The sequence below is a fragment of the Lepidochelys olivacea genome (assembly GCF_965140295.1).
Source record: "Lepidochelys olivacea isolate rLepOli2 genome assembly, chromosome: 3".
In the NCBI taxonomy this organism is placed as follows: Eukaryota; Metazoa; Chordata; order Testudines; family Cheloniidae; genus Lepidochelys; species Lepidochelys olivacea.
In genome coordinates, this window is record NC_140413.1 from 13,771,353 (window position 1) to 13,843,441 (window position 72,089).

General features: G+C 42.9%; 1 protein-coding gene across 1 annotated transcript; it reads left to right on the forward strand.

The window, feature by feature from the left end:
* The first annotated feature begins 22,206 nt into the window (after positions 1-22,206).
* Positions 22,207-39,671, forward strand: LOC311517324 (cysteine-rich venom protein-like). The gene is made up of 8 exons (XM_084622050.1): positions 22,207-22,256; positions 27,442-27,503; positions 30,790-30,906; positions 31,393-31,480; positions 32,670-32,815; positions 34,873-34,967; positions 36,897-36,985; positions 38,955-39,671. The coding sequence occupies exons 2-8, from the start codon at positions 27,444-27,446 to the stop codon at positions 39,080-39,082; spliced, it is 723 nt and encodes a 240-aa protein (XP_084478176.1). The 5' UTR covers positions 22,207-22,256; positions 27,442-27,443; the 3' UTR covers positions 39,083-39,671.
* Positions 39,672-72,089: the final 32,418 nt, after the last annotated feature.

Below are 72,089 nucleotides of genomic sequence, written 5' to 3' on the forward strand. Positions count from 1 at the left end.
TATTGGCCTCCGGGAGCTATCCCAGAGTGCTCCATTGTGACTGCTCTGGACAGCACTCTCAACTCAGATGCACTGGCCAGGTAGACAGGAAAAGAACCGCGAACTTTTAAATCTCATTTCCTGTTTGGCCAGCGTGGCAAGCTGCAGGTGACCATGCAGAGCTCATCAGCACAGGTGACCATGATGGAGTCCCAGAATCGCAAAAGAGCTCCAGCATGGACCGAACGGGAGGTACGGGATCTGACCGCTGTTTGGGGAGAGGAATCTGTGCTATCAGAACTCCGTTCCAGTTTTCGAAATGCCAAAACATTTGTCAAAATCTCCCAGGGCATGAAAGACAGAGGCCATAACAGGGACCCGAAGCAGTGCCGCGTGAAACTGAAGGAGCTGAGGCAAGCCTACCAGAAAACCAGAGAGGCGAACGGCCGCCCCGGGTCAGAGCCCCAAACATGCCGCTTCTATGATAAGCTGCATGCCATTTTAGGGGGTTCAGCCACCACTACCCCAGCCGTGTTGTTTGACTCCTTCAATGGAGATGGAGGCAATACGGAAGCAGGTTTTGGGGATGAAGAAGATGATGATGTTGATGAGGTTGTAGATAGCTCACAGCAAGCAAGCGGAGAAACCGGTTTTCCCGACAGCCAGGAACTGTTTCTCACCCTGGACCTGGAGCCAGTACCCCCTGAACCCACCCAAGGCTGCCTCCTGGACCTAGCAGGCGGAGAAGGGACTGACCTCTGGTGAGTGTACCTTTTAAAATACTATACATGGTTTAAAAGCAAGCATGTGAAAGGATTACTTTGCCCTGGCATTCGCGGTTCTCCTAGATGTACTCCTAAAGCCTTTGCAAAAGGTTTCTGGGGAGGGCAGCCTTATTGCGTCCTTCATGGTAGGACACTTTACCACTCCAGGCCAGTAACACGTACTCGGAAATCATTGTACAACAAAGCATTGCAGTGTATGTTTGCTGGCATTCAAACAACATCCGTTCTTTATCTCTCTGTGTTATCCTCAGGAGAGTGAGATATAATTCATGGTCACCTGGTTGAAATAGAGTGCTTTTCTTCAGGGGACACTCAGAGGAGCCCATTCCTGCTGGGCTGTTTGCCTGTGGCTAAACAGAAATGTTCCCTGCTGTTAGCCACAGGGAGGGGGGAAGGTTGAGGGGGTAGCCACGCAGTGGGGGGAGGCAAAATGCGACCTTGTAACGAAAGCACATGTGCTATGTATGTAATGTTAACAGCAAGGATTACCCTGAAAGAGTGTAGCCACTGTTTTATAAAATGTGTCTTTTTAAATACCGCTGTCCCTTTTTTTTTCTCCACCAGCTGCATGTGTTTCAATGATCACAGGATCTTGTCCTTCCCAGAGGCTAGTGAAGCTTAGAAAGAAAAAAAAACGCACTCGCGATGAAATGTTCTCCGAGCTCATGCTGTCCTCCCACACTGACAGAGCACAGACAAATGCGTGGAGGCAAATAATGTCAGAGTGCAGGAGAGCACAAAATGACCAGGAGGAGAGGTGGCGGGCTGAAGAGAGTAACTGGCGGGCTGAAGAGAGTAAGTGGCGGGCTGAAGAGAGGGCTGAAGCTCAAATGTGGCAGCAGCGTGATGAGAGGAGGCAGGATTCAATGCTGAGGCTGCTGGAGGACCAAACCAGTATGCTCCAGTGTATGGTTGAGCTGCAGCAAAGGCAGCTGGAGCACAGACTGCCACTGCTGCCCCTCTGTAACCAACCGCCCTCCTCCCCAAGTTCCATAGCCTCCACACCCAGACGCCCAAGAACGTGGTGGTGGGGGGCCTCCGGCCAAACAGCCACTCCACCACAGAGGATTGCCCAAAAAAAAGAAGGCTGTCATTCAATAAATTTTAAAGTTGTAAACTTTTAAAGTGCTGTGCTTAAAGTGCTGTGTGGCATTTTCCTTCCCTCCTCCACCACCCCTCCTGGGCTACCTTGGTAGTTATCCCCCTATTTGTGTGATGAATGAATAAAGAATGCATGAATGTGAAGCAACAATGACTTTATTGCCTCTGCAAGCGGTGATTGAAGGGAGGAGGGGTGGGTGGTTAGCTTACAGGGAAGTAGAGTGAACCAAGGGGCGGGGGGTTTCATCAAGCAGAAACAAACAGAACTTTCACACCGTAGCCTGGCCAGTCATGAAACTGGTTTTCAAAGCTTCTCTGATGCGTACCGCGCCCTCCTGTGCTCTTCTAACCGCCCTGGTGTCTGGCTGCGCGTAACCAGCAGCCAGACGATTTGCCTCAACTTCCCATCCCACCATAAACGTCTCCCCCTTACTCTCACAGATATTGTGGAGCACACAGCAAGCAGTAATAACAATGGGAATATTGGTTTCGCTGAGGTCTAAGCGAGTCAGTAAACTGCGCCAGCGCGCCTTTAAACGTCCAAATGCACATTCTACTACCATTCTGCACTTGCTCAGCCTGTAGTTGAACAGCTCCTGACTACTGTCCAGGCTGCCTGTGTACGGCTTCATGAGCCATGGCATTAAGGGGTAGGCTGGGTCCCCAAGGATACATATAGGCATTTCAACATCCCCAACAGTTATTTTCTGGTCTGGGAATAAAGTCCCTTCCTGCACCTTTTGAAACAGACCAGAGTTCCTGAAGATGCGAGCGTCATGTACCTTTCCCGGCCATCCCATGTTGATATTGGTGAAACGTCCCTTGTGATCCACCAGAGCTTGCAGCACTATTGAAAAGTACCCCTTGCGGTTTATGTACTCGGCGGCTTGGTGCTCCGGTGCCAAGATAGGGATATGGGTTCCGTCTATGGCCCCACCACAGTTAGGGAATCCCATTGCAGCAAAGCTATCCACTATGACCTGCACATTTCCCAGGGTCACTACCCTTGATATCAGCAGATCTTTGATTGCGTGGGCTACTTGCATCACAGCAGCCCCAGCAGTAGATTTGCCCACTCCAAATTGATTCCCAACTGACCGGTAGCTGTCTGGCGTTGCAAGCTTCCACAGGGCTATCGCCACTCGCTTCTCAACTGTGAGGGCTGCTCTCATCTTGGTATTCATGCACCACAGGGCAGGGGAAAGCAAGTCACAAAGTTCCATGAAAGTGCCCTTACGCATGCGAAAGTTTCGCAGCCACTGGGAATCGTCCCGGACCTGCAACACTATGCGGTCCCACCAGTCTGTGCTTGTTTCCCAAGCCCAGAATCGGCGTTCCACTGCATGAACCTGCCCCATTAGCACCATGATGCCCATATTGGCAGGGCCCATGCTTTCAGAGAAATCTGTGTCCATGTCCTGATCACTCACGTGACCGCGCTGACGTCGCCTCCTCGTCCGGTATCACTTTGCCAGGTTCCGGTGCTGCATATACTGCTGGATAATGCGTGTGGTGTTTAATGTGCTCCTAATTGCCAAAGTGAGCTGAGCGGCCTCCATGCTTGCCTTGGTATGGCGTCCGCACAGAAAAAAGGTGCGGAACGATTGTCTGCCGTTGCTCTGACGGAGGGAGGGGCGACTGACGACACGGCTTACAGGGTTGGCTTCAGGGAGCTAAAATCAACAAAGGGGGTGTCTTTACATCAAGGAGTATTTCAGGCAGGACTTCACGGAGGGTTCCAATAAGAAATGGTGCACCTAAGTTATTGTTCTTATTGGAACAAGGAGGTTAGCCTGGCCTCTGATTGATACATGGCTAGATTTACCTCGCTGCACCTTCTCTGTGAGTGACTGCAGTGTGACCTAGAAAAAGGAGTCCCCTAGATGGGGGAGGGGGGGAAGCAAATGAATACAGAACAAATCTGGTCTATTTCTTGTTTCAATCCACTCCATCTATCTTTTACATCTTTGGCTGGCAGCAGACGGTGCAGAAGGACTGCATGCCATCCACATCTCATGGCTGCTTGGCAGAAGATGGTACAGTACGACTGCTAGCCATCCTCATCTCTTGCTTGCCCGGCAGAAGATGGTACAGTACGACTGCTAGCAATCCGTATCGCCTGCCTGCTCACCATAAGACGGTTCAATAGGACTGACTGAAGGACTAAAGAGAATGACCTGGTCAAGTCACTCTAAATTAAGTCCCTGCGCCCATGTCTGTCCAGGCACTCCCAGCCGACGTGGCCAGGAGCACCTCGACATGACGATGACGGCTACCAGTCGTATTGAACCGTCTGCTGCCACAAGGCAAGGGGTTGCTGCTACTGTGTAGCAAAGCCGTACCGCGTCTGCCAGCACCCAGGAGACATAGGGTGACGGTTACCTGAGCGGGCTCCATGCTTGCCGTGGTATGGCGTCTGCACAGGTAACTCAGAAAAAAAGGCGCGAAACGATTGTCTGCCCTTGCTTTCACAGAGAGAGGGAGGGAACGGGAGCCTGACGATATGTACCCAGAACCACCCACGACAATGTTTTAGCCCCATCAGGCATTGGGATCTCAACCCAGAATTCCAATGGGCAGCGGAGACTGCGGGAACTGTGGGATAGCTACCCACAGTGCAACGCTCCGGAAGTCGACTCTAGCCTCGGTACTGTGGAAGCGCTCCACCGAGTTAATGCACTTAATGCACTTAGAGCATTTTCTGTGGGGACACACACACTCGAATATATAAAACCGATTTTTAAAATAACGACTTCTATAAATTCGACCTTATTCCGAGGTGTAGACATACCCTAACAGAGCTACCCCTCTAATTCTCTGTATCCTGTTCCTCCCACTTATGTCCTCTAATGACAGGTTTCAGAGTCCTCTAAATTACTGAGCTAATTGTCTCATTAGCCCACCAATTGCCAAACAAGTATCAGTCATTCCCAACAGAAACTGCTTAATTGCCTTCAGTGAAGCCTGCACTCCTCTCAGTGCTGCAGCAACTACAATGATCTTCTATACTTTCCACTTCATGCATCCGATGAAGTGAGCTGTAGCTCACGAAAGCTTATGCTCAAATAAATTGGTTAGTCTCTAAGGTCCCACAAGTACGCCTTTTCTTTTTGCGAATACAGACTAACACGGCTGTTACTGTGAAAAATGATCAGTCAGTTACTAATAGTGCCCTGTCACAACCTCATGGACACAACACTACTTCCACATACATCACAATGCAGGATTGGGACCTATAATTGCTACTTTTACTATTATACAGACTCGGCACTGAGCATGGTGGGGCAAATCTACGTTTGTTAGAAATTGGTTAACGGAAGTGGCCAAAAATGCACTAGATTTAAAAGGCAGGTGGTCATGTTATTATCCTATAGGATTTTTTTTTTTAAAAAAAAAAACACTTTTATAGCTCTTTGAAAATTTGCTGTTTTTTTAAATGCCAATCCCATCTTTTTTTCCACTTTTGAAAGTATCGGCCACCCCCATACGTAGCTCAGAAAAGGAAAAATGTCACATAGAATTAATTGGTTTTTTTCCCCGTTGAAATTCAGAATTTCAGAAAATGATCAAAACTACGAAATTTGAAAATCTTTAACCAGTCCTCCATGCTATACTAAAAAAAAAAAAAACCTAAACTTTTCAATCTATAACTTATATTTGTACAGGACAAGAAGCCGTGACAAAAAAGAAATGATCAATTAAAGGAAAATTAGGCAGAATAATTCAGAACCTAAGAGGGTAGAAACTATGATGACTCCCAGAGGCTTTATGTAGACACAAAACTACTTTAATTGTACTAGTGTAGCTGCCACAACAAACAGGACTAAGCTGTACAGGTATAATGTACCTTTATAGGAATATAACTGTATCTACACTCAGGGTTGTACAGGTAGAAAAATCACATGCCTGACCAAAATAGTTGAACCAGTAGGATAGAGGTGCCTCTGAAACTCCCAGGCTTAACCTGATTCACAGAAAGATGGTGTGAAGGGCTACTGTGCTGCTACAGAAGGTGCAGGTCCTCTCTCTCGGAGGACTGACTGCTCAGCAAAATAACAGCTTAACCGTCCGTGTCCTGCTGAGACGGAATATACAGCAGCATGACATCACAATGATTAATTACCATGCAAGCTTGTGACCCTAGCAGCATCCCAGTGCAAGAGGGCAAGTGTCTTATTGCTCTCTGGTGGAGAGGGTCAGCTGGTCTGGCCAGTTCAGTGTGCCCCAGCTCACTCATGTCATAACCTGTATCTAAAAGGTGTCATGTAAGATATCAGTAGAAAACCAATAACCTCAGATCATTAATATTATTGTGTGGGGTATGTGTGAAGGTCAAGTTCAAAATCACACATATACTAGAAATTATGTTCTTAAAGTGTGTCTGCCAGGTAGGACTGAAATTACCCTGCCCTAGATAAAGGAATGTTGTTCTGCCATCTTGAAGGTATTTGCAGGAAACATTAAGAGATAATGGAAATGCAATTTATATGAGAGATAAACAGACCCATTGCGACACACCAGGCTACAATCCAGACTCATGAGAAGCTGTGTCACCCATGCCATCTAACTTGGGGTGCCCTTTACAAGCCTTTGCTGCTGTAGCCTATAGTCTGGACTGCTCACAAACAGCCTCCAACATGCAAGTCACTCCCAGGTATGTCTGTGTGTGTGCTGCAGCCCAGGGCGGTAACTAGGGTGGGACAAGAGAGGCAGCCACCCAGGGCTCAGAGCTGGTGGGGGTGCAAAAATGGGGCTGCACGCAGGATCGGGACCTGCATCACCACCATCACCCGCCCCCTGCCCCAGATCAGGCCTAGCAGTGTCAGCTGGAGCCCAGGGTGCTCAGGCCCCCCCCATCCTGCACAATTGTGGGCCCAGTAACACCAGCCAGAGCATGCTCTCCCCGGCGCCAGGCCTGCGGTGGGGGTGGCAGGCGATCAGGGCACGGAGTACTGTTTGGCTCATGCTCTGAGCATGCTCCCATGAACTGAGCATGCTCAATAATATCTGCTGACGCTGCTGCCCTCGCTGGGGATTAAAAAGGTTAAAGGGGGCAAATCGGAGTGGGGGTATGGGCTGGTCTGAGCAGGGGGCAGAAACGGACTGTGGGGGGTTGGGAGGAGTCAAGCAGCTGGGGAAGGAGAGGCAAAATCAGGGAGCCGGGGTTAGGCACTGCGACAGGGTGGCAGAGGGCAAAACCTTGGCACAAGGAAGTGCAAAGGGAGTAACAGTTACCCCAATGGGTGAGTCACCTGCAGCATTTAAAAAATAATGTGGGAGGGGAAAGAGGGGCTTTTTATTTCCCCTTTCACAGGACATGTCACAGCACCAACTTCCCAGGGCTCTGTTCTTCAAAGCACAGGCAACCCAATGCCCAGACACCGCAGCTCCTCTCTGTCTGATGTAACCTACTGAGGTGCTGCAGGAGACTGAGTCAGTGAAATATTTTACACACACCCTCAAAAACTGCATGACACACATTTTGAGTATTTCTAAAAATCCCTTATCAGTTTATATACCTGCGTAAAGTCTCCTAGCAGGTCACAAATGTGCCTTATCTGGTGCTGTGATTCCCTGAATTGGACTCCCTCTAATTGTTGACTTCTTAAAATGTGATTTATTTTGATTACTCTTAGCACTTCGATCATTTACCTTTTGTCAACATTGGGGCAGGTGGATGGTGTTGTGCTATTTAGTGTATAGTGTAATAGCAATTAATCACTGGAAATATTTATAAGCAAATCATTGCTGGTAGTTTTAGCAACGGCATTTGCGTTTCTAGTATCGCGTTTCCGATGTTTTTACTGCGATTTTTCATTTGGAATTTTTAATTCAAAACTTGCATTTTTCTAGCACAAGTTTATTGCGTTGGATCATGTGACTTCCAGTCTGACTGATCTCCTCGCCTGACGTTAAAACTTCTTCATTTTCACTTGATCCACCAGTGGGGATTGCCCTTGTCAACTGTTATGTTGCCTCTCAATCCAGCCCTTAGCGCTTTTTCACGTCATTGCTTGTGTGTAGAACTTGGTTCCCAAATATTCACTAAGGGCAATACACTATCTCATATTAAATCCTTCTCAAAAGTATCAGTCTCAAAGGCAATAAAGCTACTGTAACTTTTACTGAACGCCCATGCTGGGTCAGATTAATGGTCCATCAAGCCCAGTGTCCTATCTTCCGACCGTGGCCAGTACCAGGTGCTGCTGAGGGAATGAACAGACCGAGTCATCGCTGAGTGATCCTGTCGTCACTCCCAGCTTCTGGTAGTCAGAGGATAGGGTTATGGACATCCAAAGCATAGGGTTTCATCCCTGACCATCTTGGCTAATAGGACCTATCCTCTAGGAATTTATTTAATTCTTTTTTTTTTGATCCAGTCATAGTTTTTGAATTGCGTTATGCTTAGCCTCACGCTTTCTTCTGTTACCTCTCCCAAACAATTCATATACCCAAGGCCATATCGCCACTACCAACGTATGCTAACTCAAGTTACATCAGCATGCAGTGACTGCGGTTAGTATGGCACTTGTGCACCTGCCTACTTTGCTCCTTGTGTCATAGAATCATAGAATATCAGGCTTGGAAGGGACCTCAGCAGGTCATCTAGTCAAAGCAGGACCAACCCCCAGTTTTTGGCCCAGATCCCTAAATGGCCCCTCAAGGATTGAACTCACAGCCCTGGGTTTAGCAGGCCAATGCTCAAACCACTGAGATAACCCTCCCCCCCAGTGTCAGTGGTGTAACAGGCGCACTTGTACTGATTCAGAGTGTGGTGTACAATGGGTATGTAGCAACAAAGCATCACAATTTGCTACCTTTGTAGGAGGAAGAACACCTGAGATACCTTGTATCAGAGGCCTGGTATGAGGCAGGACCTGCTCACACAACGTGGCAAGAACAGTGCTGATATTGCAGAAATACACATTCCTAAAATGTGCTAAGCACAGAGTACTCACGCAAACACATCCAGATATCAACTGAACATCCCGATATCAAGGATGGTACAAGAACATTCCCCCAGGATAACAGGAGCACACTGACCCCTGCTAAAAGATAAGGACAGGACGACAGTATGTAATAAAGATGTTTTGATCAAACCAACATGTACAAGGTGATGGGTGGTGACTGCCCTCAGATGTGGCTAGTTATTAACTATGTCAGAGGCAGTACTACCTTGTTTGTATCAGGGTAAAAAGATGTATCTCAGAGGGGGTATCTTGGTCCAGCTGAGGGGCAAATAGAAAGTCCTGCCCTTTACTGAGCTGTGTCCATTGTCACGGACATACATATCTTACTATCCTCAGAGTCTGCCAGGTGCTATTACTGTGCCTTGTCGACAATAAACCTGGCCTGGTGCCTTCATGCCTTAATGCATTTTGTGATCATTGGGCGGTTTGGTCGAGGTCTACAGTGCCCGGCTGTCTGCCCAGAGCTGGGGCAGCACACAGGAGAACACACACACACAGCCGAACATCTAGCCACACTGGTGACCCCGACTACTGATCTGATAAGTAAGCAAGCTGTCATAGAATCATAGAATCATAGAATATCAGGGTTGGAAGGGACCCCAGAAGGTCATCTAGTCCAACCCCCTGCTCGAAGCAGGACCAATTCCCAGTTAAATCATCCCAGCCAGGGCTTTGTCAAGCCTGACCTTAAAAACCTCTAAGGAAGGAGATTCTACCACCTCCCTAGGTAACGCATTCCAGTGTTTCACCACCCTCTTAGTGAAAAAGTTTTTCCTAATATTCAATCTAAACCTCCCCCACTGCAACTTGAGACCATTACTCCTCGTTCTGTCATCTGCTACCATTGAGAACAGTCTAGAACCATCCTCTTTGGAACCCCCTTTCAGGTAGTTGAAAGCAGCTATCAAATCCCCCCTCATTCTTCTCTTCTGCAGGCTAAACAATCCCAGCTCCCTCAGCCTCTCCTCATAAGTCATGTGTTCATGAGGAGTCATGTGTCCTCCGTAGGAATCGGGATCTAACATGACAGAAAACCACAAGCTAGGGAACTCCCTTAACCCCTCCCTGCAAATCCCCACAGAGTGTCATAATGTATGGACGTGCTGGGCTGCTAGCAAAAGAGGTCCATATGAATTTAAAAAATATAGTGGGGAAGGAACCTGGAATAAAACTATAGCCTTAAAATGTAGAATATTGCAAACTATAGCCCTGGCTGTTAAATGGTTAAAACAACACGCCATAAAATTGGCAGGGCAAGTAACAGAAACAAAGAAAGAGTTAAAAGAAGCAGGAGACGCCAGAGAGCCCTGGAATGCTCCCACTCTCCTAACAGGGCAGCAAGCCGTCCAGAGACAGCAAGCACAGGAGCAGAATAAAACATTGGAAACAAGTGGACAAATACCTGCAAAAAAGAGATGTGCCTTCCCCTTTTATAAATATTTGTGGTCAACAGCAGGCTTCAGGTAGCTACCCTGTGCCTGAAGAATGGGGACAGAAATGGAAAAAAGGTGGCCTTAGCAAAATTAAAAGATGAAACAGGGTCCACTGCATTGCAACCACCACCATACGATAAAAGCCAGGTTCCAGTAGAACCTAAACTGAGACCTAGACTGTGCCTGTCACAATGGGACAAGTAAGTGCACAGAAAAAGTAGCAAACAATATTTTCACAATATACTTTCATATTAAATCAGATGAGGGGGAAAACAGAACAATTCAGAGAGCCCATTAGGAGACAGGAGATGCTACTCAATCACAGGGGAGTGAATAAAAAAGAACTTAAAAGTAAAAAAAAACAAAATTGAGCGGGTTAACATCTAGAATTAATACATTAACAGATGGAGTTGCCCAAAAACAGGTACTGAAGCATGTAAGGGCACTCCCACAATCCATTTAGACAAAAGCAACATACGCTGGCAGAACAAATTCAGGCTTTGCAAAAGCAGGTTAGTCTCAAAGGTGCCACAAGTACTCCTTTTCTTTTTGCGAATACAGACTAACACGGCTGTTACTCTGAAACTACCTTCCTATGTTGCTCTCCCTCTTTCCCGCCCGGCCTCCGCCTCTCCTCACTTTCTCTCTCTCTCTCTCTCTGATTTAAAAGTTAAAAGTTATAGTTTTTACAAAAACCTCCAGAAAATAAAGGAATTAAAAACAGAACAAAACAACAATCAAACAAAGAAAAAACAAGGTAAAAATTTTACTTTAAATAAATCCAGTGAATTAATAATTTGAACCCTTCAGGAATGCAGCAGCTGGAATTACTCCTAACTTTCTTGAAGATAAAATGCAGACTCTGCTTTTAATCCTAACCACTAACTAATATTTAAAATATGGGCTTTCCTTATTACCACATAGCAAAGTTTTAAAATAAAGTTATTATAAAGTAATGGAAAATGCCTTAAATTATTAAATTAATAAAACAAATTTGGCAAATAATAATATACTTTTTTATCAATTTTAATAAAAGTTTTAAATAAAAAGGTAATAACTTGCTTATTTAAATGTTTAACCCTTTTGTTTGTATTTATTTTTTCTTTTTGTTTGCCTTATTTTGCAGTTATAAATAGAATTCTGGCGCCAATTGTTTTTAATTGTAAGTTTGTTATGTATGTTGTCCTGTGTTGTATGTGTGTGTCATGTGACTGCTTTTTATTGTTTTTATTTTGTTGCAACAAAAGTCAATTTTATACTTAAAAAAAAAAAGTGGTCTCACACTACTTTAATATTATGGTTGATGTATAACCATCATAATATTAATACAATTTTTAAGTTCAAAAAGGTCTCAGTTATAAATATATGTACATATATTTCTGCCTCAACAAATAATGCAATTGAAAACAAAAACAATTCTCTTTTACTAATCACAGTTTTTTATTTTTATTTTTTATTCAAAGGAAAAATGTAAGGGAAAACCTCAATGTCAAAGTAAAGGTAATATTAACAAAATGTCACTTTCTTGTTTGGGTTTTTATGAACTTGTTTGCACTTTTAAATACAGTTATAAAAACATTATAGCAAAAATGTTTTAAAATAACAATATACACATAAAGCTAACCAAACAATTTGAACAGGTTTCCACCTTTGGCTCCCAAACACAACAAAGTGCCACAAGAATTTCATACCCTCAAGGTTTCAGAGTAACAGCCGTGTTAGTCTGTATTGGCAAAAAGAAAAGGAGTACTTGTGGCACCTTAGAGACTAACCAATTTATTTGAGCATGAGCTTTCATGAGCTACAGCTCACTTCATCGGATGCATACCGTGGAAACTGCAGCAGACATTATATACCCACAGAGATCATGAAACAATACCTCCTCCCGCCCCACTGTCCTGCTGGTAATAGCTTATCTAAAGTGATCCCTCAAGGTGTTTGCATGAACTTGCACTTAAAATTTATTTTGGTATAATTGTTCTATGCTTTTATCTTATGTTGTGTGAAAGGGAAGTAATGGTTGTTAAAGTTTGTGCTTCTAAATAGTTAAAAGTGGAAATTATGTTATTAACTGTTTTGCTAAAACAGAGTGCTCAACAGGAGAAAGCAACACACCTTCTCATAGAAGATTGTGAGCATCTATTTAAGCACTTAAGCATTACATTTAGTATAAAATATTAGTAAAAATTAATGTCCATACAACAGTTGTGTTATAAAAGACTTGGTCCACATTACATTGTAAACAAACAAAGTTAATCTGTGTATTAAATTTGGGTTACTGAAAACAAGAACAGGTTTCAGAGTAACAGCCGTGTTAGTCTGTATTGGCAAAAAGAAAAGGAGGCCTTGTGGCACCTTAGAGACTAACACATTTATTTGAGCATGAGCTTTCGTGAGCTACAGCTCACGTCATCGGATGCTCAAATTTGAGCTTAAGCTCAAATAAATTGGTTAGTCTCTAAGGTGCCACAAGTCCTCCTTTTCTTTTTGAAACCAAGAAGAAATGTAAAATAAACAAAAAACTTTGTGACATTAACTGATTAGCTGTTTAAGGTTGCATCCCACAGACCAAAGACACCAGAAGATATCACACCACAAAAACACTAAAACCGGGGTGGCCAACCTGTGGCTCCAGAGCCACACGCGGCTCTTCAGAAGTTAAGAGGCGGCTCCTTGTCTAGGCACCGACTCCAGGGCTGGAGCTACAAGCGCCAACTTTCTAAGTGCCGGGGGGTGCTCACGGCTCAACCCCTGGATCTGCCCCAGGCCCTACCCCCACTCCACCCCTTTCTACCTCCTCCCCTGATCCTGCCGTGCCCTCGCTCCTCCCCCTCCCCACGCCATGAAACAGCTGATCAGGAGGTGTGGGGAGGGAGGGGAAAGTGCAGATCGGCAGGGCTCCCGGTGGGTGGGAGGTGCTGGGAGCGGAGGGCGGAGTGGAGCTGATGGGGGGCTGCTGACGTATTACTGTGGCTCTTTGGCAATGTACACTGGTAAATTCTGGCTCCTTCTCGGGCTCAGGTTGGCCACCCCTGCGCTAGAAGATATCGGTATACAGTGAAGGAACCCCCAAGCATCAAGAAAAGAAAAGTGAAGTGCTTTATAAATAAGAGACTGGTCAACTACACCTCAGTCTACCATATATGGATGATTAAGTTGGCAATCAGTTAATAACCACTAGCTGGACCAGGTTAAACTGTCATTTAATTTGAATTTGGCTACTGTGTAAAAGCAACTGTATGACTGCTGTATTGTTGAATGATTGCTCTAGGCCATTAACAATGTGCATAGCATTGCTAAACTGTTTAATCAACACACAGGTGAAAATCAACAAGCAAATAGCAGCAAACAACATGAAGACAAGACAATGGGTAAAAAAATTAAGTTACACAGTAACTACAAATTGGGTAAACAATCTTCCTGGTACGACAAGTCACACTTTGGGATCAGGGACACTGCATCCTCAATAAGGCACATGTCATTCAAAACAACCTTGTTCAGTGTCTGCGTACCAGTACTAAATGCTGACACAGCAATATTTGATAAATTGGTTACTGTCCATTCAGTAAGTTATCTGGAAGACAGCATCCATAAGAAACAACTGGATCTACATCAGCAACTGGTGTTTTACAGAGCAATGCAACCAATAAAACAGAGAAGCTAGCAGTTCCTGTTTCCTGCCTAGCACAGCTTACCCGAGGGTAACAACCAGCAGTAAGGGTAACCTATAACATGGATGAACAGTACTGTGCACTAACTAAACACAAGAAAATTTATATATAAAGGCCTCATTTGTAATGTCACTACTCCAAATTTCTGTTTTACTTCTCATATATGTGGCACTGTGGGACAGACTACAACAATGCATAAGAACATAAGAATGGCCATACTGGGTCAGACCATAGGTCCATCTATCCCAGTATCCTGTCTTCCAACAGTGGCCAATGCCAGGTGCCCCAGAGGGAATGAACAGAACAGGTAATCATCAAGTGAGTCATCCCCTGTCGCCCATTCCCAGCTTCTGGCAAACAGAGGCGAGGAACACCATCCCTGCCCATCCTGGCTAATAACCATTGATGGACCTCTCCTCCATGAATTTATTCCCTATCCCAGTATTCAAAACATTCAGCCTACTATCAATAATCATACAGGTGATAACTGTAATTGCCCTAATAGGAGTGTGTTGCTATCTGTGGCACCAAAATAAAAGGGCCAGACTACAACACCAGACTGAAAAAAAATTGCTATGCTTGGATATAAGGTGGTGTCATATACACACATACACACTACACATATATACCCATGTACACTAAAAATATATACATCATATCCATATTATTCATATGTATTAAATATCTGGTAGCGCTCCCAAGGCTCAATCAAAAAGTTACATTACTCAATCAAAGTCCTGGGCCTAACGTTCCCAGGCCCACCATAAGGGACTACACATGATTGGAAAATAAAATCTGTCCTTCAGTCGTACAAGGGAATGTGCAGACCAAGGGACAGATGGGGCATAAATGTATAGATGGGAAAGTGAGGTGGCCAAATAACAGTGTTTAGCCCGCTGGGTCATCTTCAGTCCATGCATTATGCTTTTCTGGGATGATGAGTAAACATCCTCCCCATAAGAAAACAAAAAGCAGGCGAATGTAGTAAGAAGAGAGCCTGACACATAAGCACTTGTATCAGAGGCCTGGTATGAAGCAGGACCTGCTCACAGAATATGGCAAGAACAGGGAAGATATTTCAGAAATACACATTCCTAAGAAGTACTAGGCACAGAGTACTCATGCAAACACATCCCAATATCAAGTGATAACCAGAACATCCCAATATCAAATGGTATCAGAACATCCCGATATCAAGGATGGTACATAAACATTCCCCAAGATTAATAGGAACACACTGGCCATCCCTAAAAGATAAGGTCAGGGTGACAGTACATAATAAAGAGGTTTTGATCAAACCAACATGTACAGGGTGATGATGGGTAATAACTAGCCACATCAAGGGGCAGTAACTAACTATGTCAGAGGCAGTACTAACTTGTTTGTTCAGGTTATAAAGATGTATCTCAAAGGGAGTATCTTGGTCCAGGAGGAATGGAAAGTCCCGCCATTCACTGAGCTGTGTCCATTGTCACAGGCATACATGTCTTAGTATCCTTAGAGTCTGCCAGGTGCTATTACCGTGCTTTGTCGACAATAAACCTGACCCAGTGCCTTTTTTTACCTTAACAGATCTCGTGGTCATTTGGTGGTTCGGTCGAGGTCTGCTGTGCTCCGTCTGCGCAGAGCTGGGGCAGCACACAGGGAGAACACACACACGCAGCTGAACATCTAACCACACCTCTCACCTTTGTCATCCTCTGGTTTTTGGATAGCAAATTGTCATGGACCGTTGAAGCCCTGTCATAATTTGCTGCCCTTGGACCAGATGACGAGAAAGGTGTGAGGTAGCAAATTGTGACAAGTGTAACTGTTACTGTTGGCACATTATGTCAGTAGCAGTTTTCGACATTATACTCTAGTTCCTGGCAGGAGGCGACAGTTTTCCAACTGTGGGGCACATCCCTCTAGGGAGGCACACCCCAAAGTTTGAAAACCTCTGTGCTAAATGGAAGCCAGACACCTGGGGAGGGCACGTGACCCCACATGCACCTCACGTGTTGCCTCGAGGGGGCAGAAATATGCTTGCTCACCCTGGGCGCTAAAATGCTTAGTTATGTCTCTGCTGCAGCCAGCCAGCCACATCTTGGCTCTTACCAGCCTTGGTCACGCTGCAGTTTGACGCCAACATACTCCTAGTCTTAGATTTCCCCCAGATATGTATGTCCTCTACTACCCAACCCTTGCCTGTACAATGAAAATGATGCAAAGTCTGTCGTTTCTTTAATAGAAACAATATACACATAACTTGCCACACCAAATGGAGTTTCCCAATTCAAGCATGCTGGATTAGATAAAACAAAAAAAAACAAGTTTATTAACTACAAAGAGGTAGATTTTCAGGGAGTAAAAGTAATGAGGCCTAAAAATAGAAGAAAATAATGTTAAAACTCTACTTGTGCCTAACTTAACAAACTATATCAGGTTCACACCAAGTTTCTCACCATATGATTTTAGCAGTCTTACTGAACAAACTTCTTAGATCAAGACCCCTTTTCTCAGTATACAATTAACGCTTCCTTTGTCCCTTCTGGTGCTAATGAATACAGTGGGCAGAAGGAGAAAGAGAGAGAGAGAGAGAGATGGTTTGTCTTGGGGGTTGTCTTGGGGTCTTTGTGCCTCCTTTTTATAATGTCTGTCCCCCTCTTGAAATTATTTCCAGCTGAGATTCAGGAGACAAAAAGCCTATGGAGAAGGATGTTCCCTGCTGCTTTTCCTCACCTGTTTGTGCTATCTTTGTCAACCCCTCCTGCTTGATTACTCTTGTGACGGGTTGGGTCACAGAAACCCCTTCGGGACTGCCACCTGATGTGCTGGGACTACCTCTGAGCCCGTTTTTCCTGCCAGCTTTGGACTTCAGTACCTTGCCTTGTTTGAGCCAGACACGCTTGCCTGCTGCAAACACAGATCCAAGTCTGAACCATGTCCCCTTAAAAGCTGCAGGCTTAACTGAAAACAGTTTAAGAAGTGCTCCTGCCTCCAGCACTAAGATACCCAGCTCCCAATGGGGTCCAAACCCCAAATAAATCCATTTTATCCTGTATAAAGCTTTATACAGGGTAAACTCATAAATTGTTCGCCCTCTATAACACTGATAGAGAGATATGCATAGCTGTTTGCTCCCCCAGGTATTAATACATACTCGGGGTTAGATAATAAGTAAAAAGTTATTTTATTAAATACAAAAAGTAGGATTTAAGTGGTTCCAAGTAATAACAGACAGAACAAAGTGAATTACCAAGCAAAATAAAACAAAACATGCAAGTCTAAGCCTAATACAGTAAGAAAACTGAATACAGATAAAATCTCACTCTCAGAGATGTTTCAATAAGCTTCTTTCACAAACTGAACGCCTTCCTATTCTGGGCACAATTCTTTCCCCTGGTACAGTCCTTGTTCCAGCTCAGGTGGTAGCTAGGGGATTTCTCATGACTGCAGCCCCCTTTGTTCTGTTCCACCCCCTTATATATCTTTTGCACAAGGCAGGAATCCTTTGTCCCTCTCTGGGTCCTCACCCCTCCTTCTAAATGGAAAAGCACCAGGTTAAAGATGGATTCCAGTTCAGGTGACATGGTCACATGTCACTGTAAGACTTCATTACCCACTTGCCAGCACACAGGTATATAGGAAGACTTACAAGTAAACAAAGACATTTACAACCAATTGTCCTGGTTAATGGGAGCCATCAAGATTTCAAACCACCATTAATGGCCCACACTTTGCATAATTACAGTAGGACTTCAGAGTTCTATTTCATATTTCTAGTTTCAGATACAAGAATGATACATTTATATCATGTATCTTCTTACTACATTCCCCTGATTTTTGTTTTTTTATGGGGAGGATGTTTACTCATCATCCCAGAAAAGCATAATGCATGGACTGAAGATGACCCAGCGGGCTAAACACTGTTATTTGGCCACCTCACTTTCCCATCTATACATTTATGCCCCATCTGTCCCTTGGTCTGCACATTCCCTTGTGCGACTGAAGGACAGATTTTATTTTCCAATCATGTGTAGTCCCTTATGGTGGGCCTGGGAATGTTAGGCCCAGGACTTTGATTGAGTAATGTAATTTTATGATTGAGCCTTGGGAGAGCTACCAGATATTTAATACATATGAATAATATGGATATGATGTATATATTTTTAGTGTACATGGGTATATATGTGTAGTGTGTATGTGTGTATATGACACCACCTTATATCCAAGCATAGCAATTTTTTTTTCAATCTGGTGTTGTAGTCTGGTCCTTTTATTTTGGTGCTGCAGATAGCAACACACTCCTATTAGGGCAATTACTGTTATCACCTGTATGATTATTGATAGTAGGCTGAGTGTTTTGAATACTGGGATAGGGAATAAGTTCATGGAGAAGAGGTCCATCAATGGTTATTAGCCAGGATGGGCAGGGATGGTGTCCCTCGCCTCTGTTTGCCAGAAGGGAAAGGGGGGAGGTATAAGAAACACCAAAGCCAAAGAAAAAGTGACCCTGGCTGGTACAAAACCTCACTCCCCTACCCCTCCCATGAGGTACAAAAGAGGTGGTACCAAAGCCCCCAGACTCAAGATGCTCCAAAATGGAGCATGAACATAAATGGTCAGGGGTGGGTGCCAGGGCCACCTGCTATCGGTATAATTAATCCTACTTAGAAGGAGGGGGGAAGGAAGCTCTGCTGGTGTACAGAGCTGTGGTTATGCTTGCTTGTTAACACCAATGAACATCACGTTGCCTGCATTTTGGATTCTGACCTTCTGCTTTCTGTCTGCGTGACAAGAACCAAGGGAGGGTAGGGGAGCCCTAACAAGTAGTTTCACAAGATCTATATTCCATAAACCCATGTTGATGGGCATTAACTATACCCCTATCCTTTAATATTTTCATTAATTGAATCATATCAGCTGTTTCATTAGTTTGCACAGGATTGATGTCAGGCTGCCAGAAGTTATCTGGGTCATCCTATTTACCTTTTAAAAATAATTGCACAACATTGGTTTTCTTTCAGTCCTCTTAAATGTCCACAGAGTTCCAAGGCTTAGCAAGCTCCTTGGCCTGCTCTTTCAAATCTCTTGGATGAAAGTTACCCAGGCCTCATGATTTAAAAATCTCTAGGTTTAGAATCTGCTGTTTAAAATGTACTTCAACTGGAATGGAATGTATTCCATCATCTGTTATTGTTGTTGGGGTTTTTCCCCTCCCAACTATAAAACAAGGTCTAGGCTGTGAGAATGAAATGTCTGATGTCAAAAGGTGAAGGGAGGAAGTGAATGTAATGTGAAGAAAATGGTTAGAGTTCTATCCTAGGACCAAGGTTCAATTCCATGCTCTGCCACAGACTTCTTGAGTGCTCTTGGTCATGTCAATTAATCTCTCTGTGTTTCAGTTCCCTAGTAGGGACAATAGCACTTCCCTACTTTATTGTAGGGGGAGGAAAAACTCATTAAAGATCATGAGGTGCTTAGATGCTATATTATTGGGGACTGTGCAAGTAACCATGGTACCTGAAAAATTATGGAGAAAGGGGATTGCAATATATATTTCCTCTTAGTCATAATTCAAAATGTCTAAAATAATTGTATACAGATAAAAAATAGTACATTTCAAACAGATCCAATGATAGATACATTTTCTTATTTAAGAAAATCTGACCTATCAATCTATCTATTTAGCTCTCTGTCATCTGCAGTACCTCTAATCATGGTTTCACCTGTCACCATCTAGTTCACTTATGGTAGAAAGGGGAACACATATTTGAGAATTAGATCATTTTTCTTCTGTCCCCCTTTGCCAACGATAAGTATGCTGGAGTGCTGGCTTTCTGATTAGTGATCTCACACCAAAAAAAAAAAAAAGAAAAGAAAAGAAAAAAAAAGCAGTTGAAATGCTTGAAATGCATTTTCAAGTGAATTACGTTAAATATTGAAACTGGCCATGTGATTTAGTGGACTAAGACTATATTGAAAGAGATCACAAGATCAAGAGGATCTTGGTTTTGTCACCGTCTCAACCGATGCAGTCACAAGGCAGTCACTGAGTTCCCTGTGTCTTAGACAGTTCGCTGTAAAAGTGAATATAAACCAGAATGTCATGACGTCCAGATGCTGTATCCGATCTAATCTTCCCTGAACAAATAAGCAATGAGAGAGCCTGATCCTGATCTATTCCAATTAAGGAGGATATTGAACATGGGAAGAAGGATGAGGCAGAGAAAGAAGGGAGAGCAGCATGGGAGTGAAGGGGGAATACACAGCAAGGGGAAGGGAAGGGAAAGGTGGGACTCACTTTAGGCAGAAGTCCTGCCTTGGCCCTGTCTCTGATATGCCTAGGATCTATCCCCAGCCATTCCTCAACACTTTCTGTTGTCCTCCTGGTCACCCTACAGAGCTGGCCAGATCTTAGTCATCTTGTGCATTTTGTATATTCATTCTTACATACTATACTTATGGCCCTCTATACACACTAAATGAATTGAAATAAACCAATAGAAAAGACATCTAGTTGATTCTCTTAGTTCTGGCCAGTTACAGTCCATCCTGTCTAGAAGCAAGGATGTACTTAGTAATGGTAAAGGGACAGGGTTGCATATAGAGCCAAATTCTGTCCTTATGCCCAGTGCTTAGTGAGATCAATGAAATCATATGGGTGTAGCTGAGGGGAGAATCTGGCTCATCGTCTCCAACAGAATGACAGTGTTGAGACTGTGAATGGTCTCAGGAAGCCTGGTACCTGAACATCAAGCAGGTTTCCAGCTTCCTCACACCCCTTCAGCCAATGTTAACACCAATGACTGCTCACATGCTGGATTTTGTTACATGGATACAATGTGTGGCAGAGGAGGAGGAGAGTGTGCTGGTGTCTGCATCTCTTCAGCCTCTGCAACAGTTGGGACAATAAAAACAATTTATACATTCGGGAGAGTAAAGTTTGCCACTTCAAAAAAAGCTGCCTAATTTTCAGAAGGGCTGAGCATGCACAATTCCTAATGGATTCAGAGGAGCTGCAGGGGCTCAGTACATCTGAAATAGCCAGTGCTTAAATATGGATTTAGGTGTCCAACGTTAGGCATACAGAGTTCCAGTGTGTTGGGTAATATTTTCAGAAATGCCTACGTGACTTAGCACCTCTGACCCACTGAAAATCAATAGGCCTTTAAAGTCCATGTCCCAGATCCTCAAAAGTATTTAGGTCACAAACTCCCATTAATTTCACTGGGAGTTAGGCACCTAAATGCCTTTGAGGATCTGGGCCTAAGGTACTAAGGTGTTTCTAAATACTTTATCTTTAGCCATTTTAGAAAAAAAAATGACGCACTCACCTTTATGTTTTGGCTGTGAAACTCTGGGGATGTGACTGTCAAGATAAGCAGTGTTGCACCAGCCATAGATGCAAGTAGCTGGCAAGTAGAACGCCAAAGCACAGATGTAATGGCATGAAGCATGTTGAATATTTACCACAGAAGAAGCAACTATAAAAAAAAGAAAAATCCGTGGTCCTGCGTATATTCCCCTTCTCTGACTATCACCACACTTGACTAGGTTCTGGCATGGCATCTCATAAGATAGGGGGGTTGATATGTGAAGCTTTCCATGGTCTGCACTTCTGTTGCCATTGGACACTGGGAGAAAAGCCCAGCTTTTATTACCTGAGCATAGGACTTAAGGTGGGTGTTAGGATATAGATATTCAGGCCTGTCTATAAAGGCCTGTACTTTAAGAATTTAGGTGTATTCTTATCACTTGGCTAGTTAGAGGTATAAAAGAAAGAATCAAAATCACTGTCTGCCAGTGTAAGGTCCTTCTCTTACTGTGACAGTCTGAGGCCCTGTTCTTAGGCTTAGTATCAAACTTAGTTTGATAGCATCCATTTCAGTAGAATGATTGGTTAAGGTATAGCTAAGAATATTACTATATAAATTAGGGGCAAACAGGAAGTAAGTTGGGATTCGAAAATAAGGAAAAAGGAACTTGTATTTAAGCTTGCTGGAAGTTCACCCCAATAAACATTGAATTGTTTGCACCTTCGGACTTCGGGTATTGTTGCTCTCTGTTCATGAGAGAAGGACCAGGGAAGTGGGAGAGTGATTAGGAAGTAAAAATCAAATGCAAATAACATCTTTTGGGAAGAGTGTACGACAAACCCAGGGCTCTTCCCAGTTCCAATTTGGGTTTTATTAAATCTGCAGTGACGCTGAGTCACCTTGCCAAAGCAGTAAACAGGTGAGCTATATATTATGCTCCAGTGAAGAAATCCATTCACTTCCACCAACTCTTGAAAGGTGCAGAAGACATTTCCCATCTTCCCAGAAAGGAAAGGTAAGACTTGCATTCCTTTATTTAACATGTGGAGACCTTATTCTCAGGTTTTAAAACATAATTTGCTACAAAGAAGGCTGTTTGAAACATTCGGGCACTTAGAGCAATATAATGCCTTGATTTTTTTCAATGAAATGAGGAAGGGTAAAATATAGGCAAAGGATTAGCAAAAGTAAGAAGAGAAAATATGGAAAGAATCAAGAAACAATAAAAAGTGTCCTTTACACCATGTGACTAGGCAATAAAACACCAGTTAAGCAGGGGTATTAAATAATATATACGTTTAAATTCCGGTTCTTTGTGTGGGCTGTTGGCTTAGATAAAATTCTCTTCAGGACAGCGATCCTGTCTCCTTATATAGCCGTAAACTACCTTGCACATACAGAAAGCTACCTAAAGAAAAACTGTAGTGTGTATAATTATAAAACAGTTTCACTAGATAATAAATAATGAATGTGGGGTTGCACTTTCGTAAGAAAGAGAGGAAGATAGCCCGCTTTGTATGAATAGTTTAGGCTAGACTGAGTCTTTCCAAGACTCAGCCTTTGGGAGGGGAACAGAAGCACACACAAAAAGATTTCTGCCTGTAATGTTGAAATAATACAGGCTGGAGGTATTAAGGCACTGATCCTGCAATGGTGTGTGTGGATTGGCCCCATGATGTCAATGGAACTTTGCACATGCACAGAGCACAGAGCTGGTTGCAGGATCAGGCTCTAAAGTTTAACTCTCAGAGCAAGTAGGTTTACGTCTTCTAATGCAGTGGTTCCCAAACTGTGTAACGTAAGTCCCTGGGGGTATGCGAGACATCTCAGTGAGGGAGGGGGGATGTGGGAGAAATAGTGTAATGGTGGATTTTATTTATTCATTATTTTATTTATTGCATTTTCATAATAGGCCACTCAGATGAAGCTTTAAAACTCATTGGGAGTTTGTTATGTACAATACGGTTAAATAAAAATACTGTTAATTTACTTCAAGATGTACCAATGAGAACACAGATACACAAAGACGCGGACATACGGCGCCTTCCCCTCCAATCACCGTACAGCGTGGGTTCCATTGCCCAGGAACTGTCCAGTCTAACTGAGCTCAGAACTTAATCAGGGTTTTTTACAGTTGTATGCATTGCACTATAACTATATCTGTACGTAACAACAAAAGGTGGACGGCTGGCTAAAGACAGGTAGTGTTAAGAAGAACACACAAAGTATCAGTGATGAGAAGGATAGGAGTACAGTGGCAGCTGATACAGTGAGAAAAGTTTGGGAACCTCTATTCTAAAGCATAAGCATTTGGGTGAAAAGGATGGGGTTTTCAAAACGTCTAAGTAAGTAGGAGTCCCACTGACACTCAATAGGATCCTGCAGGCATTTTTGTAACTCTCTAGGAATCAAGTAAAAAACTCATAATTATATTGTGTTTTTCTGACAAAATTTTAGCGTGCACATTTTTGCCATTTCAGTGGGGGCATTTCTCAGTCCTATTTGCAAATTTAACAATATTCACAATTTCTATGAGTTGGTTATTTTCACCTCAGAACATGCTACAGCATATATTTTCCCAAGTTTTCAATGCCAAAGTCACTTGTATGTGAAAAATGAATTTCTTTCCACTTGGATAAGAGTGCAGTTTGCTCTAAGAGTAGCCCGGTTTCACTTGAAAACAGATACATTTTAGCTTGAAATACTTGTGTACAGCTACAAATTTACCAAAAAATCCTCCTACTGTCTAGTGCAGAATGAAATGCAGGAAAAAAATCATGTTATTAAGAATATTTCTTTAATCTCAAGTACTGGGGCAGTCATGTATAATATTACATTTGGAAATAGTAAGGTAAAGTTATAAGATAACAAATGTGTACTAAATATACCTTAAAGTCAAACAAACACAGCACCAGAAAATGTATTACCAGGAAAGAAAAATTACGTATATTAACCCTAAGGATCAGCATTAAACTGTTTAGTGTTCATATATTTTAGAAGTTAGGGCCAGATCCTTAGCTAGTGAAAATGAACATCATTGCATTGCCAGCTGAGGAATTGGCCCATAATGAATCCATATGCCACAAACATATACAATTATTAGATACTTTGTATGTTCATATCTGTATCTGGGGAGCTAAGATTACTTGGTTCTAAAATTGCACAAAACACAGGACTAGACCGATTCAGCTAAAGCAGAAACTCTTTTATTGTTAGCAGTAGGAGGTCCCTTATCCTCCATATGAGTCAGCTACTAGAGGACAATGTCACAAGGCAATTATACTACTCGATTGCCAATACCTTGCACCAGAAAAGTCTACAGATAGACAGTACCTTGTCTAAGCCAAGAGGACTGCAGGCAGACATTAAAATTATGGAAGATATAATGGACCAGTTCCTTACCCGATGTAAATGGGTTTAGTTTCATTGATGCAAACAGAGTTTTAGAGACTGAAGTTGATAGAGCTACAAGTGAGGATATGATCTATTGCTTCCAGCGTCATACAAGCAGTCTGGTGAGCAGTGGAGCTGGCTATACCGGTAGGAAAAGTGCAACCTGCTTTTCCCCCCATGCTCCCTGTCAACATGCTCTCTTTGCAAGTAGCTCTAGAGACCCACTTCTTCTAGTCTGAAAGAGACTAGGACTTTTCAGCTTGGAAAAGAGGAGACTAAGGGGGGGATATGATAGAGGTCTATAAAACCATGAGTGGTGTGGAGAAAGTGAATAAGGAAAAGTTATTTACTTGTTCCCATAATATAAGAACTAGGAGCCAACAAATGAAATTAATGGGCAGCAGGTTTAAAACAAATAAAAGGAAGTCACACAGTCACACAGTCACATATCCACCTCAATTTCCCTGCAGGATATGCACCTGAGGTTACAGTGGAAGAAGTCAGTGCAAACCTAATTTGAATTTAGCCCCTTAAGTTTTGTTCAAACCAATGCCCCTTGTTTACAATTGAAACAGGGAGGTGGCCATCTGTATGGAAGGAAGGTAAGATTTAGGGCTAGATGGTAATTTTAGAAACAACCCTGAGCAATGAGTGATGCATGAGCTCATGAGCATGAGCATATCCTGAGGTGCATATCCACCAAATCCCCACAGCACACAGTCAACCTGTCGAACTCCTTGCCTGAGGAGGTTGTGAAGGCTAGGACTATAAAAGAGAACTAGATAAATTCATGCAGGTTAAGTCCAATAATGGTTATTAGCCAGGATGGGTAAGGAATGGTGTCCCTAGCCTCTGTTTGTCAAAGGGTGGAGATGGACGGCAGGAGAGAGATCTCTTAATTATTACTTGTTAGGTTCACTCCCTCTGGGGCACATGGCATTGGCTACTGTCGGCAGACAGGATACTGGGTTGGATGGACCTTTGGTCTGACCCATTTTGGCCATTCTTATGTTCTTATGCATATGGAAAGGTCTGCTAACCCCATTGTCATTTTACCAAGAATACATTAAACCACAACCATCAACCTCCCTCTAAACCAAATATAAAATTAAATGAATAATAAATCAACCTGGCATCATACACTTAAGCCTACTTAGACTGCGGCTTGGGCACAGGACCAATGAAAGTGAATTCCAGCCCAGCCACTAGCCCAAGCCAGTTAAACCATAGGTACTTTGAGCCAAAGCCTCCAAGCTGATCCTAACGACAATGAGAGGGAGCAAAGATCCCCAGAGATAATTGGGTCCTGGGCCTTACAGGGATTTGAAAATACTCCTGAACACTTCTTGAACTGCACCCAGAATCAGACAGAAATGCAAAGTAAGGATTCAAGCACACCTCTCACATGCTAAGAGTCCTGTCCAGGGCAAGTAGCGGGCAGCTGCATTCTGCACTGGACACGGCTCCTAGGTGGACCTCAAGGGCAGCCCTGCATCCCAACGGGTCATCAATGGGTGAAAACCATTGCTGTGTTCCATTCACACAATTATGCTATGGGCAAACCTTCTATAACAAAAGTCCTGAAACAACTCATCTTTCCTGGGACACAATCTCTGGCCCAGCTCTTGATCCATAGCAATATTCCAGTGCTGGTCCTTAACCACCTACCCTTTGAACATGAACACAGCGGACACATCTCTCAGTTATTCAGCCCTCTCAGTTATTCAGATAGATTGTGACTAGGACCATGCATTTGCCCTGGAGAGAAGGAATCCCCCCGTAGCATTCTCACAGGGGCTACTCAAAGGTTGGGTAGGTGTAGAGGGAGTTACTTACCCACTTACTCCTTCCCCAGAGCAGGTGGAAGGGGAATGGACAGAGACTTAGCTCCTACCCTTACTCAGAAGCCAGAGTCATGAGGAAAGCAGTGCGAGCTGGAGGTAGAAGTTGACATTGGTGCTGTAGACCAGCAATAAATTACTATCCTGAGGAGTAAGGAGAAAGCAAGGGAGGAATTGAGGCAGAGAAGGATGTCTCCTAAGGATACTTCTGGGAGCTCATGCATCACTCATTGCTCAGGGTTGTTTCTAAAATTACCATCTAGCCCTAAATCTTACCTTCCTTCCATACAGATGGCCACCTCCCTGTTTCAACTGTAAACAAGGGGCATTGGTTTGAACAAAACTTAAGGGGCTAAATTCAAATTAGGTTTGTACTGACTTCTTCCACTGTAACCTCAGGTGCATATCCCCAGCAGTAGAAAGTCTGTGGTACCATGTCTTCCCCTCCACAATGGGATGGACAGTATGGGCAAGTGCAATCCAATAAGTGGCCAGGAAGGGAGTATTGCAAAGCTGTATGGTGCACATACTAATTCAGTGCATCCCCTCTGTAGTCCCCACAGGGAAGATTCCTATGGAGCTCTGGCTAGAAACTAAACCTGTCCCCACCTAATGAAAGCCCCAAGACAGGGTGGCTGCAGTAGTAATATCTCCCCTTCTTCCCTGCAGGGAAATTGAGGACATCCTTAACTTAGTAGAAAGGAAAACCCTCTAGTGGAGGAGCATGTATTGTGAGAAAACCATGGGTTGCTGGTTGGCTCATAGTGCTGTTAGAAGTAAAAGAGAGAGAAAGAAAGGAGGATTTTTCTCTCTAGTATAAAGACCTGGTGACAAAGCCACCAACTTCTTGATTGAGAAAAACGCTAGACGTATACAGCACACGACAGCTCACTTCTATAATGTATTTAAATAAACAGAAGCTATAGACAGGAAAGAGAACTAAGCAGGTTGTTCTTCGCTTTTCAGAGATGATTCTGCTGGCTGCATTGCTCGGCCTGGCTGCTGTGCTGCAGCCGTCCAGCGGACAGGTAGGACGAGAGCTGGGTGGGAAACATTTTTCCAATCCCATGAATATTCTGAGATTTCTGAATCACCATGGAAAGTAAAAATGTCAAATATTTTTGCAAACTGACGAAGAAAAAAAAACCATTTGTATGTCATTTGAAATGTTTCACTTCAACATGAAATGCTTTGAAATGACTGATTTTGACCCTTTTTGGGAGAATTGGAGGGTGAAATTTTAAACCCTGTTAAGTCCCTAAAGCAACACAAGCACTTAAATCAGCTTAAGTCCTTAAAATGACATAAGTGTTCAAGGCAAACTAAAGCAGTGGCTCTCAACCTTTCCAAACTACTGTTCCACTTTCAGGAGTCTGATTTGTGTTGAGTACCCCCAAGTTTCACCTTGCTTAAAATCTACTTGCTTACAAAACCAGACATAAAAATACAAAAGTGTCACAGCACACTGTTACTGACAAATTGCTTATATTCTCTTTTTTTACCATATAATGATAAAATAAATCATTTGGAATATAAATATTGTACTTACATTTCAGTGCACGGGATATAGAGCAGCATAAACAAGTCATTGTATGAAATTTTAGTTTGTACTGACTTTGCAAGTGCTTTTTATGTAGCCTGTTGTAAAACTAGGAAAATATCTAGATGAGCTGATGTACCCCCCGGAAAACATCTGCATGCTCTCAGGTGTACACATACCCCTGGTTGAGAACCACTGAACTAAAGGACAGATCCTGAAAATACTTTCCCAATTAACTTTACTCACATGAGTAGTCCTCTCAATAGCAATAGGATTACTCATGTCAGTAAAGTCAGACACATGAAGAAGCAATCATAGAATCAGGGCCTAAGACCCTGAGGCTGAGTAAGGTTTATAAATGAAAAGTGAAATGACACACACGCAGTAATACTGACTGAGCTTAGATAGTCATAACTGGGAAAACAGAGGGTTACAATGAAAACTGTTTTGTAACCTTAGGTATAACATTCATGATCATGAAGAAATTCTATCGTATACTGAAGAATTCAAATATTTCATGGATGTGAAAAGAGTAAGAATTTCAAAATGCCAAAAGTTTCAGCAAAAATTTTCAAAGAGATGCTTAACAGTCACATAGCTTCATACAACAATCTCTTTCCGATATATCTGTGCAGTGCTGAGCACAATGGGATCCTCGACCTAGGAGCACCATGATGTAAACAGTGGAGTTGTCAAGCAATTAAAAAAATTAATCACGATTAATCATGCTGTCAAACAATAATAGAATACTATTTATTTAAATGTTTTTGGATGTTTTCTACATTTTCAAATATTTTGATTTCAATTACAGCACAGAATACAAAGTGTACAGTGCTCACTTTATATTTATTTTTGATTACAAGTATATGCATTGTAAAAAACCAAAAGAAATAGTATTTTTCAATTCATCTATTACAAGTACTGTAGTGCAATCTCTTTATCATGGAAGTTGAACTTACAAATGTAGAATTATGTACCAAAAAACCCTGTAGTTAAAAATAAAATAATGTAAAATTTTAGAGCCCGCAAATCCACTCAGTCCTACTTCTTGTTCAGCCAATTGCTCAGACAAACAAGTTTGTTTACATTTGAAGGAGATAATGCTGCCTGCTTCTTGTTTACAGTGTCACCTGAAAATGAGAACAGGCATTCGCATGGCAGTGTTGTAGCCAGCGTTGCAAGATATTTTATGCCAGATGCACTAAAGATTCAAATGTCCCTTTATGCTTCAATCACCATTCCAGAGAACATGCGTCCATGCTGATGACGGGTTCTGCTCGATAACAATCCAAAGCAGTGCAGACCGACGCGTGTTCATGTTCATTATCTGAGTCACATGCCACCAGCAGAAGGCTGATTTTCTTTTTTGGTGGTTCAGGTTCTGTAGTTTCACATTGGAGTGCTGCTCTTTTAAGACTTCTGAAAGCATGCTCCAAACTTTGTCCCTCTCACATTTTGGCACTTCAGATTCTTAAACCTTGGCGAGTGCTGTAGCTATCTTTAGAAATCTCAGATTGGTACCTTCTTTGCATTTTGTCAAATCTGCAGTGAAAGTGTTCTTAAAATGAACAACATGTGCTGGGTCATCATCCGAGACTGCTTTAACATGCAATATATGGCAGAATGAGGGTAAAACAGAGCAGGGCATACAATTCTCCCCCAAGGAGTTCAGTCACAAATTTAATTAATGCATTATTTTTTTAATGAGTGTCATCAGCAAGGAAGCATGTCCTCTGGAACGGTGGCTGAAGCATGAGGAGGCATACAAATGTTTAGCATATCTGGTACCTAAATATCTTGCAATGCCGACTGCAAAAGTGCCATGCAAACACCTGTTCTCACTTTCTGGTGATATTGTAACTAAGAAGAGGGCATCATTATCTTCTGTAAATGTAAACAAACTTGTTTGTCTGCGCGATTGGCTGAACAAGAAGTAGGACTGAGTGGACTTGTAAGCGCTAAAGTTTTACATTGTTTTGTTTTTGAGTGCAATTATGTAACAAAAAAAATCTACATTTGTAAATTGCACTTTCATGGCAAAGAGATTACACTATAGTACTTGTATGAGGTGAATTGAAAAATACTATTTCTTTCATTTATCCTTTTTCAGTGCAAATATTTGTAATAAAAAATAATACACACTTTGTATTCTGTGTTGTAATTGAAATCAATATATATGAAAATGTAGAAAAACATTTAAAATATTTAATAAATTTCAATTGGTATTCTATTAACAGTGTGATGAAAACTGTGATTATTCACGATTAATTTTTTTAATTGCGATTAATTTTTCTTAGTTAATCACGTGAGTTAACTGTGATTAATCGACAGCCCTAGTAAATAAATAAATAATAATACATTCAGTGGAGTTGTTCCTGCCTTTAACAGAACTGTATTTGGTCCAATATATTTCAAAGAATTTGGCAGTCTAAAAATTCTAAGATTAGATAACACTATCAGTTTCTGATTGCTAAATTGTGTTCACTGGGCCCACACGTGAAGTAAGGTGCTACATAGCATAGAATAAAAATATTAGAATCTGACCTATAATTAATTAATCAATGATTGATTGACAGATTCATTCTGATGAAATTAAGTTTATAAACATAATTACAGGTTTCAGAGTAGCATAACTAAGGGGTTAGGATTAGGGTTAGTTCATGAAATATTTGAAAGACACATTAATTGGAATTGATTCCTAGGTTTACATATAAAATATTTTAGACTCACACAACCAAATACAAGAAAAACTATTGTACATTCCTCTAATTTAGACTCCAGATTTAGCTTCTTTGTCAACTGACAACGCAAGTCAACAAAAGGAGATTGCTGATAAGCACAATGCCTTAAGGAGAGGGGTGATGCCAACCGCTAGCAACATGCTGAGGATGGTAAGATGCATTCTGCAAAGCAATCTATAATGCATACAGACCCTATCAATGTTACTAGAGAATTTGGAAGGGCACAGCATTTCACCTGGCAGAAAACATGCCATTTGAATTCTTTCCCCTATAAAATGTTAGTGAACATAGGAGTTATCAGGGGAAGGGAGCAGATTGGATATGACAAATCTTGCTGCTCATGAACAATAATGTCTCCTTTTTGAAATGAAGGGAAAAACCACTAGGTCTGGTCTCCCAGGTTGCCCTGTCATGTATTCTCCATCTAGCTAATCACCCTGATATCTAGCCTCCTCCTAAGGTGTGCAGCTACTGAGCTGCTCCTCATTTTACTGCCCAAATGAAAAAGAAGGAATTGTCAAAAAAATTTTAAACACTGAAAATGCAATTTCCAAGTGTATGTTCTCTTCTATGTTCTGCATTACGAAGTACTAAGCAGTACACATCTGAACACCTAATGTTTCTCATTTCATTAAGGAATGGAGTCCTGCAGCTGCAGAGAATGCCAAAAGTTGGGCAAATGAATGTACTTTATCCCACAGTCCCCAAAACAGAAGGACAACTAGTAAGTAAAGTGTCACTTTTAAATGAACAATGCTTCATTCAATCCATTATACAAACAATTTGCAGATAACGTAACCACATTCATATTTAAGTGGTATTAATATTTTGCTGAATGAATAACATTTATAACACTGGACTGTATGGATTCATGTATTCTGCAATAGGACTGCATGATATTTAGACATAAGCAAAAGTTTTTTGAATATTGACTATATTTCAACATTAAAGAAATAATGAAAAATTTCCAAGAAATTTCACGATTTTTAATTTTTGAAGAAAAATTGGGAAAAAATTCAATTTTTTTTTTAAGATTTATCTCCTTCCAATCCCCCTCCTCCCATTCTTTATCCCCAAACAGCTCTAATAATATGAAAAGTTCTTGGTGTGAAGGTAAATCCCTTTTAATTGAGGTCACTTGCATTTATTCACAGAGTGATGAACAAGGGTATTGTTAATTTGAGTTTATGATTGATTCAAGACTGAATCCAAAGCAACACCCTGGACATGAACACTCCTGACACATGAGAAAGTTAGAATCCAGATCCAAATTTAGGCTTTGATTCTGATCTATGTTGCACTAGTTTTACTCTGGTGTAATTCCACTGACATCTATGGAGTTACTCTTGATTTAAGAATCTTTGTAAGAAAACCTAGTCTCCCAATATTTTCATACCAAACACCAGGATGGATTAATAGTAGATCCTTAAAATCGGGACATAGTTTATGGAGCAAACCAGAAGGCTGGGCCAATATGTGACTATTCAGGATGCATTAGACAAGGAACCAGGGGGCAATGTCAATAAGTTTATTTGTGCTGGCAGCAATGTCTGTCCAGAGTGGGTGAATCTCAGAGTTTTAGGGATACATTGGCATTTTGGTAGAGCTGGGCTCTGCTGACTTATCACTGCCATGAAAGTTCAGATAAACATCTGAATCTTTGAACACTTATGAGAACCAAAGGTAACCTCTGAACCATTGGAATTTATGCAACAGTATTCACTCATGACCTGAAGAGTGACAGAGGGTAGGGCTGTAAAGTGTGGGTATTCAGGAAATTAAATAGATTCTTCCCACCAGGCTCTCCTAGAAATTCCTGAATCTTCTATTGGTTCTCCCCACATGCTGAAGCTCTTGTATCTTCTTAAGCCCCTTTCATCAGCTTTTGTGAACAGTTTCCTTTCCATTTTCAGCAGTGGGCTGTGGCGAAAATCTCTACATGTCAACTGCACCCAATTCCTGGTCAGATGCAATTCAAGCCTGGTACAGTGAGGTGGAAAATTTCATGTATGGCATTGGGCCAACCACACCAGGTGCAGTCATTGGCCATTATACTCAGGTAGGGACCATAGCACCACTTGTCATATTCATGTTTTAAATGATACATGCTTGGCTAAATGCTTAACAGGGGAAGGAGAAATAACAGCCTCAATATATTTAAAGGGAATAAACACCATGAAGGATAAGAATTATTCCAACAGAGCAAAAGTAATGGGACAAAAAACAAAATAAACAATGGAAACTGTAGACTAAATATTATGACCAGCTTCCTCACTGTGAGGTCTCAGAGTGGTAGCCGTGTTAGTCTGTATCAGCAAAAAGAATGGGGAGGACTTGTGGCATCTTAGAGACTAACAAATTTATTTGAGCATAAGCTTTCGAGGGCTAAAACCCACTTCATCGGGTGCATGTAGTGGAAAATACAGTAGGAAGAGATATATGTATACAGAGAATGTTAAAAAATGTTAAAACCACTAACCCAGGAACCTATCCTTGCAACAAAGCCCGTTGCCAATTCTGTCCACATATCTATTCAGGGGATACCATCATAGGACCTAATCACATCAGCCACGCTATCAGAGGCTCGTTCACCTGCACATCTACCAATGTGATATATGCCATCATGTGCCAGCAATGCCCCTCTGCCATGTACATTGGCCAAACCGGACAGTCTCTACGTAAAAGAATAAATGGACACAAATCAGACGTCAAGAATTATAACATTCAAAAACCAGTTGGAGAACACTTCAATCTCCCTGTCACTTGATTACAGACCTAAAAGTCACAATATTACAACAAAAAAACTTCAAAACCAGACTCCAATGAGAGACTGCTGAATTGGAATTAATTTGCAAACTGGACATCATTAAATTAGGCTTGAATAAAGACTGGGAGTGGATGGGTCATTACACAAAATAAAACTATTTCCCCATGCTTATTTCCTCTCTCCCCCGCCCCCATTACTCTTATCTTCTTGTCAGCTGTTGGAAATGGGCATCTTGATTATTACTACAAAAGGTTTTTTTTCTCCTGCTGATAATAGCTCACCTTAATTGATCACTCTCATTATAGTGTGTATGGCAACATCCATTTTTTAATGTTCTCTGTGTATATATATATATCTTCCTACTGTATTTTCCACTGCATGCATCCAATGAAGTGGGTTTTAGTCCATGAAAGCTTATGCTCAAATAAATTTGTTAGTCTCTAAGGTGCCACAGGTACTCCTCATTCTTTTTACAGTGAGGTCTGTTAGACCACGGGATGTGGTGGAAACCATATGGCTTTGCATAATTTAAAACTAGGCTAGACCAAGCTCCCTAAGTTGTAGGGAGCCATACCACATTGACAGACAGAGAGACTAGATAACCTACTAGATTTTTTTTCTTGTGGGAGTAATGTTGTTCTTGCTCTTGTTGTTCAGGCCCTAAACTATCATCATCTTCCCTTAGCCTTCCTTCACTATGTTCTTCAGACACATACACACACACTCATTCACATGCACTAGTTATAAACTAATCAAGCTAATTCCCCTACAGGCTAGGAAAGAAGAAAGTCTAAAAGAGACTTAATTTGTATTTTTTAATATTTTGGAGGCATTTGGTTATTACTGGAATGGGGGCGAGATATTTAGAGAGATAAACATCTGTAGGTTGATTTACAAATGCTCTATACAATTGTATTGTCTTAGATTTAATTACCAGAAGCCGCCATTATAACTATCTAGTCTCACCAGTTGTGTGTAACACAGAACAGATAATTGTATCTTCTGATTCCTGCCTCTTGCCCAACAATTTGTGGTTGAACCAGTGTATATGTTTGTATGTATATGTCCTGATTTAAAAACTCCAGGTGACTGAGAATCTACCATGTTGCTTGGGTTTCATCCCCATTACATCCTAGATGGTTTTCTATGAAGTGTGAATAAGACAATATGAAAACTACATAGTGTTTCTGTTTCCTTTCCTACAAGATGTAACATTCTGCCACACTGTGTAATAAGATAATATGCCCAAATCTCAACTTCATAGGAAAATGTTTTAAAATTTATATTTTATTGTATTAAAAATATAAAGCCCTTCATATTCACTCATTTATTTACTCTTCTCTCTCCAGGTGGTTTGGTACAAGTCTTACCAGATTGGATGTGCAATTGCCTTTTGTCCTCAGAGGTTTTACAAATACTATTACGTTTGCCATTACTGCCCTGCGTATGTATTAACTATGGATTGCATTGATTATTGGAATTCCTTCGTGCTTTAATTCATCAAAATGATCCAAGGAGCTGTCGGCTACATTGCAGAATGCAGCATATTTTTCAAAGTGGGCTTATGGTAGGAAGGGCAATTCAGTTATAATGGTATGCAGAAGCATACATGCAAATTACATTCTGAAATAAAACAACTCATAACCCCCACCCCCCACCCCCAATAATTGCCCTGTGAGGTCTGCTCTGCTTAAAAATCTAAGCATTTTTTCTTAACAGCCGGGTAAGTGAAAAAGAAGATGCTTGTATTTCTAACTAATAGGAGTCTGCAAGAAACTTTCCCTAGGACATGTTATCTACTAACTGCCTCCTGCAGGGTTTATTGCACCTTCCTTTGAAGTAGCTGCGCTGGTCATTGCGAGCCCTCTACTCAGGATGCCACATAAGCACTTGCAAGTATCGTAAGCAATCTATCATTAATATGGGTGTGAGACTGTCACAGAAGTCACGGATTCCATGACTTTCCGTGACCTCCGTGACTTCTGCAGCAACTGGTGCTGGCTCAGGGGCTGCCCAAGCGGGGCAGCCCCTGGGCCAGCAGCAGCAGTTTGGGTTTGTGGGAGGGGGCTCAGGGCCAGAGGCAGGGGGTTGGTAGGTGTGAGGGGGCGCTTACCTCAGGGTGAGGGGCTCCCCAGCTCCCACTGGCATGGGCATGGCCCTGCAGCTCCTAGGTGGCAAAGGGGCCAGGGGCAGGCTCCGTGCTGCACACTGCCCGCCCCCGCAGGCCCTGCCCCGGCAGCTCCAATTGGCTGTGGTTCCCAGCCAATGGGCGCTGCGGCAGCTGGCACTTGTGGTGAGAGCAGCACGCTGAGCCCCCTGGCCCCTCCACCGTCTAGGCACTGCAGGGACATGGAGCGGGTAGGGAGCTCTGCCCCTTGCCAACTCCGTCAACCCTCCCCTGCCCACCATCGTCAGGGGTCCTGGGCTATGGTGCCCACCACCAGCAGGGTCCTGGACCGCCTCCCTCAGCACCCACAGTGCCCCCAGACCACCCGCCCCCCACCCAAGAGCACCCATGGCCCCCCACCCAAGTTTTAGTCACTGGTATTTTTAGTAAAAGTCGTGGACAGGTCACGGACCGTGAATTTTTGTTGACTGCCCATGACCAGTCCATGACTTTTACTAAAAATACCTGTGACTCAACGTAGCCTTAATAAAGACAATGGGGTAAGATTTTCAATGCAGTGCAAGGGATTTGGCCATACGCTTTTGATTCATTTTAATATTTACATTTTGACATTTGAAATTATTGTTTGACACATACCAGACTAAGGGTGTATCTACACTACAGCCCGGGATGTGATTGCAGCTCATGTAGATGCGTCTGTGCTTGTTTTGTTCTCACTAGCTTGCAAAATATAGCAGTGAGTGCGTGGTGGAGCAGACATCAGCCCATGCTGTATAAGCCTGCCTGACCCCGCTGGGCACATTCTCGGTCTAGTCCAGGGGTTCTCAAACTAGGGGTCGGGACCCCTCAGGGGATCGCGGGGTTATTACATGGGCGGTTGCGAGCTGTCAGCCTCCATCCCAAACCCCACTTTGCCTCCAGCATTTATAATGATGTTGAATATATTAAAAGGTGTTTTTAATTTATATGGGGGGGTCACACTCAGAGGCTTGCTCTGTGAAAGGGGTCACCAGTACAAAAGTTTGAGAACCACTAGTCTAGTCTGTGCTGAAGCCTGCCCCATGGCATCTTTGTTCTTTAAGGATTGCAGTTAGATTAGAACTAGTGCAGAAATGACTACACAACCAGCAAATCACACACACACACACACACACCGACTGCAGTGTAAATGTCCCCTGAGTGTAAATGAAGATGTGTGTTGTAGACTGGCTTTACATTTTATTCTGTTTAATTTTATCATTTCAGGGGAAATTACAGAAACGTAATAAGCACACCTTACAAATCAGGGCCAGTGTGTGGAGATTGCCCTAATGCTTGTGACAATGGACTATGCAGTAAGTTTTAGCAGTTTGAAGTATTTCAGTGGCAAAGTTTTCACTTACTAAAACAATGTTTGGTTTCAGAGTAGCAGCCGTGTTAGTCTGTATTCGCAAAAAGAAAAGGAGGACTTGTGGCACCTTAGAGACTAACCAATTTATTAGAGCATAAGCTTTCGTGAGCTGCAGCTCACTTCCTCAGATGCATATCGTGGAAACTGCAGCAGGCTTTATATATACACAGAGAATATGAAACAATACCTATTACAGTGGGGTGGGAATAGGTATTGTTTCATATTCTCTGTGTATATATAAAGCCTGCTGCAGTTTCCACGATATGCATCTGAGGAAGTGAGCTGTAGCTCACGAAAGCTTATGCTCTAATAAATTGGTTAGTCTCTAAGGTGCCACAAGTCCTCCTTTTCTTTTTAAAACAATGTTTAATTCCCTTGGCGGGAAGGCTTTGGGAAATTATCAACTCAAAAATCTTGCCTACAGAACGTGACTGCGAGGCCCTTACACACACTCATTGCTAACCATGTTATATTTAAAAATGAGCATGCGTAGGGGCTCATGTAAGGGCTTCTGAGAGGGGATTGTTATCCTGTCAGGGGACTGTCATAATGTTATCATGTCCCCATCAGAAGAGAAGACTGAGGAGGACATGATAACCTTCTTCCGAACTGTCAAATTTCTTATAAAGGAGATGGTGATCAGTTGTTCTGCACTTCCCCCCTGGGTAGGACAAGAAGTAATAGGTTCAGTTTATAGTCAGGGAGATTTATGTTAGATATTAGGAAAATCTTTCTAACTATAAAGATAGTTAAGCACGGGAACATGTTACTAGGGAAGATATGGAATCCCCGTCATTAGAAGTTTATTTTTTTAAGAACAGGCTAGGTAAGTATGTCAGGAATGGTCTAGGAATACTTAATGCTGCCTCAGCATGGGGAAAGATGACCTCTCAAGGTCCCTTCCAGCCCTACATTTCTATGATTCTGTACTGAATAGGACTTTGCAATTATTCGTATTTATTATTTGCTTTGTGATAGTGCTTACAAGCCGCTATCATGGGCCAGGACCCAGTTGTGCTAGGCACCACATAAGTATATAATGAATTCTATTGAAATCAATGAGAGAGCTTGTGGAGTAAGTTTATGTGTAGAGATTACATATAGAGAAATATAGCTATTCATATGCTGCTTAATATGAGCCAGGAGATCATCAAGTTCCCTACCTTGGCCCCCCAAAAAAGAAAAAGAAACTTATGACAATGTTAAAAATATTTAACACCAAAAATGGTAGACTGTCAGGGCCTTTTACTAACGACCAAAGTCATTTGTATTTGTACACTAAGAACTGCGGAGTATATAGAAAAACCTGCAAAGGATTTTGCTGTTGTAACTTCCGAGAGCCACATATGGACAGATGGTAGAACTCCTGGAGGTACTGCCCCTGGGCAGACACAATGCTTCTGGGAGTAAAGGAACAGTATGGCTGCTCTCCAAGTGAGATTGTGCCAAGCCCCTGAGCAAAGCTACAGGAGAAGTAGAGCAGTTCTGTATGACTTGTTCCTCCTGGACTACCAGGCAGATATAATGATACATTTCGCAGAATACACTAGGTTTGCAAATCTGGATAGCTCATTCTTGGGACAAAACTCTTATGGGAAATAGGAGAGAGAACTGATCTAGTCTTATTAAAATTTGACTGACCTCCAAACCTGACTTGTCTGTCTTGTAATTGAACTGTAAAAAGCTGTATTAAAACAAAGTATTGCTCCACCTGATAAATTGCCTTAAACTAAGTGAACAATTTTTCTGTTAGACTTCTACAATTTTATCGGGGAACAAATAAAACGGAACAGAAAAAAAAAATACAGTGAAAAATGCTTATTGGGTCAAAATATCCTTGAAAGGAAACAGTTCAGGGCTTTTTTTCCCCTCCTCTTGTTAATACCTAATCTCATGCTCTGTTTCATTTTCAGCCAATCCTTGTAAGTATGTGGACATTTACACAAACTGTCCTGATTTAAAAGTGTTCCCTGGATGTACAAACCCCATGATCAAGGCAAGCTGTCCTGCCTCCTGCCGTTGCACCACTGAAATAAAATAACAGCCTCAGATTCCTCCCTTCATGGAAATTCTTCTTTTTAATGACAGCACCATTTAGAAAATCAGGGTGCCATCTTGCAGCCCTTATATATGAAATCCTACTGACTTCAATGGGGTTACTCACCTGCGTAATGGCTGTAGGATCTGACCTTTCATCTCATGTTTTTTCCGGCTTTAATTCTTTGTTTTAAAATGTAGTAGATTTTTCTTCCTTGCCTGAAATTCAGCATTGTACATGCTAGACTTGTATAACATTGATTGACTGAAATTTCATCTTCATCAATATCAACTTCATCCTTCACAAAATATCATCTAAAGGTCACTTCCTGTCAAGATATACTTGTGATGTCCTTATTCTGAAAATAATCCCATTGATACAATGGGCCAGACTTCTCCGTCATCATTCATGTTGAGAGTCACCTTACTGCACAATCAATGGGATCAGTAAATAAGTCATTATCACACAAGGAAGGATTATGAGAGAGGGAAATGTTCTCCTAATAACAAATAGAGAGCTGTCACCTGAATTACTTTCAAATCATTTGTCATTTCTGTGTTACTCATTAAATTACTCATTCAATACTGCACAACTTGTTTTGGCTTTTATTACTTTTGTTTCATGTAAAATACTGTTTAGCCAACTTCCATGGATGTAAGTCTTTATCACAGTTCTTTGTCCGTATAGCTTTGATGCTGCAAGCAATGTTTGAGTAATATGCCCGGAAACACTGCAGAAGATCTATAACACTCACCTATATTTTGAAGGGGTGACATTTTTCTAGTAGAAATAGACAAAGAATGTAGAGATGAGAGAAGTAATTTTAGTTAAGATAACAACAAAAAAGTTCTGAGGCTCGCAAATAAAGGGCCAAGTGGAATGAGTAAAGACTTTTCATGTAAGGAGGTGGAATTTCACTAAGAATGAATTTGGCTGCAGGAGGTTCCCAGAGGTGGAGGTGGGTCTGATGATCTCCCCCCAGAGCAGCTGTGCAGGGGATGAACAAGTTCTGTCCCTCCCCAGCCCAGCTGGAGCTAGGCACCCCCTGGCTGGGCACTCCTAGCAGCAGGGAGAAATTGGATTTCATGGGGAGGGCCTTATTTCATACTCTGTGATGCGTTTTTCATAGCCATGAAATTGGTAGGGCCCTAGTTATAATTAATACATTTTGGAAGGAATATTAAACCTTGTGCTTCAGGGCTAAGCTAAATTTCAACTATTTGAGATGAGGAAAAGATCCAATGTGGGACAAGGGGGTGAAGAATTATCCCACCTCTGCCTACTGCAGGGTTCTTACACCTTCTTCTGAAATAGCTGGTACTGGACACTGTCAGAGACAGAATACTGGATTAGATGGACCCCTGGTCTGATCCAGTTTGGCACTTCCTAGATTACCTGTGAATAACAGACATCAACCCATTGCACAAGTGACACTATATATGGAATGTGACTTCCTCCCTAAAACTTTATGTTGGCTTGTTGGCAACTCTCAAAATACTACCTCCTCTGCTTGGTCACAGGGCGTCATCCAAAGCCCTCTGAAGGCAATGGAATTAACTTACCAGTGAATTTCTGTTTTGCAAGTTTGCGGGGGTCTGGGGGAAGAGAGGGGCAACATCCGTTCAGGCATTTTATAATATAAAACTCTTCCTGGAACTAAGTGTTCAACCATATTTTCCCCACACTTCACTACAAAATAATTTTAAATTCTTTGCCTGGGCAAGCGGTCTGCAAAGGGTTAACAAACCTGTCTGCATCTCCCTCCTTGCTCTCTTTCCTGTATCAATGGCTCATTCACATCAGTTGGGGATTGTTTGTTAGAGGGGGGGCTGGTGCAGATTCAGGTGCAGGCAGGGTTAAATTGCCTGTGGATAGCTAGTGTTTGGATTCCAGACCACAGCCACTTTTTGACATTTTCAGTAACGAGCCTCAAAAGCTATTTCATTGGGAAGTTAATTTTTAGTTTTATACATGATACTTGCCAATGTATATATACGTGAGTCCACTACTTGTGAGTCTTTTCTAGTTAGACATATTGAATTTTCCTTTGAATGACACAGGTGACTCATTCTACCCATAAATCTATGAATGTCAAAGTAAACTTCAATGCAGATAGTGTGAATCAATTTAAATTTACTAATAACATTATATACCATGTAGAATATATACAAATGTAGGTCAACAGACTGTGCTAAAAGTAGAAGCATAAATAGCTGAAATACAGTTTTGTTCTGATCTGTTCCCAGGGCATGATTCTCTGTTGACATACACCTTGTGCAGTCATTTACACTAGTGAAAAGTGGGGATAAAACACCATGCTTCTCATTTGGTAGTGTGTTCACACCTATTTTGCACTGGTGTAAATGACTGCACTAGATGGACAGCAGTGAAGAATCAAGACTCCCCCCCCCCCCAGACTCCATGGGCATGTCTACGGTAGGGAAAATGGTGTGTTATTAAAATGTGATAGCTGTGACTTACAATACTAGTTAGACAGGGCCAGATGTAGTTTTAACATGTGTTAGCTGCTTCAAGTGAGCCTAGACCTGTCTATAGGATTTTAAAACATGTTCGATATCCTGTACTAGCTATCACATTTTAAAAACACACCATTTTTCCTACTGTCGATAGGACTCATCTGGTTTACATTTTGATAACTATGTTTAGTATATGTTGCTGACACAGTTTTGAGGGATGTGGTTTTCCTGAGCTCTGGGAAATTGGTGTTAAGATCCTCTTGGATGTATTGCTTTTGTCATTCAGTTACTGGAGGATTTTGTCTCAGTTCCATCTGGAATCTCAGAATTTCTTCCAAAATACTGCAGAGGCAAAAGTGTTATTTGAATGATTTTTCCCATATTAAAAACTACATCTTCAGTAGAAGAGAGTAATTAAGATACAAAACCCATCTGCTCCCCTCAGATATCTGCTGGATACTTCCTCAGGCCTGATACTGTATTATGATCTGTACAAATTGACTGCTACACCTGGACAGAGCTCCACTAAATTTGAGGAGTCTGTCAAGATTCATGTATGAATCTGGTCTGAGCAGTTTTGCTGAGGGTCAGGTGTTAGAAATCTACATTTATCATCCATAAAGGGCCCCCTGAGAGAAAACTAGGGGTTTATGGGGGAAAATAAACCAAAATAAGGAGCTAAGAAACAGGAATATGTATAATGACAGGTTTCAGAGTAACAGCCGTGTTAGTCTGTATTTGCAAAAAGAAAAGGAGTACTTATGGCACCTTAGAGACTAACCAATTTATTTGAGCATGAGCTTTCATGAGCTACAGCTCACTTCATCGGATGCATACTGTGGAAACTGCAGCAGACTTTATATACACACAGAGATCATAAAACAATACCTCCTCCCACCCCACTGTCCTGCTGGTAATAGCTTATCTAAAGTGATCATCAAGTTGGGCCATTTCCAGCACAAATCCAGGTTAGAGAGTTGTCACTTTGGATGGGCTATTACCAGCAGGAGAGTGAGTTTGTGTGTGGGGGGGTGGAGGGTGAGAACACCTGGATTTGTGCTGGAAATGGCCCAACTTGATGATCACTTTAGATAAGCTATTACCAGCAGGACAGTGGGGTGGGAGGAGGTATTGTTTTATGATCTCTGTGTGTATATAAAGTCTGCTGCAGTTTCCACGGTATGCATCCGATGAAGTGAGCTGTAGCTCACGAAAGCTCATGCTCAAATAAATTGGTTAGTCTCTAAGGTGCCACAAGTACTCCTTTTCTTTTTAGGAATATGTATAAAAATGCAGTTTAGTTATCGAGTAACTTCCTTCTTGTCTGTGAATCCCAGCACTGAATCTTCCTTCCAAACCCAAATACACAGTGTGGTAATAGGGGGGCATATATCTGAACACCTCACAATCTGCAATGCATTTAGCATCATATTATACCTGTGAAATAGTGAAAAGCCATTACCCCCATATTACAGGTGGGGAACTGAGGCACAAATGCACAAATCCACAGAAGTATTTAGACTTTATTATACTTTTTTGGGCCAAAGAGGCTAAGGCCCAGATTTGGTCCAGCAAGGTCCAGTAATTGTAAGTTCAAACTAAACAAATTCAGACTGCAAATAAGGCATACATTTTTTAACAGTGAAGGAAATTAAATATTGGAACAAATTACTGAGGATTGTGGGGGATTCTCCATCACTGGAAATTTTTAAATTAAGGTCGGTAGCTTATGTTAAAGATATGCTCTAGTCCAAATAGTGATTATTTTGGGGAAGTTCTCTGACTTTTGTCATTCAGAAAGCCAACTAAATTATCACAACAGTCTCTTTTCACCTTAGAATCTATTAATTACATTTCCTGTTACTCTAATTATTTCTAGAATTTAAGTGAATGCACCCTATTTTCGGAGCCCTATTATTCTAAATCTGCCCAAAGGAGGAATCTACCCAACGCAAAATCTGTTCCATTTCTGAGGTGAAGTAACTTGAGTACAACAATTGACCCAGATATAGATTCATTAAGGAAATAGTTGGATTTTTCGCAATACACCCACAGTATTCAACTGACATTGTACAACAAGAGATAATAAATCCATTCCCATTTGTCTCATCCCAACTTACAAGAAATAGTTTTGCAATAACCCACAGCAGTGAACTGAACTAGTGTAACCAGGTAACCAGGTATATGTCGCATCCTAGATAACAGTGTCTGTGTTCGTGTCCATCACACAGAGTCTACCCAGCTACTGGTATCTCTTTTCTTGCATTACAGAATAATTGTCTCTGTCCATCACCGCTGTATTTATTGTGGGTAGGGGGCTAGCGACTGCAGCTGCAAAAATGGAAGCCAAATCAAGATCCTTTAAAAAGTCAGGCCCTAAGTCAATACACTGAGACCTGGTTGAGAAGTATTGTTACTGAGCCAGATTCTGAGACCTTCATTCACATTGAAGGGTACCTTGCAAGAAGTCCCATTGGTTTTAATGGGGCCATTCATGGTGAAAGGTACTATTCAATGTGAGTTAATTACTTATAACTATGGACCTGACTGTTTTCATGAGGAACCTTTCTTGGCAGTGTCTGGGCAGTGGTTATGGAATATGTAATTCTGTGTTCTTTGTGTACAGGAAAAAAAACCAAACCAATAGCCATTCCCTTTCCCAGCTTCCTTATTTTGTTAATTCTGCTTTTCTTTGTGCTACGATGCAAGCAGGGCAGGGACTCTGGTTCATGGACTACTCTTTTTGTTCCTGTATTGTAAATATGATTTTGTGGATCAACTTTAAACAGTTGCATCACTCATGGCTCCTGTGACAATACCATGTGACGTTGGCGGACACCTCTTTCTGCTGCCTTGAGCCATCCCCTCAATGACTGTGCCCTGAGGTAGGCAATATTTCCGATATCACATGGTTTTCATTTAACCTCATTTGTGTTTCAGAGCACATACGTTTTAGGATGTTAATCTAAGCAGTTTCTATGAGAGGGAATACGAGAGGCCAGACTTACTCACTCACTCCTCCTGATGGAAGAACCCCCCCCCCCCAACGGTTCACCAGGAGCGCAGGAGCAGCAGCTGCTTGTCACCCCCTTTCTGAGGCGTAGTTCATGGCAGCTAGTAGTGTCCACGCAAGGAAGACCCACACTGACTGTGAAATGTACCATCTCAGCAGAGCTCCTAGGCAGACTCCAAGGACAGCAGCTGTGCTTCTGCCCAGCCCCAAAGTGCTAAGTCCGGCAGAACTCTCAGGAGAGGAGAGGAATAATTACCTGCCCTGACCTCCCCTCCCCTGAGGGGGGAACCCCCTCTCGCACAGCTAATCAGGCAACTTGCACAGGGTGCATTCCTGCAAATTGCATCCCCAGTGAGAGTGCGTCTAGCGCAAGGTACCTGTCCTGTGCTTGGCTGTGGCACACACAGCGGAAAATTTATTCTTAGAACATGGCTGGTGACTTTGGAATGACAGGCACGGTCCTGGTACTCTAATAAACTTTTTGTTTTCTTTCTGAACAGCAAGACTTACGCCTTCCCCCTTTTTTTAAATTTATCAACTTATTTTCCCCATGAGTTACGTCAAGGCTGAATCCCCAGTCTGGCACTTGGAGTGCAGAAGGTGGGGGACCGCAAGGATTTTAAAAATTAACACTTGACACTCCAGGCTTGTATTACACTCCCAAGGTTACAGCTTTTCTCTGACCTTGGCCTGGTAAACAATGCCACCACCCAAATGCAAAAACCCCCTTGAACCCAGGAAGAAGCACTTGGGAATTCTTCCCTGTGGGGTACCCTCAAGCCCTTTCACCCCCCTGCAGGGAAGAGCTGAGAAAGAAAACCAAGGAAATTAGCTGTTGCCACCAGCTAATTAAACAACAACCTATGCACAAACCTCTTAGGACACCAAAAATCCAATCCTTTTCTTAAAAAAGGTAAATTTTATTAAAAACAAAAAAGGAAGAAAATACATCTGGAACTTAGGTTTTTGCTTGATTTTAAAGGAGCAATTCCAAAAATTAAGCACCCAAAATAGCTTTCTTGGGGGTTCAGCTTAGAGGTTACAAGCAAACAAAAGCATCTGAGGTTAGCACAGAGGAGATCCACAAGCCAAAATAAATAAATAATCCTGATTGCATCTATCTAAACATATGATGTCCCAATGATTCCTTCTAGGTATGGAAGATAATTTTTCATACTTGGTTGAAACCTTATACAGCATTCCTGCTCATAGCATTGCTGCTCCATGTCCCTACAGCCCAGAGAGAACAACACACAACAAAGGGAAGTTTTTTTCCAATTTTAAAAAGTTCTAGCCTTCCCATTGGCTCTTTTGGTCAGGTGCCCACTCCCCCCCCCTTTTTTTTTTTTGGTACTTATGCAAGGAGGCTTTTTAACCCTTCACAAGTAAAGTAAGCAGAGAACAGCTACCAAAGGGATTTTACAGCTAATTGGCTGGCTGGGTGTCCATAAAAGGGAGCTACCCCCTTTTCATTTATCACAAGCTAACATGGAGGCAGCATGTTATTGCCAAGGAGATGAACAAGTCAACAGGTTAATTCTTTTTTTTAATACGTATGTGAATTTAACCCTTCCAAAGAAGGCAGTTTCATAACTAAGCAGGTGTGAAACCTGACTAAGGGATGCAGATTACATCAGACTGATGCACAGCTTGTGTTTTTTTAGGCATGAAGCCAAAGACTGGTTTAGGCCTTGTTGATACTAGATAAGAGGAGTTTTCAAAATGTGCGATAGGTTCCACAGATTCCCTCTTGGTTAGCTGTTTATAACAGATAAAAAACAGTGCTGGAGAACAATGGGGCACTGGGGGGGATGGAGTGAGGGCACAGCATGCTCAGGGTAGATGGCAGGAAGGGGTGGAGTGGGGGCAGGGCCTGTGGCAGAGCCAGGAGTTGAGCAGTGAGCCCCCCCACCCCACCCCGGCACATTGGAAAGTTGGCAGCTGTAGCTCCAACCCCAGAATTCAGTGCCTGTACAAGGAGCCGCATATTAACTTCTTAAGAGCCACACATGGCTCCGAAGCCACAAGTTGGCCACCCCTGTCTTCTGGGATATGTTTTTTAAAAAAAAAACACTTTTATAGCTCTTTGACAATTGATTCCAGTATCTTGTGAAAGTATTTTTGCTGTCTTTTTTCTTTTAATGTAAATACCATCTTTTGGCACTTTTGAAAGTGTTGACCATCCCCATACATAGGTCAAAAAAGGAAAAATCCTCACATAACATTAATTCATTTCTTCCCCACTGAAATTCAGCATTTAGGCTAATTGGCAAACCTATGAAATTTGAAAATCTTCAACCAGTCCTCCATGCTGTACTTCAGAAAAACCCTTAAATTTTGTAATCTATAACTTAGATTTGTACAAGACAGGAAGTAGTAACAAAAGAAATCATCAATTAAGGGAATCTTAGGCAGAATAATTCAGAAGTTAAATTAAGAAGATGGAAACTCAATGTGGCTCCAAGAGGCTTTATCTAGACACAAACCCACTTAATCCGTACCAGCCTAGTTGCCCTACCATACCACCCTTACTTCTCTGCTGCTGCCTTCAGAGCTGGGTGGCGGGAGAGTGGCGGCTCCTGGCCGAGAGCCCAGCGCTGAAGGCAGCAGCACAGAAGTAAGGGTACCAATCCCATACCATGCCATCCTTACTTCTGTGCTGCTGCTCTGAAAGCAGTGCCGCCACCAGCAGTGGCAAAGAAGTAAGGGGACAATACCAAGACTCACCCTACAATAACCTGGCACCCCCCCCACACAACTTCCTTTTGGGTCAGGACTCCTACAATTACAACACCATGAAACTTCAGATTTCATATCTGAAATTGTGACATTTATTATTTTTAAAATCCTATGATCATGAAATTGACCAAAATGGACCCTGAATTTGGTATGGCCCTAAGCATGACATCACAATGATTCATTACAATGCAAGGTTATGACCCTAGCGGTATCCCAATGCAAGAGGGCAAAGGCCTTAGTGGTAACTGGTAGCGAGGGTCAGCTGGCCTGACCAGTTCGGTGTACCCCATCTCACTAACATCATAACCTCTATCTAAAAGGTGTCATGCAAGATATCTATAGAACATAAGAATGGCCCTACCAGGTCAGACCAAAGGTCCATCTAGCCCAGTATCCTATCTTCCGACAGTGACCAATTCCAGATGCCCCAGAGGGAATGAACAGAACAGGTAATCATCAAGTGATCCATCCCCTGTTGCTGATTCCCAGCTTCTGGCAAACAGAGGCTAGGGACACCATTGCGGCCCATCCTGGCTAATAGCTAATAGAAAGCTAATAACCACAGATCATTAATATTATTGTGTGGGGTATATGTGAAGGACAAGTTCAAAATTAGAAACATATTGGGAATTATGTTCTTAAATTGTATCTGCCGGGTATGACTGAAGTTACCCCACTCTAGACAAAGGAATGTGTTTCTGCCACCTAGAAGGCATTTCCAGGGAACATTTAAAGACAACAGAAACACAATTTACATAAGAGGTAAACAGACTCATTGTGACACACCAGGGTACAATCCAGACTCATGAATAGCTGTATCACCCATGCCATCTAACCTAGGGTGTCCTTTGCACTACTTTGCTGCTGTAGCCTTCAGCCTGGACTGCCACAAACAGCATCCAGCATGCAAGTCATTCCCAGCTCTGTCTGTGTGTGCTGCAGCCAACCAGCCACATCTTGGCTCTTTCCAGCCTTGGTTATACTGCAGGTTGACCCCAACACACCATAATTAGATTTTCCCTCAGAAATATATGTCCTGTACTGCCTAGCCCTTCCTTGGACAATACAAATTAAATAAAGTCTGTCATTTCTTTAACAGAAATAATATGCACATAACTTGCCACCCCAAATGGAGTTTCCCAAACACTTCAATTCAAACACACTGGATTAGATAAAACAATAAAACAATTTTATTAGCTACAAAGAGATAGATTTTAAGGGAGTACAGTAATGAGGCTTAAAAGTAGGAAATGGTTACAAGAAAATAAAGTTAAAAGTCTACTGGTGACTAACTTAACAAACCATATCGGGTTCAAGCAAAGTTTCTCACCACATGCTTTCAGCAGTCTTACTGACCAAACTTCTTAGGTCAAGACCCCTTCTCTCATTATCCAACAAACGTTTCCTTTGTCCCTTCTGGTGTCATTAATTCAATGAGCAGGGAGAAGGAATGTGCCTTGGGATGTCTGTCCCACGCCTGAAACACATTTCCAGCTGAGATTCAGGAGAAAAAAACCTACGGAGAAGTATTTTCACTACTGCTTTTCCTCACATGTTTGGGCTTTGTCTACCCTTCCTTCTTGATGACTCAGTTTACTGCTTAAAAGCAGATTAAGCAGAGCACATATTCCTTTCTTTGAGACAGACCTGTTTGCCAACTTCTGCTGTGGTTTGGAACATGTGTTAATAACTTGATTCAGAGAAATTTAAAACTTCACATAAAATGTTGCCATACATATTTCATCAGGACAATACTGACCCTAGCTTCTGATTTCTGACTCTGGCTTGACCCTTGGCTCTGGCAATTGGTATCCGATCGTGGCTCCAATCCTCCGCTTTGATTCCTGACTCTGGCTCCGGCTTGTCCCCTGGCTCTGGTAAATAGCATTCAACTCTGGTGCTGACCCTCAGCTTCATTCCCCAACCTGGATGCCTGTTCTGCCCACTGACTCTTGCTCTGACTACTAGGCCAGGCTGCCTACATCCCAGTCCATAACAGTGGAAACGGTCATAACTTTGCATGCACTGACCTCTCAGAGACTACATTTTCCAGCATCCATTATCAACTATCATTTCATTCTCATCTCAATTTTGGCCATCAGAAAGAAAATCCTTTCTCCCAGAAATCTGTCACCCCTGGGCAGCTGCCTCGTTTGTCTTTAGCTAAAGTGGACCCTGCAAAATAATTCCTGTTCAAACTAGTGCATTTCTTTTAGAGAAACATCCAAACTTGATTTTAAAATGTCAAGTGATGTAGAATCCACCACGATGCTCAGTAAACTGATGCAATGATTAATTACCCTCATTGCCAAACTCTTGTTTCTAATCTGAATTTGTCTAGCTTCAGCTTCCAGCCATTAGATCTTGTTATACTTTTGTCTGCTAAACTGAAGAGCTCTCTAATCATATTTCTCTTTCCCTTGTAAGTACTTCCAGACTGTGATCAAGTCATAACATGGTCTACATTCCTTGTTCTTGGATGTATGACTTTATAATTGGCCATACTAATGCGCATATTGTTTGTTTGCTCCCAGTTTACCAAGAAATCCAGATCGCTCTGTATCAGCGACCTGCCTTCTTCATTAATTAAGACTCTTCCTATCTTTTTGTCGTCTGTGAACTTTATCAGTAATCCTTTTATGTTTTCTTCTCTATCACTGATAAATCTGTTAAATAGCACAGAGCCAAGAGCTGATCTCTGAAGGACCCCACTAGAAACACGCCTGCTTGCCGAAGGATTCCCTGTTTACAGTTACACTTTAGGGCCTCTCAGACAGGTTTTCATCCATTTAATTTGTGCTGTGTTGATTTTTTTTGTACCATTCTAGTTTCTTAAGCAAAATGTTGTGGTACAAAATCAGATGTCTTATAATAGTTGTGGCTGGGCATCTCCTTTGCCTTGCTGGCCTCAGTGTTTCTCCCTGGAGTGGTAGTGAGCCTGGAGTAAACCAATCTGACTCCAGAGTGTTTTTCTCTTTACTTGGGTTTTACTTTCCCATATATATGTGGTGGGCTACCGCATAGGCCCAAACAACGAGGAGTCCTTGTGGTACCTTAAAGACTAACAAATTTATTTGAGCATAAGCTTTCGTGGGCTAAAACCCACTTCATCAGATGCATGGAGTGGAACATACAGTAGGGAGGTATAAATACACAGCATAGGAAAAGATGGGAGTTGCCTTACCAAGTGGGAGGTCACTGCTAATGAGCCAATTCAATTAAGATGGAAGTGGGTTATTCTCAACAGTTGTCAAGAAGGGGTGGAAATCACTTTTGTAGTGCTAATGAGGCCAATGTAAACAAAGTGGCCCATTTCAAACAGTTGACAAGAAGGTATGAGTATCGGCAGGGGGAAATTAGTTTTTGCAGTGACCCATCTACTCCCAGTCTTTATTCATCCTATGATGGTGTCCCTTGAATAGATATGCGGACAGAGCTGACACCAGGGTTTGTTGCAGGGTTGAAGCAAATACTCACCAGCAACTACATACCACGCAACAAAAACACTAACCCAGGAAACAAAACCAAAAAAGCAAGGTGGGATCTGCTTCCATCTGAGTTGGAGTCTGCTGGGGGTAAAGACTCAGAATCAGATACTTGGAGCCACATTTAGTGACATCTAAATGTAGGAAAGGGAGAGATAATAAGACAGTAAATATAATAATACCATTAAATAAATCCATAGTATGCCCATTCCTTGAATACGATGTGCAATTCTAGTCACCCCATCTCAAAAAAAGATACATTAGAAATGGAAAAGGTACAGAGAAGGACATCAGAAATGATTAAGGATATGAGATAGCTTTCATATGAAGAGAGATTAAAAAGTCTGGAACTGTTCAGTTTGGAAAAGAGACGACTGAGGGGAGATAATGATAGAGGCCTATAAAATCATGACTGGTGTCGAGAAAGTAAATAAGGACGTGTTATTTACTCCTTCTCATAACACAAGAACCAGAGGTCACCCAATGAAATGAATAGGCAGCAGGCTTAAAACAAGCAAAAGGAAGTATATCTTCACACAATGCACAGTCAACCTCAGTAACTCATTGCCAGGGGATTTTGTAAAGGTAAAAACTATAACTGGATTCAAAAAAGAATTCAATAAATTCATGGAGGATAGGTCCATCAATGGCTATTCACCAAGATGGTCAGTGATGCAATCCCATGCTTCTGGTGTCAATAAGCCTCTGGCTGCCAGATGCTTGGACTGGATGACAGGGGATGAATCACCTGATAATTTCTCTGTTCTGTTAATTCCCTTTGAAGCATCTGGTATTGGTAACTGTCAAAAGACAAGATACTGGGCTAGCTGGACCATTGGTCTGACCCAGTACGGACATTCTTATGTTTATCTGCACTGGCCAGAACTTTATCACAGAAATCTTGGTAAAGAAACCTATACCTCAGGGATTTTGTCAAGAATTCATTCCTGGATGGTCATCTGATACAACCAGACTATGTGAGGTATTTAAGAACAAACAGGAGGTTTTGAAAAAAGTAGAAATTTTTCACCTTCTAGATCAAATGAGGCAAGAGTGATGGAAAGAAATCATTTCTAAACTGAACTTCATGCATTCCTGTTGCAAAGCCTGTGTCAAGCTTCCTTCCCCACTCTGAACTCTAGGGTACTGATGTGGGGACCTGCATGAAAACCTCCTAAGCTTATTTTTATCAGCTTAGGTTAAAACTTCCCCAAGGTACTATTTTACCCTTTGCCCTTGGACTTTCGCTGCCACCACCAAACGTTTAACCGGGTTTATTATTGGGAAAGTGTTGTTTGGAAATGTCTTTCCCCCCAAAATCCTCACCAAAACCTTGCACCCCACTTCCTGGGGAAGGTTTGGTAAAAATCCTCACCAATTTGCATAGGTGACCACAGACCCAAACCTTTGGATCTTAAAAACAATGAAAAAGGATTCAGTTTCTGAAAAGAAGAATTTTAATAGAAGTAAAAAGAATCACCTCTGTAAAATCAGGATGGTAAATACCTTACAGGGTAATTAGATTCAAAACATAGAGAATCCCTCCAGGCAAAACCTTAAGTTACAAAAAGACACAAAGAAAGGAATATCCATTCCTTTCAGCACAGCTTAATTCCTCAGCCCTTTAAATAAATCATAATCTAACGCATATCTAGCTAGATTACTTACTAAATTCTAAGACTCCATTCCTGTTCTGTCCCCGTCAAAAGCATCACCCAGACAGACCCAGACCCTTTTGTTTCTCCCTCCCTCCAGCTTTGAAAGTATCTTGTCTCCTCATTGGTCATTTTGGTCAGGTGCCAGCGAGGTTATGCTAGCTTCTTAACCCTTTACAGGTGAAAGGGTTTTTCCTCTAGTCAGGAGGGATTTTAAAGGTGTTTACCCTTCTCTTTATATTTATGACAGCCTGACAAAGTATTAAGAGACTGAGCAAAGATTCTAGCCTGGCCAACAGGGAAAACCCAGTCATAGAACACTCCATTAAGCAGAGTCTGAATGAATGCTTCCCTGACAGCTTGCTAGGAGGAGAAGAGACTATGGGTGTGTTTATGTAAATACAAGTATCATAGAATCATAGAATATCAGAGTTGAAAGGGACCTCAGGAGGTCATCTAGTCCAACCCCCTGCTCAAAGCAGGGCCAATCCCCAATTTTTGGCCCGGATCCCTAAATGGCCCCCTCAAGGATTGAACTCACAACCCTGGGTTTAACAGGCCAATGCTCAAACCACTGAGCTATCAGGGGGTAGACTGTTAGTCTGTATCCACAAAAACAACAAGCACCTTAAAGACTAACAGATTTATTTGGGCATAAGCTTTCGTGGGCTAGAACCCACTTCATCGGATGCATACATGTAAATACAGTTTGCTCCTGCTCCGTTTACATATTAATCAGATACAGGTGTATCACAGGATCAACTTTGGCTGGTGTTGGGCACAAATGACCTTAGTACTGAATGCAGGAGTAGTGAAATATGGTTAGCAATGTTGTAATTATTGTAGGAATACAGGAAAGCAGGACTGTGCTTAACCTGTCCCAAATGATGGGGGGCACCCTCAGTTGAAAGAACCTCATTAAGCCTCCACTGTCAGAGCACTGTGAAAGTAAGAGGGATAGGACAAGTATCCTAGACAGGAGGCTGCACACCCTCATAGAGGGTCCTCCCTAGACTGGTTTACCCTGTTCTCCCCACTGTTCAAAGAATAGAGCTAAATAGGCTTCATTAGAAGCCTCTTTGTTTTGTTAAATGCCCAATCAGAGCTGAAATTAGTTGTGGTAGGACTGTGTTTCTGCCCTGCCTGCTAAGAACTAAAAATCACTGAGAGCTGAAATCACTTGAGATGGGGCAGTGTTTCTGCCCAGCCTGCAAAGAGCTGAACATTACTAAGTGACTGATGTGCAGAGGTCACAGCAGAGAGGCAGGTGGCAGCAGAAGACAACTGACAGTCAGCTGGTGAATGAGTGGCTGGTGCAGCAGAGAGGCGGGATGAACAGCCAGCAGGGCGGCTGGTGGAGAAGTGCAGCGAGAGCAACAAACATTGCAAATCATGGGTGGTGTACCTGAACCTTAAACATTTTGAGCAATTGGTAACTTGCCACTTCGTTCCAGACGGACAAAAAGTTTCAGCCTTGCCGACAGTGATGGGCCCTAAGGCATATAGACTGCTGAGTGACCTATTGTCTCCAACTGTGCCCGGAACTGTCAAGTACACCACAACTGCTGCAGCAATTCAAGAACCTTTTTCTCCTACCCCATCAATGATAGCAGAACAATATCGGTTCCATCAGTGATGTCAGGGAAGTGAAAAGTCAGTAGCACAGTTCATTGCTACTCTAAGGAAGTTGTCAGAGCATTTTCAATTTTGACAAACATTAAGTGATGCCCTGCATGACCAATAACAATGAACAATCCTCCCAACACTTGCACCCCCCCTTTCCTGGGAAATGTTGGATAAAAAGCCTCACCAATTTGCATAGGTGACCACAGACCCAAACCCTTGGATCTGAGAACAATGAAAAAGCATTCAGTGTTTTACAAGAAGACTTTTAATAAAAAATAGAAGTAAATAGAAATAAAGAAATCCCCCCTGTAAAATCAGGATGGTATATATCTTACAGGGTAATTAGATTCAAAAACATAGAGAACCCCTCTAGGCAAAACCTTAAGTTACAAAAAAGATACACAGACAGAAATAGTTATTCTATTCAGCACAATTCTTTTCTCAGCCATTTAAAGAAATCATAATCTAACACATACCTAGCTAGATTACTTACTAAAAGTTCTAAGACTCCATTCCTGTTCTGTCCCCGGCCAAGACGACTACAGACAGACACACAAACCCTTTGTTTCTCTCCCTCCTCCCAGCTTTTGAAAGTATCTTGTCTCCTCATTGGTCATTTTGGTCAGGTGCCAGCGAGGTTACCTTTAGCTTCTTAACCCTTTACAGGTGAGAGGAGCTTTCCCCTGGCCAGGAGGGATTTCAAAGGGGTTTACCCTTCCCTTTATATTTATGACACGCCCCCCAAATCTCAGCTAGGGTGAAACACTGGCTGGGATTTCTTCCTGGAGCTCTAGGAAAACAGAGTTAATAAGACACATGCATCTCTAAATATACTACCAAGTACATAAAGACTAACAATATTTTCCACATCTCAAGGACGATTTTAACCAGTTGATTCTGGGAAACTTTCACAGGAGAGTGCATCAGCCACTTTGTTAGAAGCTCCTGAGATGTGTTGGATGTCGAAATCAAAATCTTGGAGAGCTAAACTCCACCGAAGAAGTTTTCTGTTAGTTTCTTTGACGGTGTGAAGCCACTTTAGTGCAGCATGGTCGGTTTGCAGGTGGAAACGCCGTCCCCAAACATATGGGCGTAGCTTTTCCAGAGCGTAGACAATGGCATAACATTCTTTTTCAGTGACTGACCAGTTGCTTTCCCTCTCAGACAGTTTTTTGCTGAGAAACACTACAGGGTGGAATTCTTGATCAGGTCCTTTCTGCATTAAAACTGCTCCCACACCACGCTCGGATGCATCTGTGGTTACTAGGAACGGTTTGTCAAAGTCTGGGGCCCTTAGTATAGGGTCAGACATGAGTGTCGCTTTAAGCTTGTTAAAGGCCTTCTGACACTTTCCGGTCCACTGAACAGCATTTGGCTGTTTCTTTTTGGTTAGGTCTGTCAGTGGGGCAGCAATTTGGCTGTAGTGCGGTACAAATCGTCTGTAATAACCGGCCAAGCCTAAGAAGGATTGAACCTGTTTCTTTGACTTTGGGACAGGCCACTTTTGGATAGCATCCACTTTGGCCTGTAGGGGGCTGATAGTTCCTTGACCCACCTGGTGTCCAAGGTAAGTCACTCTGTTTAGGCCTATTTGACACTTCTTAGCCTTAACAGTTAGTCCTGCCTCCCTTATGCGCTCAAGGACTTTTTGTAGATGTTCCAGGTGGTCTGCCCAGGAATCCGAAAATATGGCCACATCGTCAAGGTAGGCAACTGCATATTCTCCTAATCCCGCTAGGAGACCATCTACAAGTCTTTGGAAAGTGGCGGGTGCATTTCGCAGCCCGAAAGGGAGTACATTAAATTCATACAGCCCGAGATGTGTGATGAAGGCTGACCTTTCCTTGGCAGATTCATCTAGCGGTACCTGCCAGTACCCCTTGGTTAAGTCCAAGGTAGAGATGAACTGGGCCCGTCCCAGTTTCTCTAATAGTTCATCAGTGCGTGGCATTGGATAATTGTCTGGGCGAGTTACAGCATTTAGCTTACGGTAGTCCACGCAAAAACGTATTTCCCCATCTGGTTTGGGAACTAGAACCACTGGAGATGCCCATGCACTTTCAGAGGGCCGGATTACACCCATCTGTAACATATCCTGGATCTCCCGTTCTATAGCAGTTTTAGCTTGAGGAGACACCCGGTAAGGTTGGACCCTAATTGGGTGAGCATTACCTGTGTCAATGGAGTGGTATGCCCGTTCAGTCAGTCCTGGGGTGGCTGAGAACGTTGGCGCGTAGCTAGTGCACAGCTCCTGGATCTGCTGTCGCTGCATACGCCCAAGGGTCATGGAGAGGTTCACCTCTTCCACACCCCCAGCACATTTCCCTTCATAGTAGACACCTTCAGGCCACTCAGCGTCATCTCCTCCCTGGGCTGTAAACTGACAAACCTTTAATTCTCTGGAATAAAAGGGCTTTAGAGAATTAATATGATACACCTTAGGCTTTCGGTTGGAGGTGGGGAATGCTATGAGATAATTAACAGCTCCCAGGCGCTCCTGGACCACGAATGGCCCTTCCCACGATGCTTCCATTTTATGGGCCTGGAGCGCCTTTAAGACCATGACCTGGTCTCCTACTTTGAAGGAACGCTCTCTGGCATGTTTATCATACCAGGCTTTTTGCTCTTTTTGAGCATCCTGTAAGTTTTCTCTAGCAAGGGCTAAAGAGGTTCGGAGGGTGTTTTGTAGGTTGGTTACAAAGTCCAGAATGTTAGTTCCTGGAGAAGGTGTAAATCCCTCCCATTGCTGCTTCACCAACTGCAATGGCCCCTTAACCTCACGGCCATATACAAGTTCAAATGGGGAAAACCCTAAACTGGGATGTGGTACAGCTCTGTAGGCAAAGAGCAACTGCTGCAATACTAGGTCCCAATCATTGGAGTGCTCATTTACGAATTTACGTATCATGGCCCCCAAAGTTCCATTAAACTTCTCCACCATGCCATTTGTTTGATGATGGTAAGGAGTGGCAACCAAGTGATTTACCCCATGAGCTTCCCAAAGGTTTTTCATAGTTCCTGCCAGGAAATTAGTCCCTGCATCTGTGAGGATGTCGGAGGGCCAACCTACCCTGGCAAAAATGTCTGCTAGTGCCTGGCACACACTTTTAGCCCTGGTGTTGCTTAGAGCTACTGCTTCCGGCCATCGGGTGGCAAAATCCATGAAAGTCAGTATGTACTGCTTTCCTCTGGGTGTCTTTTTCGGAAAAGGACCCAGAATATCCACAGCTACTCGCTGAAATGGAACTTCAATGATGGGGAGTGGCTGGAGAGGAGCTTTGACCTGGTCTTGGGGTTTTCCCACTCTTTGGCACACCTCACAAGACTGGACATAGGTAGAAACATCCTTGCCCATTCCCTCCCAGTGGAATGACCCCCCCAAACGGTCTTTGGTCCTGTTCACCCCAGCATGGCCACTAGGGTGATCATGGGCTAAGCTCAAGAGCTTGGCCCGGTATTTAGTTGGAACTACCAACTGTCTCTGAGGATGCCAGTCTTCCTGGTGTCCCCCAGAAAGAGTTTCCTTGTATAAAAGTCCTCTTTCTACAACAAACCTGGATCGATTAGAAGAGCTGAGAGGCGGTGGGTTGCTCCGTGCCGCCGTCCAAGCTCTCTGGAGGCTTTCATCTGCTTCCTGTTCGGTCTGGAACTGTTCCCTTGATGCTGGAGACATCAGTTCCTCATGGGATTGTGGACCTAGGCTTGGTCCCTCTGGAAGCGATATAGGGGATGGAGCTGTTTCTGTTGACTGTGAACCGCTCTCCGCTGGTGCGCTATGTTGGGATTCAGGCTCCAGCTGAGCCTCTTGTGTAGGGTTATCGGCTGCTGCCAGTTCAGGTTCGGTGGGGCCCTCTGGTGTTGAGGTTGCAAGTACTGGATTCAGTGCTGACACGGGGTCTGGTGTTGGTTGTTCGGCTGGTTCCGGTTCTGGGACTGGTTCCGTCTGGGTCTCTGGGACTGGATCCACTACTGCTGTTGCAGACATTGGCCTGGGGTCCAGGTCCATCACCTCTGACTGGGTCCTGATAGAAGTTTCCGGAACAGAGCTAGGCCTCACGGCTTGTTTAGCCTGGTTGCGGGTGACCATTCCCACCCTCTTGGCCTGCTTCACATGATTGGCCAAGTCTTCCCCCAACAGCATGGGGATGGGATAATCATCATAGACTGCAAAAGTCCACATTCCTGACCAGCCCTTGTACTGGACAGGCAACTTGGCTGTAGGCAAATTGAAAGAGTTGGACTTGAAGGGTTGAATCGTCACTTGGATCTCTGGGTTGATTAAATTGGGGTCCACTAAGGAAGCATGGATAGCTGACACTTGTGCTCCGGTGTCCCTCCACGCGGTGACCTTCTTCCCACCCACACTCACAGTTTCCCTCCGCTCCAAGGGTATCTGGGAGGTATCTGGGCCTGTGGACCTCTGGTGTGATTCCGGTGCAATGAACTGTAATCTGTTGGGGTTCTTGGGGCAGTTGGCCTTTACATGCCCCAGCTCGTTACACTTAAAACATCGTCCAGCTGACGGGTCACTGGGGCGAGGAGGGTTGCTGGAGAATGGGGTGGTGGGACGATAAGGGGTCTGGAGGGTTCTTTGGGAGGTAGGTGGGGCTTTGGGCGGCCCCCGGTAATAGGGTGTGGTCTGGGGTGGTCCCTTCTGGTCTCCGCTCCAACTGCGACCAGTTTTCTTCTTCTCTGCCACCTCCACCCATCTGGCTCCAATCTCTCCTGCCTCAATTACAGTTTTGGGTTTCCCATCTAGGATGTATCTTTCTATTTCCTCAGGAACACCCTCTAAGAATTGTTCCATTTGCATTAGGAAGGGCAAATTTACTGGAGATTCAACACTTGCTCCTGATATCCAGGCATCCCAATGTTTTACAATGTGGTAGGCATGTCGGGTAAATGACATGTCTGGTTTCCACCTTAGGGCTCTGAACCTCCGACGAGACTGCTCGGGTGTTATCCCCATTCTGACTCTCGCCTTGGATTTAAACAGTTCATACTTGTTCATGTGTTCTTTAGGCATTTCAGCTGCCACCTCAGCTAAGGGTCCACTGAGCTGCGGCCTCAGCTCTACCATGTATTGGTCAGTAGAGATGTTGTACCCAAGGCAGGCCCTTTCGAAGTTTTCTAAGAAGGCCTCAGTATCATCACCTGCCTTGTAGGTGGGGAACTTTCTGGGATGGGAAGTGGTACCTGGAGAAGGATTGCTAGGGTTTGTTGGTATATTCTGCTGGGCCTTTATCCTCTCCATCTCCTCCACATGCTTCCTCTCTTTTTCCTTCTCCTCCTCCTTCAGCCGCATGAGTTCTATCTGTCTTTCATGTTCCCTTTGTTTTTCCTCAGCCTGAAATTTGGCTAATTCCAGCTGTAGTCGAGCTGAGGATTTGCCCATTCTAACCTCTCTGTTTTTAACTAACTTTACACCCGAGGTTTAGAAATAAACAAACAAAACTTGGCTGTAAACTTTTGCTGTGCTGGAATAGAGTACCTATTCTCTGATAGTGATTGTCAGCCTACAGAAAAAGACAATTCCCTTGTCTCTGCTCTGGGCTCAAATTAAAGCAAAAAACCTCCAACTACTTGGGAAACTGCTTACCCAGCCCAAAGAAAAAAAAAAAATTCTTTTCAAACCTGTGCTCCTTGTAAAAAAAAAAAAAAAATCAAAATCCTAAAAAAAAACCCTGCCACTTTTGTCTCCAGGCAAATGGGTAGAGCACACACCCCCTATTTACTTTTAGGAAGAAAAGAAAAAAAAAAAACCTCTGGGTTGGAAGACTGTGAATTTCCCTGCAGGAGTTAAGTACCCTGCCTCCAGGCAAGAAAACCTGCAATTCACAAGATAATCCCCTTTTGTCTCTGCTTGGCCACAAAGCAGAGAGAAACCAAGCTGCTTTCAGTTTCAAAGCTGCCTTCTGGACTTCCTAAAAATTCCTTTTTAAAATCTGTATTTCTAGTTCAAAAAATCTCAACTGGAGCTCAAAATGATTTCAGGTTAATCCCACCACTGTGCCACCATGTCAAGGTTCCTCCCCCACTCTGAACTCTAGGGTACAGATGTGGGGACCTGCATGAAAAACCTCCTAAGCTTATCTTTACCAGCTTAGGTCAAAACTTCCCCAAGGTAACAAATATTACCCCCGTTATCCTTGGAATGGCCGCTACCACCACCAAACTAATACTGGTTACTGGGGAAGAGCTGTTTGGACGCGTCCTTCCCCCCAAAATACTTCACAAAACCTTGCACCCCACTTCCTGGACAAGGTTTGGTAAAAAGCCTCACCAATTTGCATAGGTGACCACAGACCCAGACCCTTGGATCTTAAGAACAATGAACAATCCTCCCAACACTTGCACCCCCCCTTTCCTGGGAAATGTTGGATAAAAAGCCTCACCAATTTGCATAGGTGACCACAGACCCAAACCCTTGGATCTGAGAACAATGAAAAAGCATTCAGTGTTTTACAAGAAGACTTTTAATAAAAAATAGAAGTAAATAGAAATAAAGAAATCCCCCCTGTAAAATCAGGATGGTATATATCTTACAGGGTAATTAGATTCAAAAACATAGAGAACCCCTCTAGGCAAAACCTTAAGTTACAAAAAAGATACACAGACAGAAATAGTTATTCTATTCAGCACAATTCTTTTCTCAGCCATTTAAAGAAATCATAATCTAACACATACCTAGCTAGATTACTTACTAAAAGTTCTAAGACTCCATTCCTGTTCTGTCCCCGGCCAAGACGACTACAGACAGACACACAAACCCTTTGTTTCTCTCCCTCCTCCCAGCTTTTGAAAGTATCTTGTCTCCTCATTGGTCATTTTGGTCAGGTGCCAGCGAGGTTACCTTTAGCTTCTTAACCCTTTACAGGTGAGAGGAGCTTTCCCCTGGCCAGGAGGGATTTCAAAGGGGTTTACCCTTCCCTTTATATTTATGACATAGCAGAACAATATCGGTTCCATCAGTGATGTCAGGGAAGTGAAAAGTCAGTAGCACAGTTCATTGCTACTCTAAGGAAGTTGTCAGAGCATTTTCAATTTTGACAAACATTAAGTGATGCCCTGCATGACCAATTTGTCTCTGGATTATGCAATGAACAGATCCAGAAAAAGTTGCTCACTGTATCAGCATTTGCATTCAAGAAGGTTGTTGAGATATCTATTACCATGGAAATCACAGAAAAAAATTCTTCAGAATTTAGCAAGAGCCAAGACATTCACCTCCTGAATCTGTGAGCCAGAGGACCATGGGAACATAAAGAATGTCCATAAAGAATGGCTGTTTTCGCAAAAAGAAAAGGAGTACTTGTGGCACCTTAGAGACTTGAAAACAACTACTTGTCATACCAGGTAATTTTCAGAAAATGCCAGAAGAAAGGCCACATTGCTGTGACCTGTCACACAGTTCAACAACCAGCAACACAGAGTATCTGAACCTAAGAAAGGAGAAAGTTGGGAATTCAAAATATGGAAAAAGACAAGAGCTCTAGTGACACTGATAAAGATCTAGGGCAACATATTATCAGAAGCTGGAGTAAGAGATGGCATCTGGATCACATCCTTGATCAAAGAAGTTCCTACAAGAATAGAGCTTGATAGTGGAGCTGCCATTTCATTGATTTTCTGCCTCTGCCTATCACCAGAGTTTGTCAGAAGTTTCTCTGGAAGAAACCTCCATGGTTTTGAAGATGTATACCGGAGAAAAATTAGTCCCAAAAGGGATACTCGAGGTGAAAGTTCCACTAGATGGACAATCAGTCGTTTTACTCTTGTACGTGATTGAACAAAAGTATCCACTATTATTTGACGGAACTTGGCTTGCGAAGCTCAAGGGGAATTGCACTGAGATCAAGATGATCACAAAAACATCTTGAAATTTTCAAGAAATACTGGACAGACACTCCAAAGTTTTTGAAACTTGGACAGATGAGCTAAGTATCAGTGAAGCTTACTATTAAATCCGCCAGCCAGTCAAAATATTGCAAACCCAGAGTTGTGTCACATGCTCTGATGCCCCCACCATATCAGTGATCAAAAAGGGTGGCTTCATCTGAACTTGTGGAGATTTCAAAGTGACACTGAATCCAGTTTTAGGTGCGGACCAGTATCCACTACCGCGTGTTGAAGATCTGTTTGCTGCTCTCAGTGGAGGACAGTGTTTCAGCAGATTGTATTTACTCAGTGCATACTAACAAATGGTTATTGATCCAGCATCTCATAAATATCTCACTGTCTACACACAAAAAGGCTTGTTTTGTTACAACACGCTTATTTTGTTGCCTTTTGATATCACATTGGCACCTGCCCTGTTCCAGAAAGTCATGGATGGGATTATAAAGGGACTGAATGGAGTTCAATGCTATTTGGGTGACATCCTTGTTAAAGGAAAGGATCAAGAGGATCATCTTTGAAATATCGATGCTGTCTTTCAACATATGGAAGACAATGGACTGAAAGTACATCAAAACAAATGTGATTTTTCAAACCTTCATTTGAATACCTTGGACATGTAATTGATGCCATGTGCCTAAGGAAATTGACAGAGAAAGAGAAGGCAGATCTTTAAGCATCCCTGCCAGAGAGCATGCCATAGTTACATTCATTCTGAGGACTGCTTAACTACTCCAATAAAATTCTGCCTAATCTGGCAACACTACAAATGGCACCTTTACAAGTTTCAAGCAAAAAATAAAATAAAATAAAATAAAAGGAACTGGACTAAAGAATGAGAGTGAGCAGGTAAGGTAGCAAAGAAATTGCTGACATCAGCCAAAGCTCTTACACACTTTGATGCCTTGCTGCCATTGTGATTGGCATGTGATGGTTCACCATGTGGAGTAAGTGCAATTCTTTCCCACATTTTTCCTGATGGCTTCGAGAAACCAATTGCCTTTGCTTCATGAACACTCACCTTCCCTGAGAAGAACTATGTGCAAATAGAGTGAGAAACTCTCAACAATATCTTTGGATTCAGGAGTTCCATGCCTATCTGCACGGTAGACATTTTGCCTTGTTGAGAGATCATAGCCCATTACTTTCAATGTTTGGATCAAAATATGAAATTCCATCATTAGCTGCTGCTCTTATGCAATGAAGCGCATTGCTACTTTCAGCTCAATCCTATACTATTCAATTCCATAAAGCGGCTCGATACAATGAAGTTGATGGGCTGTCATGCTGCTATGCCTAAATTCTCATCAACCCAAAGGAACTTCAGATAAAGTGTTCAGTCTGATAGATACATTAACCATCACCAGCACAGACATCAACAAAGAAACCACTATGGATGATGTGCTGTCTCTTGTGAAAGGAAGGGTATTACAGGGTGCAGTGTTGTATAATAAGAATCCCCAGTTACACAATTCATGTCACATCCATGTGAATCATCTGTAAAATGGTTGCATCTTATGGGGAATGCGAGTGATCATTCCCAAATCCCTTCAGTTTTGGAAGCTCTTCACGAAGGTCATTTCAGCATTGTATGTGTGAAGACCATAGCCTGGAGTCATGTCTGGTGACCAGGGATTGACAAAGACATGGAGAGGAAAGAGAAGTACTGTACTATATGTCAGCATGACTCTGGCCCAGCTCATCTACACCCTTGGATATGGCCTCAGAGCCTTTGGACATGTAGTCATATGGACTTTGCTGGACCTTTAAAAGGTTACAGGTTTTTTATCATAACTGATACCCATTAGAAATGGCCAAAAGTTTTCAGAATGACATCTACTACAACTACCAAGGCCACTGGACACCTTCGTACCTTGTTTAGCCGATTTGGTTTACCATTACAGTCGGTGAGTGACTATTCTGTTCTGAAGAATTTCAGAGGTTCCTAATTTCAAATGGAATTGAGCACATATTTTTGGTTACATACCATCCTGATACAAACACACTAGAGAAACAGGTTTCAGAGTAGCAGCCGTGTTAGTCTGTATTCGCAAAAAGAAAAGGAGTACTTGTGGCACCTTAGAGACTAACCAATTTATTTGAGCATGAGCTTTCGTGAGCTACAGGATGCATCCGATGAAGTGTGCTGTAGCTCACGAAAGCTTATGCTCAAATAAATTGGTTAGTCTCTAAGGTGCCACAAGTACTCCTTTTCTTTTTACTAGAGAAACAGACACTTAAGCATGCCTTAACTGCTAACCAGTCTATTTTGAGTCATCAGCAGAAATCGGACAATTTCTTGCTTGTCTTTAGGAGTATACTACATGCTACTATCTTGGAGTCACTTGTAGCTGTTTTCTTGAAGTGATCTTTGTGTACCTGTCAGGACCTGCTACATCCTGACGTTGCATCATGTGTAGCCAAATCCCAAGCTATTCAAATGGATCAACGACATGAGACTCATCATTGTTCTTTTCAAGCAGAAGACTTAGTGTGGACTTGCAAATGGATGTGGGGTGAAATGGGTAAAATACTTGGGACCTGTTTTGTTTTGTGGTTAACATTATCTGAAGGTACTTTATTGAAATGACATATACACCAGTTGCAGCCTCGACAAGTACCATAGTCTGGGGATGTTCAAGTAGGACTTTCTGTTCCTCCAATCTAACTTTCTGTAACAACTCCTAACTTTGATTACTTGATGGAAAAAACATTTGGTACCAGATCCAGGCAATGCCATACCAAATTAAGTGGATTACTTGCCCACCGGCGGTTCCTGTTGTCCAGGACACTGCCACACCACGATCACCACGTTCAGGGGTGAAAGTAACTTAAGGGACTTACCGGTATGCAAGACCGAGGTCCTGAGAGGGCTGCGGGGGGTGGGGGAGAGGGTCCCTCGGGCAGAGGGGGTGGGACCTCAAGCAGAAGGGGCAGGGCCTTTAAATCCCTGAGCCCTTTAAATCGCCGCCACTACCCTGAGGCTCCAGCAGCGATTTAAAGGGCCCAGGGCTCCAGCTGTGGTAGTGGCGGCCGGAAGCCCTGGGCCCTTTAAATCACCACCACCGCTGCTACCCCAGGGCTCTGGCAGTGGGGCTCTGGCAGCAATTTAAAGGACCCAGGGCTCCAGCTGCAGTCACGACGGCCGGGAGCCCCAGGCCCTTTAAATCACTGCCGGAGCCCCATGGTAGCTGTAGTGGCAGCCAGGAGCCCCAGGGCTCTGGCAGCAATTTAAGTGGCCAGGGGCTCCGGCTGCTGCCTTGAGCCCAGGGCCCTTTTAAATTGCCAGCCTGGAGAAGGTGCCCCCTGCCAGTATGGTCAGCTGTGTAACGGATCTTGCTGGTACACTGGACCAGACCGACTTACTTTATCCTCTGACCACATTATCCCAAGAGGCTAAATTCAGTGCCTTGCATAATGACAGGTTTCAGAGTAGCAGCCGTGTTAGTCTGTATTAGCAAAAAGAAAAGTAGGACTTGTGGCACCTGAATGTATCCAATGAAGTGAGCTGTAGCTCACAAAAGCTTATGCTCAGATAAATTTGTTAGTCTCTAGGTGCCACAAGTCCTCCTTTTCATTATCCCAAGAGAGTGTGAAAACAAGTGGTGAACCTCAGTTTATAAATTGTTTAGTTAGTGAGTTGCTGTTCCAGGGCAGAATAATCTCTTGCTAATTAAGAGGCTATGTAGTCCAGCCACAACTTTTAATTAGGTTCTATAGTGTTTTATATTAGTCATCTAAAGAGTAAAGTACAATCTGTTTGTTACCTGAGGTTTTTTCAAAGCTCTTGGTAACTTTACTCTGTACGACATGGTGCAAGAAATAAATCAGTGGAGACGCAGCCATCCGACTAATAGATGGCTGGCACAAACAGGACAACACAAGAGTGCTCTCACTTAACGCTATACTTTACTTCGTCTCAAGCACTTACACACGTCCACAAAAGGTTAGTAAAACACCCGCAACCCTCAATAATTACCGAAGTTTGGTGTGGCTCTCAAGTGGTACAGCGGCAGCCTTCTGATTGGCCCATCTTTCAGCTGCCATTGGGGAACTCAAAGTGTGTCCATAAAGAGACCCCAAAGAGTCCAAACTTCTCCTTTCTTATTTATCCTTGTTAGTAGACAATGACATGTCAATCAAAAAAACTTGTTAGGTAAGCAAAAGCTAAGCAAGAGGTTTCCTCAGATTACTAATTAGCCAGATGTGTTCCGGAGGGTATGTATGTCTCCGGGGCCCTAAGAGACACATCCCAGAAGGCAAATATAGATAAGCTTCTTGCTATTCTCCTAAAGCACAGACCCCCGCCATGTCCAACAGAGATTTCATCAAGGAGGGGTGCAGAGTCAGGCAAAGGTTGAGCAAGAGGCTTAGTCCTCCCTGTTTAGTCCTGGTAAGGCTATCCAGGCCTGCAAAAAGGCCTATTAGTTTTGGCTGCTGTTAGCAACAAGTATGATAATCAATATTACCCTATCAGTAGTCGTCCCTGGCCTTTTACTGGTCTGTCGAAATCTCCTGTACGTATTTGGGAAGCTTTAAAAGTAGGGTGGGGAAATGTGATGTCCTGTTCCTTTAAATATTTGGGCATTCTGTGCTTCCCTCCCTCAGAGCAAAGCCTCACTTTCATGTTAATATCAGTTTTGCTGCCAGAACAATAAAGCCAGCACAGCAGACATCTGTGTTTCCACCAGCTCCCTCTGTGTCTGTCCAGCTCCTTTTCCGCTGGGTTCAAGTATAACAGGTAACATCCACCATGAGTTCATCTCTCACTTTGGATTGGTCACCCAGAACTGTCTGCTTCAATTTCTCAATTATTGTACTCACTATTGCAGTATTTGGAAAGTCTGGCACAGAGCAAAAGTCATAGCTGTTCCCAAGCCTGGACCACGCTAAATAGACTGCCCTCTGGCTTGACCAGAGTTGTCATAACCATGCACTGACGTGGCCTGGTATGCTCCCTATGTTGTCCCTGAGTGGAAGAGTCATGCAGTGGAAGAGTGCCCAACCCAATATCTGGAGGGCAGGCTACAATGCCTAGCCTCTCTTGATATAGAGGACATCCTCTAGTTAATGTCCAGGTTCTGTGAGCTCTGACATCTGCATACAAGAAAAGTCTCAGGTGCTTACTGTTAAGCACGTGCCTAGGTTGCAGAATTGGGGCCCTACCATAGGAATTTACACAATGTTCTGTTGTGTTGTTTCTTCTGTCCATAGCTGAGGACAGTGCCCAGTCCTTGCACATTTTGTTGTTGGCCTACTGCTAAAATAGAAGTCTTTCACCTCATGCCTGGATGATGGCTGGCCATGCCTAGATTAAGTCCCACCTGCCCCAGCCTTCCTCTTGCTGAGAAGTCACCTTTCACAAACATGCTGCTCTCCTGCCGTTCCAGGTCTCATCCTGTTTTGGTTTCCTAGCTTGTATCTCGGGCTTGGAGAAGTCACATGTCATGAGGGCAGCTTTAGGAAGGAGAGGAGCCAGCTCAGAGCCAGGAGCAGTGATAGTGATCAGGAAATTGAAGCTAAAGCTGTCTCTTTGCCTTTAGGGTAACAGCCGTGTTAGTCTGTATTCGCAAAAAGAAAAGGAGGACTTGTGGCACCTTAGAGATTAACCAATTTATTTGAGCATAAGCTTTCATGAGCTACAGCTCACTTCATCAGATGCATACTGTGGAAAATACAGAAGATGTTTGTTTTTATACACACAAATCATGAAAAAATGGGAGTTTACCACTACAAAAGGTTTTCTCTCCCCGCACCCCACTCTCCTGCTGGTAATAGCTTACAGAGAGTGATCACTTTACATAAGCTATTACCAGCAAGAGAGTGGGGTGGGGGAAGAGAAAACCTTTTGTAGTGAGAAAAGGAGTATTTGTGGCACCTTAGAGACTAACCAATTTATTTGAGCATAAGCTTTCGTGAGCTATAGCTCACTTCTGATGAAGTGAGCTGCAGCTCACAAAAGCTTACGCTCAAATAAATTGGTTAGTCTCTAAGGTGCCACAAGTACTCCTTTTCTTTTTGCAAATACAGACTAACATGGCTGTTACTCTGAAACCTTTTGTAGTGATAAATACCCATTTTTTCATGATTTGTGTGTATAAAAACAAACATCTTCTGTATTTTCCACAGTATGAATCCGATGAAGTGAGCTGTAGCTCACGAAAGCTTATGCTCAAATAAATTGGTTAGTCTCTAAGGTGCCACAAGTACTCCTTTTCTCTTTGCCTTTAGTGAGGGATGAGGTTTGTAGGGAAGAACACAGGGCTTTCAGCACTGACTAGGAAAAGCAATGTTGCTAAAGGGCTAAAGAGATGGGAGAAGTCATGTTTTGGTTCTGGGAGTGAACAGGAAACATGCCGTGGGAGGGAAGGAGAAAAAGGAGGGAGAAAGAGAGAGAGTGCCCCATCAGCTTCTGCCTCTCAGGACATCAATATTCATCCTTTGCCTTCTAAGGACTTTAGCTATCTAGGGGCCCATACAGCCCGAGTGGTACTGAGGGACTCACAAACATTAACAAATGTATCCTCGCAGCCTCCCTGTGCAACAGGGAAGCAATAATAATAATAATATTGGCATGATACAAATGGGGAAAGTCTCTCTCCTCGTGCCCGGATGGCAGATGTAGAGAAATAATGACTGGCCCAGGTTCACACAGAATTGCGGCTGAACCAAGAATTGAACTCAGTGACAGGCCACCATGAACTGAGGCTGTCATGAACAGATTCTCACCACGCTTTGTAGCTCAGATAACAGGAGAGTGGGGGCAGGGGTGAAGACAGTTCACAAAATATATAAGGAAAAATGTCAGGGCAGATTCAAGGGACCTCTGCACAGGAAGAGGCTTTGTTTTGCCAGTAGAGTGACTATTTGACTCAGTGCCAACATTAAAGTGCATTGCAAAGTGGTCTCATTATGCTCTAATGTTGCTATATGTCAGTACTTCTGGGAATGGAATTACAGAAGTAGATATGGTCTCTCTATATTGTATTTTTAATCACTAAAAGGTGCCATTGTCTGACTTCTTTGAAATCTGCAAAGCGGTGCTCTTAACTGAAACCGAAACAGCAAAGTCTGGGGTTTGTGAAACTATGCAGATCAAAACTGTTAAGAGGTTCACATAAACTTTTCATAGCTCCAGGAATGTTAGCGATTTTAACCCAATTCTTTATGGGCAAGTGTCGACATAAAATGAATCCTTTCCACTTCCCTAACTTGCGGGGAGAGGGGATAAATATATTAAAGATCGTGAGATGTTTAGATGCTATCTTAATGGGGACTGTAAAAATACCTGTGATAGCTGAAAACATATTAAGAAAGGGGATTACAAAGTGTTTTTCCTCTTGGTCATAATTCCAAATTTGTAAAAATAATTGTATAAAAATAAAAAAATTAGACAATTTCAACCAGCTCCAATGATAGATATGTTTTCTTATTTAAGAAAATCTTACCTATCCATCTATCTATTTAGCTGTCTATATTCTAAAGTACCTCTAATCACCCGCAGTAGAAAGGGGAACACAAATCTGAGAATCAGGACATTTTTCCTATGTTCCCCTTTATCAACTATAAGCGTGCTGGAGTGCTGGCTTTCTGATTAATGATCTCACAAACCAAAAAAGCCAGCTAAAATGCATCTTAAAATGCACTACAGTGGATACTGAAAGTGGCCATGTGGTTTAGTGGAATAATAGACTGCACTGAAAGAGCTCACAAGGTCAAGAGGATCTAGGTTATGTCACTGTCTCAACCTATGCAGCCACAAGACAGTCACTGAGCTCCCTGTGTCTCAGACAGTCCCCTGTAAAAGTGAATATAAATGAGGATGTCCTGCAGTGGCGTAGCTAGGGGGGAGCGGGGCAGCAGCCGCTCCCCCACTGAGCACAAGTGGCGCCTTGTCAATGTGTTGGCACCTTTTACGTTTTCCCCTGTTGAGGGAACAGGGGGAGCGATTGACAAGGAAAGGTGCCACCCACTGAGGCGTTTTTACTCACGTGGCGGCACCTCGGCGGTGGGACCTTCACTCGCTCTGGGTCTTCGGCGGCACCTTGGTGGCGGGACCTTCAGTGCCGCTGAGGACACCCAGAGCGAGTGAGGGCCGGCCGCCAGAGCGCCGCTGGGTGAGTAAAAGCGCCGCAGTGGGTGGTGTCTTTTTTTTTTGGATCGCTCCCCCTGTTCCCTCCACCTGGCTACACAGCTTGTCCTAAGTCCAAATACTGTAACTCATCTCAGGTTCTCTGGACAAATAAGCAATGAGAGGGCTTGGTCCTGATCTTTTCCAACTAAGGAGGATGTTAAACATTGGAAGAAGGATGAGGCATAGAAAAATGAGAAAGCAGCATGAGTATGAAGGGGGAATTCATAGCAAGGGGAAGGCCAGGGATAAGTGGCACTCAGTCTAGGCAGGAATCGCACCATGGCTCTGCCTCCTATATGCCTGTAATCTACCTCTACCCATTCCCCAACACTTTCTGTTGTCCTCTCTGTCACCCTAAAGAACTGGCCAGATCTTAGTCATCTTGTGCATTTTGTATATTCATTCTTACATACTATACTTATGGCCCTGTATACACACTAAATGAATTGAAATAAACAAATAGACAAGACATCTCATTGATCCTCTTAGTTCTGGCCAGTTACAGTCCATCCTGTCTAGAAGCAAGGATGTGCTTTGTAATAGTAAAGGGACAGGGTTGCATATAGAGCCAAATTCTGTCCTTATGCCCAGTGCTTAGTGAGATCAATAAAATCATATGGGTATAGCTGAGGGGAGAATCTGGCTCATCGTCTCCAACAGAATGACAGTGTTGAGACTATGAATGGTCTCAGGAGGCCTGGTACCTGAACATCAAGCAGGTTTTCTGCTTCCTCACACCCTTTCAGCCAATGTTAACACCAATGACTGCTCACATGCTGGAATTTGTTACATAGATAAAAGGTGCGGCAGAGGAGGAGGAGAGTGTGCTGGTGTCTGCATCTCTCCAGCCTCTGCAACAGTTGGGACAATAAAAACAATGTTATGGTTGGGGAGATCAAAGTTAGGCACTTCAATAAATGCTATCTAATTTTCAGAGGGGCTGAGCATGCACAATTCCTAAAGGATTCATAGGAGCTGCAGAGAGGCTCAGGACATCTGAGATAGCCAATGCCTAAATATAGATTTGGTGCCTAATATTAGGCATACAGAGTTTAGATGTGTTGGATAACATTTTCAGAAGTGCCTCAATGACTTAGCACCTCTGTCCCACTGGAAATCAGAAGGCCTTAAAAGTCCATGTCCCAGATCCTCAAAAGTATTTTACGTCACAAACTCCCATTAATTTCATTGGGAGTTAGGTACCTATATTCCTTTGAGTATCTGGGCCTAAGGCACTAAGATGTTTTGAAATACTTTGCCTTTAGCTGTTTTAGCGGGGGGAGGAAGGATAAACCTGGAAAAATATTCTGCTTAGAGAGCATGAGTTGGGTTTGTGAAGTGAGAGGACTGGGGTATGGCTAAGGTTGGGCATAGCCTGTTCAGGAGGGGTTAATGCAGAGGACCCATGTTGCAGTGGGAAGCTCACAGAGAATTTTGGCTGACTCACTCACTTGGCTAACCTTCCATCAGCAGTCGTGTATTCTCCCCTGTGTCCCTGACTCCATCCTTATCCTATCCCTCCCTTTGTGCCAGCAATAGGACTATCAAGGAAAATCACATAGAATGTTAAGTTTGCACTGTCTCCTTGACCGTGTCCCCCTTCCCTGCACACCCATACAAGTCAAATAATATTGAGCCCCTAGAATTAGAAGGATGGGCTAGCGGTTAGGGCCTGTCCAGAGACTCTCTCTCTGGGACACAGTTCCTTCCTTGGGGCTCTCTGTGGGCAGAGTAACTACCATTCACCCAACATGGCATGCAAACATCAATCTAGTCCATAATGTCTTACCTCAGTCCTAATTCCTATCATCTTCCCCAGGCAGGTCTGAGGATTCATACCGAGTCTGTGGTACTTTGGTTTACTTTTGGAACCAAAATTCACAGTGAAAAATGACCAAAATATTCTTGCTATTGCACAAAGGAAAAGAGCAATCCCTTCTTGCTCATCACTTTCTCTGCCATAATATCTCTGTTGCCTTCAAATA

Bases quoted from the DNA above. Each gene is read 5' to 3' on its own strand.
- LOC311517324 (XM_084622050.1), top strand. From the start codon at position 27,444: ATGATTCTGCTGGCTGCATTGCTCGGCCTGGCTGCTGTGCTGCAGCCG. The intron at 27,504-30,789 runs GTAGGACGAGAG...CCTCTAATTTAG, and splicing joins TGCAGCCGTCCAGCGGACAG to ACTCCAGATTTAGCTTCTTT. The intron at 31,481-32,669 runs GTAAGTAAAGTG...TTCCATTTTCAG, and splicing joins CCAAAACAGAAGGACAACTA to CAGTGGGCTGTGGCGAAAAT.